Consider the following 72,089-nt stretch of genomic DNA (forward strand, 5'->3'; position numbering starts at 1 on the left):
CAGTCTGGAAACTTTGTTGCTCCATCACACTGAAATTCTCATAGACTTTGTGTTGCAGCTACATGAGCCATCAGAAAACTTAGGAAAATGTTAGATTTTGATTCCCTTTGATTTCCTGGGGAGGGGGACTGTTCAAGGAATTTAGAATGTGCAGTGGAATATTTAAAACACGGTCCTTCTGCTTAATCAAAACAAGAGCAAACTCTAGCTCTGAATATTTGGTTTCTTCAATGAAGCTTTGAAAAGCAATCTAAAAAGTACGCTCAACTAGTAGTGCTCAAATAAAGGCATCCTAAACATGTAATTTGCTCTACAGATCTGGCTTCCTAGAAAATGCGAGCGATATTAATATCTAGCGTATATTGCTATAATGAGTCAAAACCCATGAGTCAAAATAAGCACCAGTGTATTCCATGGCTGGAAAACAGCATTCCAGAGCTTGACCCACAGATTTCCACAGCTGCCAAGTTTTCTCCACTGAGTAGCAGAAATATCAGATTATCTGCTAGAGCAAATTGAGTGAAGAAGGCAAAGAAACCAAATGTCATAATCAGCAGAGAGGAACACTGCCAGCTTGGTATCGTCTCTGTGTTGTTGCTATTTTGGAAGGCACAAGTTGTGGCAAGACAAACCTTATCTTAGTGGGCAAGCAATTACAGGATTATTGGAAAAGATGTGGGGGATATTTTGGAATAAATGAGGATCACATGGAGACCTTCAAAGAGTTCATATCTGCTGGGCTTAAAAGCAGCACAACTTCAACTGGATATCATGCAGAAGCATAGCATCCTCTCCAGTATTCCAGGATTTTACGGGGTATGTTTGAGATTTTTCTCATCTCAAATGGACTTTTTCAGTAAAATTGAGTTAGGCACAACACAGGAATCAGACGATGGGTCCATTGAGTTCAGTGTTGTCTAAACTGACTGGCAGCAGCTCTCCAGGGAACATTCCTAGTCTTACCTGGAAATGCCAGGGGTTGAACACAATGCCTTCTGTAAGCAAAACAGGTGCTCTATCACTGAGCTATATCTCCAACTGTCCCCCCTAAGGACAAGAGGGAGGGAGGGAGGGAGGGAGGGAGGGAGGGAGGGGAGGGGAGGGGATTTTAAAATGTTACCCCCCCACCAGTCTCTTAAATGATTCAGCATATGTCCAACTATGCAAATTCATGGAACCGAAGTCAACCTATGTGGAGTGGAGTGCTTCAGACCTAAGCAGAAGTTCAAGGACTGGATTTAGGTTTGATGAGGCCCTAAGCTACTCATCAGATGAGTAGGTAATGGGGCCCTTTATATGTCCAGCTGTCCTTTGTCAACAACAAATTGCCGCTGTTTTTTGTGTTGAATATATGCTATATGGTAATTTATGGACCAACAGGTATCTAAAGCCATTTGCACATGTTGCCATGCAACCAGTTCATGCAGAATGTAGGCACCCTATATATAGAAATGAGCAAACCAGTGATATTTTAGGGAGCAGGCTAGCAGGCGGGGCCCATTACTTATAGAAGCCTACACAACACAAAACACTGTTGCTGCATGTAGGTTTTATTTTATTTGTTTTTTAAATTATATTTTGGAAATGTACATCCAGGTTTTTCCCCTTTAATTTTTTTTTTGTGGGGGGGGGGGCAAGCTATAGCTTGTTTAGCTTATACATAAATCTGGCACTGAAAGGTCTTTCTTCTTCAGGGGTTTTCTGGTTTATAAACCAAGTGGGAATTTCATTGTTGTACATGAAGAAGAAGAAGAAGAAGAGAAGAGTTTGGATTTGATATCCCGCCTTTCACTCCCTTTAAGGAGTCTCAAAGCGGCTAACATTCTCCTTTCCCTTCCTCCCCCACAACAAACACTCTGTGAGGTGAGTGGGGCTGAGAGACTGTGACTGGCCCAAGGTCACCCAGCAGCTGCATGTGGAGGAGCGGAGACACGAACCCGGTTACCCAGATTACGTGACTACCGCTCTTAACCACTACACCACACTGGCTCTCTCTCCCCATGGATCCAAACTTTACCAGGATGGCTTGTTCTAAGCTCACCCAAATTTCAAGAGAGGTTTGCCAGTCAGCAGAGAGGGTGGAATAGATGGGGATGGATGTCAGTGGTCACATTGCACATGGACTCTTCTGCAAACATTCCTTTGGACCCTGGCTGATATTAGGATCATTAGGTTACATTAGGTTACATTGTACATAAGGCACATATTGTATTTGTGTACAACATTAGCTCTTGCATTTGTTACATTTCTTATACTTTTCGTTGTAGAAGTGAGCTTTAAGTGCCACACATGATTGAAAGGGAGGAGACCAAAGTAAATGAGGGTCTAACAAAACATTCCAAAATGATTAGTGAGACTGATGGATACTATCTATTGTTTATTCTGCCTTGAAGTTTAAATAGGCTCACATTCCCCAAGTTTCTAATAATCACTTAGGGCAGAGTAGTTTTGCAAAAAGACAAAGGATATTTTATTTGTGTGTGTTAGCTTTTGGAAATGCATTGATAGTGCCACAATTTACATGTGCCTTTATGTTATTAAAGAAAGCCCAAGAACCCAGACTCTTATAACACACATTCAGCATGAGGTGCCTGTTTAGTATCAACAGATTACATAGGACACATTTTAGCAATATGACTCTTTAGAAGAACAAAAGATATATTTAATAAAATAGAAAGGAATGGGGAATCTGCATAAAATTATTCTTGAGAGTAACACATAATGACATATTTTTATGAATATCATTTGAAAATGTACCATTTCAACTTTACAGGACTCTTCTGGGCTATCAAACAGAACTCTTATGCTGGGAGTTGACATGGAACAAGTCTTGTTTGAGCCTGTAGCGTGGATGACTCCAAAGAGACTGCTTTGGGAGCAGTGGCGTAGCGTGGGGGGTGCAGGGGGGGCCGGCCGCACCGGGCGCAACATCTGAGGGTTAGGGTTAGGGGGCGCAAATCCACGGGTTAGGGGGGTGCAAATTACTTGCCTTGCCCCGGGTGCTGACAATCCACGCTACGCCACTGTTTGGGAGATGATGGGCTCTCCTCCAACGAAGGAATTTAAGCACAGGCTAGACAGCCACAAGTCAGGAATGTAGCCTGTAGTGAAAAGGGTACTACAGGGATACCTGTAGAGGGGGCATTTTTATTTTTGAGAGAGTGCTATGGGTGCCAGTCATAAAATGGCTGCCAAGGGACTCATGGCATAACCAAAACTTGAAGAAAGTAGTCTGAGGACAGCCTTGTGTTTTCCACTGTGGGAAGCCAGCTATGTCCTGCTGGACCTGATTATGGAGATAGAGCTGTTAAAGACACAAGAACCCTGTTTTCCACAATGCCAACCCTAAGCCAAAGTCTAGACTTCTACCCTGTACCCACTCACCTGGGAGTAAGACCCATAAAACAAAGGGACTGACTTCTGAAATAGATAGATATAGCACTGCACTTTAAGTTAACTGCACAATGACTTCTTAATGAGTGCCTGGCCACCAGCTCTTGCACAGCAAGATTCATTTATGAATCATTTCCCATGGGGCATCATGAAGTGATTTACAATATAATGGCATATTATATTGTAAATATAAATATAAAAGTTACATGTGTTAAAACAGTTAAAACCTTGACTTGCCTTCAAAACAACATCAGGAAGGGGGAAAGAGCCAGCTCAAGCCATTCCCTCCGCCAAAGTAACATTATATATTGTTTGGTTGTAAATCCCTTTGGGTTGCCCTGGATAAGATAAAGTGACTAACAAATAATAATAATAATAATAATAATAATAATAATAATAATAATAATATAGTGGCCACACCAGGCAAGTTATTTTAGCCCCTAAAGCAGAAAACCCAATGAACATTCCCCACACCCAGTGCCATCTTACCCATAGGCACCAGGGGTGCGGGGCACCCAGGCGCCGGGCTCTCAGGGGCTCCAGGCTGAGAGTCCGGGGCCAAAGAGTTGAGTCTGGGGAAGAGCCCGCCTGTTGGTCAGAGCACCATGGTGGGCTCTTCTGCTGCGGCTGCTCTGCGCTGCAAGTTTGGGGGTGATCAAGCCAGCGAGACACTGAGGCGGCCGGCCGGCTCTGCCCTCCTGCACACCTGGGACTGGGTAACTGGGGGTGGCGCTGGGCAGATCTTTGCACCCTGGCGCCGCATATGCTTAAGACAGCCCTGCCCACACCAGCAGTTCAACAATACTAAGTTATATAGCTAACAATTTGTTGCCTTTTTGTGACACCCACAATTCCTGCCTGGGGTCCCCACCTCACTCTGCCTAATGGCCGGAGTAGGACTGGAAGGTGGCCATATGAATCTCTTGGGAGAGAGCATTTCAAAGTGCTATGGACACTATAGAAAAAGCCCTACTTCTTGCAGAGGCCACTCCAGCCTTTGTGTGAGACCAAATGTGAAGCAGGCCTTGGGGTCTGCATCTCAACCCTCAGAACCTCCTGACCTTGCTGCTCTTTGTTCAGCTGTCTGGGTGCTGTTGAAACTGGACTTAGGCCAGTCAGCCTTTCAAAGAAAGTGAGCCTTGAGCTAGGAGACTGACCTCTGAATAGGAAAACACATTGCCATCCTATTACTATATTTGGCTCCTATAGCTGGCTGTGCTAAAGTTATCGCCCCTAAACATACAGAGTTCTTTCTCCACAGCCAACAAGCACAATGTCCCCATGCACACAAAAGACTGTGTCTTGCACTAGCACTTTATTTCTTTTTCTCCTTTGGTCAACATTTAAAAGGAATTAAAAACAACAACAGCTTGGAGGCCATCTATGCTTTTTACTTTTACTCCCCCCTCCTGCCAAATATGAGAAGGTTAATTAATGAATCCAAGTTGTTTAGATTTCGCAGCAGCTACAAAGACGTATGTTGTGAATAGCTGATAAGTTGCATGATCAATAGCTGACAGAACATCTCCCAGCTGCTTTGTCAGGAAGAAAAATAATCAACAAATGACCTAAGTAGTCGACATTCAATGGAAATACACTGAGATGTGCCCAGTCTTGGTATTTTTAAACAGCTTTAAGGATGGTGGTTGAGCTATCATAGCAAAACTATCAACCACTCTGAAATGAAAATTTCAATGTTCAACAATAATGATTCCTGTGATGTGTAGTTTCATTGACTCATGTTGCTTAGCTCTGCTATGACTCTTCAGTAAATCCTGTGCTGGTTGCTGAACTACTGCAAAACAGTAAGCACAAAAGAAAAGAGATTTAGCTTTAAACTGAGGCATTTCCTAGGTAACCACAGCATGAGGTTATTTCAAAATTAATTTGCTTTGCATCCCTAAAGACTGGATAACTTTTGGCAGCCAAGACTAAGATTATTTTGTGGCTGCAGTTTTCAGAGTTCCACTTTATTTCTTATATGTCTTTACATTTTGATTAGCAAACTTGCCATCTGTTATTCTTTGCAAAAGAATTCTTTTTGCTGCATGAATTTAATTTAGCCTAGGATAACATTGGACAATTCACATTTATTAAAAGATAATAGTTTAGAAAACAGATGTCTCCAAGGTATTTGCTCTAATAGCATAGCCAGAATGGTGCCGACATCATTTTCAAATAAAGCATTTAACATCTGTCCAAAAAGCCCTCATATTCAGTTCATTTTTACACAATAATTTATGCACTTTCCTAAGATTTAGTATGGCTGAATTTTTATTAACCTCTGAAAATCAATTAAATATATTCTTTCAGAAGGTTTGACACAACATTTTATTTTTTAATTTCTGTGAAAATAATTCCCAGATATTTATATATTATTCAAAAAGAACAGAACAATAGCTTAAAAGCAAGAAAAAGGTTCAATTTTCATTACCAAAATAAACCTCAAAATGAATGAATGATTAATGTTTACTTGAGAAAATATAATTGTAAAAACTTTCAAGGTGCACAAAATTACTCTGAATCTGGTTAATGAAAGTGCTTCAAATGTTCCTTAACAATTCTTCACATTTATTGAAAGTTAAGTGAAAAATACTATTACAGTATTATTTTGCAGGTTTCTCCAGATTTCTAACAGAAAATGTTTTTTGAGGGCTGTTGTTTTGTTAGTGCCTTTTTGTTTTGTGATCAAGATAGCAAAGTTGCTGTGTTCAGTATTTTTTAAATACTTCTGATTTATAGTACTGTACAAAATGTTTTGCACTTTTGTACATACACATATATGAATATAAAGAATCAATATCATCTCTTCCTCCCCCAAGAGACTGCCAGGAATTTAATTGAGTTAAAATGAATGTTCTTATCACAAGCCACAAAAGATCTTCCCTTCCTACTTTTGTTCATGACAGAGTTCAGGACCACCTCCCCATGGGTAACTCTACCTCCCCCCACTTCAGATATTAACCTGGAGTCCTGGACATCATGCCTTCCAATCATTAAATGAGCTGAGCAATGTTTTATTACAGATCTCATGTGGCTGAGCTTAGCGGGGCTTTTAAGTGCTCCCGGGTATGCCGTGCTTACGCAAGTTATTTTCTGCTGTGGATTGTTGATGCTGCCACAGAATGACAGAGTGATGTGCCTTGAATTCCAATGAGGAGCAATGGTGTTTTGTTTTGGGGTCTCCCCCTGCAACACCAAATAAAGAGTGAGTACTTTGAAAAGTCTTTGTTACTCAAGTTGTGCTGTGTGTTTCGGATTTTAGGAGGCCTCCAAATTGAAAAAGGCTTGAAGATGCTAGGCAATTTTGATTGTAAGCAATGTGTGAGGGAAGCATTTTTATGATGGCAAGGGCCAGTTCTTTCAGAATTTTATTTTAAAGTGCAGGTTTCAAAAATCTAAAGCTGGAGCTCTACTGGACAGAGGAGGGGGATATATGTAAAAGTGAATTATAAGAAGCAAAACCTGGAGGAATAAATTATATCAAAGGTAGAGCTTCTTGGGCTTTCTGTGGATTATTGTTTTTTCCTGACCTTGTGCTGACAATTCAGATGGATTCATAAGCAACTAGGTGGCCTAGCAATTTGATGCATGTGTTTTCACACACCGCTTTAAGTGATTAAATCCTTTCAGTGTGTCCTAGCCATCTGCTGCTTTGGGGCTGATATACTTGGATGCACTGACTTCCCCTTTTCTAACAGTGATGCTCAGATCCTTACTACTTAGCGAGTGTGTATGAAGCAGATTTTAAAAGATCCAGCCCTGATTAGTGCAGTTAGCCCGTTAACGCTACATATTTACAGTGGATTATTGGAAGGGAAGTAGGGGTTAAGTCAGTAGGTCTCTCGCTTTCCCCAGGGGTTAACCTGGCAGGCTGTCTGGCACACACAGGAGGGCTGACAGGTAGCAGGATTTGTCTAAGCAGTGTGCATGAGAGCCAACAAGGAAAACTGAATGCTCTGGATTAGTTTTGGATTATGTTGTCAGAGTGAAGCCTGATGGACAAACTGCAGAGGAATAAAATGCAATCTGTTTGGGAAGAGAGACGGTGTGCATAGCGTTCATTTTTCAAAAATGGCAAGAGAAATCATTAATAATTTGTAAATCTGTGTCCATTAACTTTTCTCTTTGTTATCCCAAAGACAGCCTTTTGAACATGAGTCTGCCACTGTTCTATATCTCGTCTTCTTTAGTGACAGATGGCAAGAGAAAGATGGGTTTTTTAATACATAAATATGTTGGAAGCCTCCATTTGAACACCTGTAGTTCCCTTTGGGGGAAATGGCAACTCTTCCTTTATTTCTAGGGAAATGAGGCAACCTTTGATTTGTATATTTTGCATTCTTTTTAAAACTTATTTTTCAAAAGCATATGCCGTAATCCTTTTTTGGATTTTTTTTTTAAATAATTCAAAGGATAGCGATTAAAGCTAGCTTTGATTCATTCATTCACTAGTTGCTTCATTATGGGAAGTTAGATCACAAGAGTTCTGCATGATCTAATGTGAAATATGCACAGGACAAACTCAAGTTTGTTTTTGTGGAAGACTGGTGCCATTTTCCATTAAAATAGTGTTTACCTTCCAACAGTCAAGCGCTATTGCACTTTTCCTGGTAAAAATGTCCATCTTTGTCCTTTGAAGTGACAGAGGGAACCAGTGAAAAATAATCCCTTGCAAATATTTATAAACCTGTTATCGGTTTCTCGTTGCCTGCAAGTTTTTTAATGGGAATGCTATGTGCTTTCAATTCAAGTCAGTCTTTGCGTACTATTTCTGCCAAATAGCTTTAAATTTCTGTATGAAATTTATTTTATGAATTTGAGCTGCTTTCATTCTGTTTTATTATTTTTTTTGCAAACTGCTTTGAGGTTTGTTTGTTTTTATAAACAAAACTGGAGTGTGCATTTGGAAATAAATAAAGCATGACCTTACAAAAAGAAGACTATTTAAATCGTATAAGTACCCCCAGCCATTTTAAAATGAAAATAATTAAGCAATATAAAATCATTCAAAGTCTAAAATAATAAGTGACCTTTTGATAAGAATGGATTAGCTCTTTTATGCTTAACATAGCAAATATGTTCAATGAATATATAATCTTTTGTCAAAATCCTTGAATAACCATATGGATATTTCCTTCTGTCAACTAACTTGAAATACTTAGCAAATAATATATAATGCATCAGAAACAACCTACAGACAGAAGAGTTGTAAAGACAATACCCACAAAAAACTCAAGGCACAACTAAATTAGGCAGAAGACTTTTGGTTTATGCTAATGTCCTTCTTGGGATAGGGGCAAATTGAAGTCAATTCAGTTCAGATTTAAAGGCAAATTTGCACTTTTCAAATCAATATGCAAACTGAAACATAACTTATCCAAATTTTCCAATGTAGTTCTCAAACACAGCAATGCTTATAAAAATACATAAATTAGGGGAAAGTGCATCTAAAAATGAATATATTAGTGAAAACAACTCAGAAGGATATATTACATTAGGGCAAGTTGCTTGCGGAAATGTATACATTAGTCAAACTGCATATAATAATGTTCATTGAAGGAAATTGTACTAAAATACCAATACATTTTCATTAGGAATATATATATATATATATTCCCACATTCCACTGAAATTAATAGGATTTCTTTATAAATCTTGCATATATAATTGTGATATGCCAATTACTCTGGACCCAAAAACCTATAATCTATGAGCATTCAAAAACCTTTGCTTAAAAAACCCAAGTTTGTTTGTTTGTTTTAAACAACACATTGTTTCACACAGGAGTCTTAATTTGCCCTTGAGCATTTTTCTTTCCCCCCTGCAATTTATGTTAACATCTGATGCTTGTTTATGCAGAAGAGCTGATGTATTTGTAATGCAAATGAACATTCTGTCCAATGTAAGTTTTACATTTGCATTTCAAATCTGACAGGCAAGTCCACATTGATATATTTGCTGCTGGATCTAATATTGGAAATGTCTGTTCTCCTATACGGTTTACAGTTAACCAGAAGTAGTTTGAGATTAAAAAATATATATCTGGAAGATCCAGAAATAATTTACTGCTGTTTCCTGAGGAAAAGAAAGAGACAGTGCAGATGGTTTAGAAGCATAACGTAACTATTTCTCGTCAGGTAGTGTGACCTTTCTTCATAGACAGCAAATTCCACTGTCCCTGACGCAAGGCAAGCAAATATGACAAAACCATGGTCTTTTTTTCTCAACTGGGAACACAGGAGAGAATAGTTTAACCCAAGTCCAGCCAGTATTTTTACACTGCTAATTCCTGGCTTTAGTAAATTCTTCACAAAGGCAAAAGAATCTCTGCTGGCCACAGGGAGCAGGGTGGGATTAGCAAAATACAGTTCCAGAGTTGGGAAGGGGAGGTTTCCAGAACTGCGCTGGGTTATGAGGTAAGCAAGCCAGGAAAAGATGTATCTTTTGCAAGCGGGGGTGCGGTGGGCAGAGCATGAGGCAGGCAGTTGGTTTTATGCTGCAGAGGGGGTTAGATGTGATGTTTGGGGTCTCTTGGAATTGGAGGCTGCAGCAATGGTAGAAACAGGACCCTCTTGAGATGTGACTGTTTTGCACATTCTCCATCCAGACTCGGGCTGTGTAGATGTGTAAAGAAACCATATATCATAAAGTCACCACAGACTCGGCTGTGCCTCATTGTCCCAAAAGGGAACACGGGCCTTGGTAAGCACGTCTGCAACCCCTGGAATCTTGTACAGCTCATGGAGGTAGCATGTTACAATATTTTCTCTCCCTGTGAAATAGATAAAAAAGGTAAAAGGTAAAGGACCCCTGGGCAGTTAAGTCCAGTCAAAGGCGTCTATGGGGTTGCGGCGCTCATCTCGCTTTCAGGCCAAGGGAGCCGGTGTCTATCCGCAGACAGCTTTCCAGGTCATGTGGCCAGCATGATGAAACCGCTTCTGGCACAACGGAACACCGTGAAAAGTGCCAGAGCACACAGAAATGCCATTTACCTTTCCACCACAGTGGTACCTATTTATCTATTTGTACCGGTGTGCTTTTGAACTGCTAGGAGCAAGAGGAGCTCACCCCGTCATGTGGATTCGAACCGCTGACCTTCTGATCAGTAGTTTAGACCACAGTGCCACCTGCATCCCTATTGACGTTTAGCTATTGACTGTGTGAAGATGTACCTCCTTTTGCCTGTCTTGGCTTTTCCAACACATTTATAAATTTTGATATATGTTTATATGTTTTAGTGTTGTATTTTGTTATGTCCTGCCTGTTTTATTGTTCTCCTTGAAATGAAAGGCAGTATACAAATGATTTTTAATAAATAAATGAACATAAACATTCTTCTAGTGGGAGAAAGTGATTTTCACTTATCGATTAGACTTTGATGCCTAAACTTTGTTTTTGGGTTTCTCATATTAATATAATAACCAGCATGAGATAATCTTGCCATAATTGATTTATTTTCTTCTTGAGGACTTCTTTTGGCTTCAGAGGATGCCACTGCAAGACCAGGAATAATGATGAATACTTCAGAAAAAATAATGCTTTTAACGTGGATTTCTCCAGACACCATTTTCAACTTGCAGTAGTTTATGACAACTTTCAATATAAATCCAAATAAGGGGTGAAGTTAATAACTCAAACGGTACTTAAAGTAACTTCAGCACTGAAGACTGAGTAAATGCCAACCACTTAGTGGAAGAGGGAGGGGAATTTATTTAATACCCTGGCAGACCGTGGTATGAATGAAAAGATGAACTACAGCTTTTCATGCCTTGCTATCCAGTGGAATGAAATTATTTTAGTGAACTGTGTCAATTCCCTTAGCAGGCATAAGAGTCCTTTATTTAAGAACTTCTAAATGGCACATGAGGAAAAATAAGTACCATCGTACCTAGAAGATACAAAGCAATAAATCTGAAACTTTTTTTCCAATTCACACTTCAGAGATACAATTTCTCTTCTCTGCTCATGATGCTGAAGTTCATAAGAAAGAGCAATATGGTCATTAAGAATGGGATTATGGGCATTCTACATTCTTGGAGCAGAATAAAGTGCAAAGAGTGGCAGTCTAAATAGATTCACTAGTTCAATCTTATGTCTAACTTAGTTCTTTGGGTCTAATTTCTCATAATTGTTTATAGGATTGTAACCTATGGCTGTTGTCCAGCAACTTTGTACAATCAGATGTATTCTAGTACTTTTCTATGAGTAGGAGGAAAATCCACAAAAGGATTCTGCAGACAGGACAATGAACCATACTCATTGTGTATAATTATATTTAAATATAATAAGAACACTCAACCTTGGAAAATTGGGTTAATTGTCTGATGAATGATATTCATTTCAAACATCGGTTAGGTAAGATCTTCAGAAGCCCAGATAGACAACTGTCTTATAGTTGCTTCAGTTGTGGTATTTGCTGTCATTTATGTAAAGTGATGCATAGAGCACTGGTGTGTGGAGAAAATGAGTCTGGAGGCAAGATTCCACACACCCAGCCCAGCCCAAACACCAGCACCCTGTTCTTAAGGTGCAACGTTAGGTGGCAATTTGACAATGTGGGAGGAGGACAAAGGCATGAACAGGTGTAAAATATGAGGTGTATGGATCAGTGGCACAAATTGCACTCCCAATACCCATCAAGCGCCATTGTTTTGTACATAATGCTCCAGAATGAGGGAATTAAGCACTGCCCTTATTCTGATTTGCTTTCATAATTAGATGTTGAGTAATCCCATGCCAAAATCTGTCCTCCAGTTTCCCAAAAAGTTTTTCACCCCCACAAAAGAGGCTTCTATCTTCTGCCACATTCACAGTGTGCTTTAAAATTACTTTAGAATTCCAGCCACCACTCTGGGCGGGTTCTTCTAAAAGTCTGGTAGTTGATCTTCTCTTTGACATCTGGTGGGAGGGCATTCCACAGGATGGGTGTCACTACCAAGAAAGCCCTCTGCCTGGTTCCCTGTAACTTGGCTTCTTGCAGTGAGGGAACCACCTGAAGGCCCTTGGCACTGGACCTCAGTGTCCTGGTAGAACGGTGGGGGTGGAGATGCTTTTTATTTCCATTAACCATTTATCCAGCATTCTGCAGCCTCCGTGGCTTCCCATACTTCCAGATCTGGAAAAGCACCATGGGAGGAGTTACATCATGATGTCTTCTCCTGGACTTTAATGGAAATGTGAGCTGTCAGGGACCCTGGATACCAAACACCTGAGATTATTGTGCTCACCAATTTTGTTCTTAAGGGAAGCCTGACTCTATGGAATAAAGACAAGAGATACAGCAAATGGCCACCACTTCACCAATTTTAATGTGTTTGAAGCACCCTTAATCTTTCTAATGGCAGCTATATCTCAGTGCAACTTCCAAGGTGGCAGCTGGGCAGACAGAATCTCCTGCAACCCACTTTCTTAGGCTACATAATGTGACTCAAAGCTTCTTCAGATCCAGGCTTTGCCTGGTCCTTGCTTTTCCTGGCTCATATGTTTTATGTATGTATGTATGTATGTATCATGAGACTCATAACTACTGAACCTTACGATCAGTGAGGCCATCAATACCCAAGAAAGGGGCTATCAAACTTAGGCATCCTCAAGCTAGAAGACATGAAAGATTTGTTGAAGGAGAACACGCTTCGCCACTCTGGTGCATTAGGGTGCGATTGGTGGACCAGGAGTAGAAGGTAGTATTGGCAGCAAGATTGAGAGCCAGTGTGGTGTAGTGGTTAAGAGTGGTAGATTTGTAATCTAGTGAACCAGGTTCGTGTCTCGGCTCCTCCACATGCAGCTGCTGGGTGACCTTGGGCTAGTCACAGTTCTTTGAAGTCTCTCAGCCCCACTCACCTCACAGAGTGTTTGTTGTGGGGGAGGAAGGGAAAGGAGAATGTTAGCTGCTTTGAGACTCCTTCAGATAGTGATAAAGTGGGATATCAAATCCAAACTCTTCTTCTTCTCTTCAAGATTGGGCCTGATCCCTTCACCAGTCCAGACTAGCACATTTATTAAGTACAGATCAGGCCTCATGGCACCACCTCAGTGCTGCCTCTTCGCTAGTCTCAGAACTCTCCATTTTTGAGCTGGCCCCAGAGGCAGATTTAGGGGAATGCAACCAGTTGGGTAACACTGGGTATGGAGCCTCAGGGGTGCCGCAACTATGAGGTAGAATGGAAGGTGAGAGGTGAGGTCACTGAATTTTGGCATCACACAGAGCATCACTGAAATTAGAGAGACCCCAACGTCCACCACTGTTGCCTCCCACCAGCAGGCCACCAAAAGTCCACCTCCACTCAGTCCAAACTCCACACAGACTGATGGGGAGACTGGATTGCTCTACCAGTTAGCCCGTCCCCTTGTTGCTGAGTAGATTTTGTTTAGCAACTTCAGCCACATTGGGAATAACCAGCACTACAAAGAGTTTCACTTTCATGAGTAAAATGATAAAAATTTCCCTACCCCCTTTGGTGAATGATTCAGAAGAAGTCATTGAATAATATGTACATAGGAAGTTAGGTGGCAGATGTTAAGTATTTATGAATGCAAAGCGCATGACACAATGCGTTTCCATTTGGAACAGGAAAAGAATAAGGCCATGTTCCAGCAAAAGCAGCAGAATATTTTAGGTATTAGCAGAAAACATTGTAATTTTATGGCAATGATTTAGTTGAAGATACTGACATATTGTATCCAAGTACTGTTCTCCTTTCCCTGAGGTAAGGTATGTTTCCTTAAATTTTAGTTGCAAAGAGCATCTGGTATTAAATTGCTATCATCACCTCATAAAGTACTCAAGTGTGCTCTTCAAAATAGAAGCCTATACCCTCCCTGCTTCTCTTTCAAGAAATTACAAGAATCACCAAACAATGACTGCACTCCATGAATCCAGAAGAATAAAATAAGCATTACTATTAATTCTGTTATTTAGCTTTCAAAACCTTCCTTGATTTGGCCAAGTTATGTGACCCAAGTTGGACTAATCATTGGTTTCCCGTGCAAAAAATGCATGCTTCATGACAGAGTATAATAAAACATGTCTGAATCATCTTATTTGGGCCATTAGTAATTCCCAACTTTAAGAAAACTCCAATATCCTGTCCCCCTTTTTAATATAAAGGAGGTTAAGCAGTAATTCAGAGAAGTAACCCAAGCAATAAATCATCAGGAGGACTCGCAGCTTTAATGGAAAGAAGTGCATAACATCAAGACCCATTTGTCCATTTGGTTTATGGGGAAATGCTTAATGCATGATTTATGCCAAATGTTTTGGTAGCTCTGGGGGGGGAAACCCCCCATAGTAGTAGTAGTTTATTTATTGTACAGCAACAAAGCCATAAACAGCTTGAGACCAGGATACCTGAAGAGCTGTCATGGGAGGCTAGGATGACACAAAGCTAGACAAGAACTTTATTGTATCTCTTAAATAAGACCAGCAATGGGGAACTTCTGTGTCTACCCAGGTACAAATGAGACCAGGGCCACCTAGTAACTAAACTGTATAATGGTATTACCCACACTGGGCATTTTGCTCCTGTATGATCCTGCCTGTTCACTAAGGTCAAGAGGAGAAGCCTTTTGTGAGTCTCATTTGAAGAACAGCTGGTGGAATGGAGGGAAAGGGCCTTCTCTGCAGTGTCCAGATTATGAAACCACTAACTGAGGTCTCACCTTTGTGGGTCTTCCACTGTTACCTGAAGGCATGTTTGTGTCCTCAGACTGGATGATTTCCAGCACCCATAGGATGTGTCCTTTTTTGATCTGCTGTTCTCGTTTATTAATTTCATATTGTTTTTAATTGTTATGATACATCTCCTCAGGCATTCAAAGAACATGTGAGGGTACAAAGTAGATAGGTAGCCTGGGGGCAGAACTTTTGCCTTGTTCCTGCCATTCAGAGGGGATTGGACTAGAAGATGATCCATGGAGTCCCCTCCAACTCTACAATTCTCTAATTCTATCTCTATCCCTGCCTATATTGAGAAGAATGGTCTGAAAGGGGATTCCAAGAGCAAACAGTCTCTAGTTGCTGGGAATCACAAGTGGGAAGACTGCTGTTGCATTTAGGTCCTGCTTGTGGGAACCCCATGGGCATCTGGGATAACTCCATTGGGACAGCATGAGACTCTTAATATCGGGGTCATGGATTAAAGTCACATATTGAGCCAAAAGATTCCTGCATTGCAGGGGGTTGGACTAGATGATCCTTGTGGTCCCTTCCAACTCTGTGATTCTGTAATCTGGTTGGCCATTAGAAGAAAAGGATGCTGAACTAGTTGGGCCACCAGCTTGATCCAGCAGAGCTCTTCTTGCACTTTCACTTCTTTGTACATGCTTACACACCTCCCTGTGAAGGAATTCTGCATTATCAGGGTTCCTAAGAATAGGAATGACTATTTGTTTGTTTGTTTGTTTGTTTGTTTATTATTTATAAGATTTTTTTTAACCTGCTATCCACACTGAGGTACCAGGGTGGGTTACAACAATAGAATATAGAATATTCAATACAATATTCAACAATAGAATATACAATATACAAATAAAAACATTACAATTGGAAAACATTTTTGAAAAACCTTTTCCTAATGGAACACAACAGTGGTGTTTGCAGACTGTTTTAACTAATTTTGTTATTGTATTTTTATATGGTTGTAGCCTTGTGGTGAAGAGTGGATAAGAAATCCAAGATGATACAGGAGGATGATTATGATGCTGGTGATACAATAAGCAAAACCCAAAGTGTCTGACTTTTGGCATTGTACTCTTAGCAGCTAACATTTCAGGATGAGCACTTTATAATGCCTTCACTAATAAGTCGCCTTAACTCTGCTCAAGCAGCAGCATCTAGTGTGTGGAATCCAAAGGGCTTCCGGGGTTAATTCTGTCACCGCAGTGTTGACATGAGGCATGTAACAGCTTTCAACTCAAAATGTTACTTGTAATCTTTTAATCCCAAATTAGTTCAACGTATTAGTCCAAAGATCAAACATGAAGATTAATTAGACTAGTTAGCATAAACTCACAGAACCTATTTGTTTTGAGGTTACGTTTAATCTCGGAATAAGTCCTTGGTAAAATAGGTAACTTTTTTTCTTACCTAAGTTTTATGTGAGCTCTTCCTACTGACAGATGGCACAATCCGCCTGAACTTCTGTACAGGTCCTGTTCTAAACAGGGCTTGTGCAGAAGATGATTTCAGTGGACTGAGCCCATTATGCTCACCTGGTAAATTATCAGCCTGGAGGCCAGTCCAACTCAGTGTTAGGAACGCTAAAACCAAATATCTATAGACATCAGTGTGTTGAATCTGCTGGAGTGGAGCCTGGAGAGTTAGGGATTTGTTTATTTTTCTACCAGCTGCACTACAGCTCATAATTAGGACAGAATCATAACAGGTAGATTTGTCCCAAGCCAGATCTGTGCCTTATTTCAACTGTAAACAATACAAATAATCATTTATGTTTTAAAGCTCTCTCTGTCCTGTTCACAACAAAATTTGACAGTGTAGTATATAGCATTTGAGGATCAGGAGTTGGGAACCTCAAGCACGGGGGCCAAATCCAGCCCTCCAGTTCTCTTAATCCAGTCCTCAGGACTCTCTCCAGGCCATACACCCTCCTTCCCAGCCCTGCTCCATGCTTTCCTTGAGTGCTTTTGCCTGGCTAGAATGTGTCCTTGCACTGTAATGAGCCCACTGCTTGCCTGGATGAAGGATGGAGAAGTTTTTGTTTGGGTGTGTAAATCCTCTGACTTTTGCATGGCTAAAATGTAGCCTCCAGTACAAAGCTAAGAGTCTGTAACATCCATTGGTCTATCCATTTTTGTCTATGGTCCCACCCACCACTGGAATGTGGTCCCTGGAAGCTTGCTTAGAAGGGAATGTAACCCTGTGGGTCCCTTTCAGGCCTGTGATCCTGTATCTGTGAGGTTTGAATCTAGAAAATGCAATCTGCTGAACCTGCCAAACCAGTTCATCTGTTAAACTATATACCCATCAGCAGCATCTTAAAGAGTGGGCTTTGTTGCCATAGAGACAAATGGGGGTGGGGTCTTTTCCCTCCTCACCTGGCTGGATGTTATGTCAGCCTACGCAGGAGAGCAATATGATGGCAGGGGCAGGTGGCTGTTCGGGCATGAGTTTTGGCTGATGCTGGAGACACAGAGAGTTGTCTTGCTCCGGGCTGGACCCAAAGCTATGGCTTGGGGATTTCCCTGGGAACCTAATGAGGAGGCAATATATGTTGGAATGTTAATGCTGTGAGCTCCTCCATCCTATGCTCAGTTTGTGAATACCTTACAGAGACCAGAGTCTCCATTGTCCATCATTCCAGGTAAACTAACACTGAAAAAGCACAAGTACCTTTACTGCCTGCAAAGAGAGCGACCGAGAGAGATTATTTAGTATTAGTTTAGTGCAAAGCCTTGTTCATACCTCACTCTACAGGGCCAAAGCCTTGTTTGAGGGGGCCAGTGGCACCCACAGACACAACCCTGGAGGCCACAGCCCTCCCTCCAGTTGGCTTACTAGCTTACAAGCTTACTAGGTGACAGGGGAAAGTAGCAGTGGGTCGTGGCAGTGGGGACAAGTGGTGGAGCTGAAAGGACTGGTTCTTCTCTCAGGGCCATGCAATGCCTTGCACTGCCAGGCCAAGAGACTGTAGCTGCCAGCACAATAATTTCCCCATTATACCTCTGGGCCCTGTGCTAGCATAGCGTTGCAAAGTGCTGCTACATTGCAGGTGGGACCCAGGGACATTAAGGGTAAAATTAATATGGTAGTATCTCCAGCTGTCCAGCCCAGCAGTCCTCTGAGGACTGCGTTCCCCACATTTTTTGAAAATGAAGAAAAAGACACCATGGTGCTCACCATGGACCCCTCTGAGGGCAGCATGGTGACACTGGGCCTGTTCCCCCGTACCTCAGGAGCCCGTGTGTATAAATCCACAGTCTCACTGGAAGCCCTCTTAATCCCCTCCATGTATGGAAACATATGCAGCCCACTGATGGAGGCTCCACAAGACAGAACCTGGTCTTTCCCACATCACCTACCCAAGACAGTTTTAATAGGAGATGGCAGGGATTGAACATGCAGCCTTTTGCATGCAAATCATGTGCTTTGAATCTGAGCTCTGGCCCAGGAACAGCAATGCGCTACATGGCAACACAACAGCAGTATACATACAGATAGGTGTGTCTGTGCATGGATATATGCAATATACCAAACTGTATCCTATGCATATGGGGGGGGGGTGCAACTATAAGATTTCTATTTTCCTTCCATATATATTAATAACCAAACCTGCAATAATATATAACCAAACTGGGTTATTTTCTTCATTTTTGTTTCTGGTTTTTGGAATGTTGTTTGATTAACTCGATAACGCATTTGTTTGGTGTGAGGCGGAGGGGACAGAGTCGGTATTGAGGGAGGGGCATAAATCTGTTAACAGGGGTCATTAGACTGGACAAATGCCTTTCTCCCCTGCGTTTCCTAGATAAGGAAACCCTATCTAGTAGTTAAATTCCAAACGTCACGCTGGATAGCATTACAGATCCCCAGAGTGTTGCTACAGAGTTCATGCCCTGTTTCATCAAATACCCCATGACATTTAACAGGGGCCCATGCTAATTATAGGGATTTAGCAGACGCTGTCACAAAATTTAGCAGACATTTCATCACAAAAAAATAGCACACCTTTGTCTTCAGCGTCTTCAGACTTCTGGGGACATTAGCAACATTTTGGCAAAAAGCTGCCATTCGTTAATGAGTCTTTCAAAGCAGCACTCATCAACTCACTGGCATCATATGCCCCATCCTGTTCCATCTTATTAGTGTGATCTATGGCAGTCAGTAGGCTTGAGATTCAAGATGGTTTTAAAATTGTCAAATTTGGTTAGTGAGAAGATGGGAAGTTAAGCAGTTTCTTTACTGAGCATCAGAGTGGATGTTGTGACTTGATCTTCTCTGGAACTTAAACAGTCAAATTTCCTCTCTTCCCCGCACATACATAAATTAGGAACAGCTGGAGGCCTTGTGAATCTGATTATAATTTCTGTGAAATAATTTGGCTCCATTGCAACAGTTGATTGCATCTAACTGTATTCTACCCATAGAAGATCCACTGAGATTAACGGACCTAAGTTGGTTATGTCCATTAATTCTTAACATTATTTACACCTCCATCATTAAAAACATTCAGGAGGAATTTAAAACATTCCTGTTCATCCAGGCATTTGATGTCTGAAAGATGCTCTTCCTGTCAACCTTGAAATTATTAGAGGTGAGGATATGTGACTGTACTTAAATATTTGTAGAAGTTCTTAATGCTTTAAATATTATTTGATTTTTTAATTGCACTGTTTTGCTGCTTTGTTGTTTCCTGCCCTGAGCAACTTTGGAACGGAATGTAACAAATGAATGAATGAATGCAATAGGTTTCTTCTGAATATGCCTAACACAGGATACAATCCTGTATTCCTAAGAGCAAATGACATATCTTTCAGACGTGAGTGTCACAGCCATTCATTTTTAGGGGGGGGAAGTAAAAGAAAAAAGCACATTCAGGCATGGGGTGATTGGTGGACACAACCCAAGTGCCTCTTCTCAAACATGTTGCAAGATTTCAACTCTTGTCTTATAGAATTCAGTAGAAGCCAATGACTCATTGCCAACTGCAGGGCCCCGCCTCTTCATTTGCATATTGCCACCCTGTATCTTGCTGTAGTGGAATGTTGGAAACACAAGAACCCCTTTTTTAAAGCATTCAAACTGTATATTTAATGAATGCTCAAAAGTAGAGAGTGGCAGGCTTTTTGCCTCCCACTATGTGTACAGGTGGCGCCGTGGGTTAAAGCCTCAGCGCCTAGGGCTTGCCGATCAAAAGGTCGGCGGTTAGAATCCCCGTGGTGGGGTGCGCTCCCGTTGTTTGGTCCCAGAGCCTGCCAACCTAGCAGTTCGAAAGCACTATCGGGTGCAAGTAGATAAATAGGGACCGCTTACTAGCGGGAAGGTAAACGGCATTTCCGTGTGCGGCTCTGGCTTGCCAGAGCAGCTTCGTCACGCTGGCCACGTGACCCGGAAGTGTCTTCAGACAGCGCTGGCCCCCGGCCTCTTTGAGTGAGATGGGCGCACAACCCTAGAGTCTGTCAAGACTGGCCCGTACGGGCAGGGGTACCTTTACCTTTTATGTGTACCCTTGAATGCCTGAATGGGGCATTTATATCTAGACGCATGAAGGGCTGTAGCCGGTGCAAACCAGAAACTGATCAAGGGCAAGATTTCCATTCTCACAGTCCAAACTATCTGCATGTCATATACATGGGGCTCTCTCCAGGTATTCATTAAACATGTAAATGGGCAATGCTGGATTTAGGGCTCTGTGGGTGATTCTCATGCACAGGGTGCTGAGCTGAGGGCGTACAAAATTGAGAAGATCCATCACTGAGAAGATCCATTTCGGCATGTCAAATGTTGGGCTCATTTAGGGCACCATGCTACCAAAGATTACCCAAGTCTGTCCCTGGCATGGGGTGGGGCAAAGCCTCTCTGTACACTCCATGTGACACAGAAGAATGTTGAGGGGCTACAGATCAGTGGCAGAGAATATTCTTTGCATGCCAAAGGTGTTTGTAGGTATAATCAAAATTAAGACTGTTGCAGCATAACAGAGGCATTGTCAGGGATTCAGGTTACCTGGTTTTGGCCACATGCTCAATCCTTGACCAAAATAAAATAAAATTGTCAGCTCAAATCAAATGTGCACATGGTGAAGAGGTCACCTGGCCATTCCCTCACCAGCCTAGATCCCATTGTACACATTACTTCAAGAGGAAGCGGCAGACCCCTCAGTATCCCAGTTTGTCTGCCTAGCATCTGCACCAGAAGCACATTGTCATGAATTCTCTGCACAGTTTCATCTAAATGTTTCCTTGAATCTGCAATTATGTCCATTGATCCCTAGCAAAGATCACAGCTTAGTGCGCTTAGTAAGAGATGAAGCAAAGACCCTTCCTGGTCTTGTTTCTCTGAATTATACCTTCATCTTCCAGTGTCATGGTGGGTTTCCAAGAGGTTCATGGGGGAAAGAACAGTGCTCTCATAAACTGATGGTGTACCAGACCAGATAGATTTGGTATTAGTAATAAAAGCTCTATGAATCTCATCACACTATCCTGTGTGACCAGTTTACTGTCTAGATTCTGAAATCTAGGAATCAGAAAGGAGTCATTTCTACAGACAGAAGAAAGGCCACTTTTTAGCAAGTGACAGCAAAGTATGGGATGTGGCAGATTTAAAAAAAAAACACAGCCCACAAGTCAAGCTTCTAAATTAATCAGTTTCCTGCAAGAAAGCATACAGGAAACTGGAATGTTACTTTGAAATTCTAACCACAAGAATCAGTGACATTCACATTCACCAGTTCTCCCATTCACTGTCTTGAATAAATAGCTTAGCTTCCACATCTTCGTCGTTCCAAAATCAGACATGACGTTCTTGAGCACAAGGCCAGTAAAAAGTTCTCCGCTTGTAGTCTAATCTTATTTTATCACTTGCTCTGGAAAACAAAGCGCTGCAGTCCAAACTTGCACCACAATGAAACTGCATCTGAACATGAACTATAAACTATAAAACTTAATACTGTTTTAGAGATGATGGTTGAATCCCTACTGCCAATATACATGTCACTGAAACAGATCTAGCGAATGTTGCTTCTTAATTTAACCCTGATTGATTTGGCGTAGCATTTCAATAGCTGACAGTAATGGTAATCCTGTAAAATTTACCTGAGCAGACATGCACAGGACTGTGCTGTAATTTACCTATAGAAAAGAGGTAGTGCAAACTGATGTTTTCTCCCTGGAGCATCCAAGCCACATCTTTTCCATCGCTACTGCTTCAGTTGGTTGGGGACTGGAATATGCTGGACAGTCTTCTTAATGCAGGCCTCTGGGCCATTATTGGGTTCCAAGGATTACACGTATGAAGATAGTGGACAGTTGGTGAAAGGACCCTGAGTGAGAGGCAGGGAAGGGAAAATCTCCCAGGGTGAGAGACTAGAAGAAAGGAAAGCTCCCAGGTGAGAACTGTGAGTGTCCACTATCTGCAAGTGACATGGGTTAGGAGCTACCTTTGAGAGAAGATTCTATATTTTCTTTCTTTTTTTAAGATTAGTTTCATTTATCATATTGTATTATAAAGGTAAAGGTAAAGGTACCCCTGCCCGTACGGGCCAGTCTTGACAGACTCTAGGGTTGTGCGCTCATCTCACTCTATAGGCCGGGAGCCAGCGCTGTCCGCAGACACTTCCGGGTCACGTGGCCAGCATGACAAGCTGCATCTGGCGAGCCAGCGCAGCACACAGAACGCCGTTTACCTTCCCGCTGGTAAGTGGTCCCTATTTATCTACTTGCACCCGGGGGTGCTTTCGAACTGCTAGGATGGCAGGCGCTGGGACTGAACAACGGGAGTGCACCCCGCCGCGGGGATTCGAACTGCTGACCTTTCGATCAGCAAGCCCTAGGCGCTGAGGCTTTTACCCACAGCGCCACCCGCGTCCCTAGGATATTGTATTATGAAAAAGTGTTAATAAAATCTTGTGGAAAAAATAATAATGCAAGCCTTTACAACTAGTCAAATAAACTGGGGAGAGCAGCTGGTGGTCAGTGTAGACCAGGGTCTGGAACAGGACCTGGCCAGAGGGTTAGTCCCAGAACTACATTGACAAGTGAGCTTCTTATATGCATTTTTATGCATGCTTCCCCCAATACACTATATGCATTTCTGTACACATTTTTGGGATGCAACGCTACGTCACAAAATGTGGCCAATTTTTATGGGCAGCTGTGTTTTGGTTCATGTACTGCAGGTGTGGGAGCAGGATCCAGTCACCAGGCTGCAACCTGAGAGCACACACAAACACATCTTCTGCAGGATGCACTTCCAATACTAAGTATGTTCCTGATTCTTTTCTTTCTTCCTTTGCAGGCACGGTTTGAATGTGCCTGTGGGATGTGGAACACATAGCAGTCAAGTACAATATTCCTAGAGTGAGCATGCTAGAGGATGCTTTGTACCAGCCAGGAGAAAACTTCCCGTTTCCTCCTGATCTGGGACAAACTTCCTCTGCATGTGACTAGAGGCGGGCATGGTCTAATCTGGCCCTCTCTCTCCCTGGGAACAAGGCAGGGAACACACCTCTCCCTCTTTCTGCTCTTCTCCATTTTGTTTTTCCATGTGTGAGGAGAAGTGACTGCTTGTTCGCAGTCACTTAGGAACTAACTCTCTTATGGGATAGTTCCACATGTGTATATACTTTTGTGACATAAGTCTGCCTTCAGGGATCCAACTGTGAACTGAATGAATGTGAGTAAACTACTTTTATGTTGACTTGAATAAGATTGTCGTGTTTATTCTTTTTAAGAGGGACAATAAGGGATCTTACCAGGAATCCTATATTTAGAGGCTAAAACTAGCCTGCAACAAGCAAATCGCTGTCCGTTTAAAGGGGAATGTTTAAACTCTGCTTAGATATAGAACTTGCTAATTCAAGTTAGGAAGGATATCATTAAATAATATATCCTCTCCTTCCTCCCTGAACATTCCCACATTGCCTTGCAAAGGGACATTATCAGGTATGGAAACACTGGGAAGTTGAATAAAACACTATCTGAATGCAGCCGCTGTCACGTTTCTGGCATTGATAATGTTGGACTAGATGCTGATAGTTCTTTGTTGGTGGATTTGCATCAAGAAACTGCTTCTTCTATAGTTAAGGTGTCTTGTTTGAATATAACATGTTTATAAATGGCAACGGGCTAAATTTGCCTTCTAAACAAAAGATTTAAAATAGTTAAAGATTAAGTGTATGAAAGAGCAATATTGATTGCCACAAGGAAACAAAACTTTTATCTTTTCTTATCCTTAGATCCACCGTCCACACAATTGATATCTGCAGGTTTGTTCACAGTGGAAATGCTGGACAATCCTTTTCAGTGTGTCAAGTAAGCAGGCCACACCTTGGCTTATGTAAACTTAGCATACAATGCGTATTCCCTTTCAAAGTACTTAGCTTATTCATTTCACACCTTTCCCCCTTATAGTCTGTGTTTAAAAGCAAAATAGGCCTATACACAGTGATCTTTTGGGGATAACCTCTATATTTGCCTCTTTCATGAAAGTGGTAATAGCTATATTCATATGACAGGTTATTTCATTTTCTTAGTATTTCCCTGTTGATTTCCACATTGTATCTGAACTTTCATATGATATAAAAGCCACTTCTGGAAAACTTATGAAATATAGTGCATGCTTAGGACTCATTTCCATGTTATTTGATTTCAGAAAAAATCTGACGCAGCCCCCTTAACCCAGAAAATTGCAGAAATAAAGTGACAAAATTTGGAATGGTTCTGCCTGGTAAGTCCACCAAAGCCTAACAGAGGTTCCTCAGACCTGGAACTGATGTTATCATGCTTCCTTGTACAAATTCCCAGTATCATTCCAAATAAATTCCTTTTTCTTCTGGCTCCTCACTAGCCAGTCCATTCCAGTCTTATAGTCTTCCTCCCATTAAATCTCAGTGCTTGTTGCTCATGATTGCTACCTTATAAATCCCACTCCTTGTAAATAGATCACCTATGACCCAGCTGAAGCTTCTGCGACTCCTTGCTTCTGTGAAGACTCCCTGTAACATTCTACTTAACTGAATGAACACAGAGGAGTATCCACAATCGGAGTAGAAGTTTTAAAAGCACTGAGCAAGAGTACTTGTCAAAATTCATTTCCAAGAGTTAGCACTGTGGCTCACTAATGCAATCCTTCCAGTATGGTTCTTAGCTTTTCTTTCTATATATATGGATAGCCAAGTCTTTCCAAAATCCCTTTAAAGGTGATTTGTTTGCCAAAAAGGCTTAATAATGTTGCTTTTTCGGATTATTGTACTGATTGTGGGTAAGAGTTCCTCCATTTATCAATTCTATAGTGACTCCAAATGGTTTTCATAGACTTAAAGTCTTTCCTAAATTGTGTGTGCATTTGGCATGTTCCTTACTTACGTTAAATGACTCTTTAGGACAGAGAGCAGACTGAATTCAAGCCCACTGATAAATTATGTTGTGCCTTTTTTCTGGAAGACAAGGCAATTTATACTTTTTAGGAATTATGCCTATAAACAGAAATGGGGTGCAGTCTTTGAGTAGTTCCCACCATCTACAGGTATGATGAGCACAATGCAGTCAGAAAGGTAAATAACTGTGCACTTATAGCATGACCTCAAGGAACGGGCCGTGCTGCTCTCTGCTCTGCCACGACACTTTGCTTAATGCTGCTGCTGTTGGGTTGAGTTACTTGAAAGGACAATAAAAACTCCATTGAGTGCAGCTGTTATCCCTTTCCTAAATACAGTACTTCAGTTGGGTAGCTGTAAAGCTCCATTCGTAAGTCAAGCTGTGGTCAATATAATTTTCACATATCTTGCCACGCAGGAAGCATTCAGGAAAAGTGTAGGAGCCTCTTTCCAGTTTGAAATGTTACTACTAAATTCCCATCAGGTATGGTGCCAATCCTTTCTCATTTTTATATGCAAGTTCATAACCTCGGTTATACTGCTCTCAGCTCCTTAAAAGAGGAGGGGGGTTCAATAAATAGGCTGAGATCCAAGGAGTTGGGTTTGTTCTGATGTTTACACACACAGAGATGGTTTCAGAGACTGGAGGCCCTCCAGAGCAGCATTCTATGAGTGGCAAGGTTCAGCCGGTAGAAAGGAAAACTAGCATATAAGGCTATTTTGATCTAGTGTCCCCAAGCAAGATTTCTGTGGGCCCAGAAAAAGCTTGTAACATTCTTGTTGTGGGGTGGGAAAAACAAGTAATTGATAAGAAATGCCCCATCCAGATGCCATTTTTGTTGTGCATTCATGATTATTCTGCTTCAGATAGTATTGGGTTGTGTAATGGTTCTAGGGGTTGCTCGTGCGTAAGTTGTCGTTACTCCTGGCTAGGTTGCTTGGTTGAACCCTTTCTGTCTGGACAGCCTCAAGTTCCGTGGCTGCCTCAGTCGCTGGCAGAATCAGTCAGTGGGCGTCTCTTAAACCTCTTCCAGCATAAAAGCTGTTTGATGCCCATTCTCCTCCCCCTTTGCCTGCGTGGAAGTTTTCTGCGCAAGGTGGGTGTGGGCAACGAAGTACTCGTGCCCTCTCCGCTGGTCTCCTGCGAAGAGTCCTGGAGCCACCTCTCCGATTCCTCCATCTGCCCCCCTTCTCCACTGGTGTTACGCTGATTTCCTTCCCCAGCGGATGGGCTACCCCTCCTCCTACTTGGCCCCTCTCCACCATCGTCTTGGAGCCTCCTCTCCGCCTCCCGCTCCGATGGCAGTTCCCTGACAGGTTGGTTACAACTGACCCCACTTTCTATACATTCAATGTTAGGAGTGAGCCAGCTGTAAATCACACAAAGCAAGTGGAGTTAACTCTTAATTAAAAATAAATGAAAAACCCAGGATCTGCACAGGAGTGTCAAACCTAATGAGCACACCAACTCTTCTTCGGTATGTCTTGCAAAGCAGTTGCAGAGACTGAAGGTCCTCCCCATCCCACCGCTGGGTTTTTCCCAAGCAATCTGAGACTGCACCTCCATGGCTAATTTCTCCTCCACCCTTTTATGCCTCTCCTGGTTCTGGGAGACTAGGAGGGAGGGGAGCTTATCACAGCAGGAGCGGGAGACACTGACCAGCCTGACATCTCTGCCTCTTGGCCTCCCTCATCCCACTCTTCTGCTGCAGCTACTGATTCTTATTCTGGACTTCTCTGTGCCACAGACTCTCCCTCCTCATTAAGCCCTGTTATCTTTTCAGCTTCAGACACCTCCCAGTTTCCTCTCTCTGATCACTCATCGTCATCCCTCCACCAATCCCTGGGGTCTGACTCTTCTTCCCTTGGGGGTTCCCCATCTGGTTCTTCCCACCATTCCTCTGCATCCATCCAGTCCCTGACATCCACACCTGCAAATGTTTCAAGGTGGACATACAGCTTCATTTCCAGTCAGTCCATGTCCTGTAGCCTCCTGCTGAAAGCCTGCAACTTTTTATAACCACCAATGTTCCACACTTGTTGTTTTGTCCTGCTTTTGATCTGCTATACTACCAATTTGCACCTCCAGATCGTAAACGTTGGACAACATTGAGGAAGCATTGCAGAACAACCAATAAGGCAGAATGATATCTAGTTGGTCCACTATAAATCCACCTCTGTTGCTCCTTGATTGCATCAATGCCATATTGCAGAATACACCCACGCAAAAACCTTCCAAGGACCTTGTTATGGAAAAACAGAAGAATTGTTTGGTAGTTCACTTAACACATCAGTTCCATTTCAGAAACAAGAGCAAGCAATTCAAAAATCCAGAATTCAAGGAGAAATGCAGATAAGGATTTTTGAAGCATCCATGTGCATAGAAGGCGAAAGAAAACCAACAACTTTAATGTTTATTGGTTCTTTGGAACATTAGGAACTATGCATCTCCAAACTAAGCATGCCTGTGCTGGACTTTTGCTGATTTTGTGCTGGACTGTGCTGATTTTGCTCAGATACCTATCAGGCCAGTTATGGGCAAGCATCTTTTGGGAATTGTTTCTAAGAAAAAGTTTCCATTGCTAATCTGGTCTTAGTTACATAGCTTTTGGTACTGCTGTGAAAATAATAAAATATGAAGAGATAACAATGGGAATGGGTTTCTTGAGCTTTCCCCACATGCAATTTTGGAATATTTGTAACTGCACTTCATGTCAAACACAATTTATGCAATGCAGTCCAGATCCTACTGTAAAAACACAACTGTGCATGGTGTGTATGGGTGTGGGTGTGCATGTACATGTTTTAGGAATGTACAGTGGTACCTCAGGTTAAGTACCGTATTTTTTGCTCTAAAAGACTCACTTTTTCCCTCCTAAAAAGTAAGGGGGAATGTGTGTGCGTCTTATGGAGCGAATGCAGGCTGCACAGCTATCCCAGAAGCCAGAACAGCAAGAGGGATTGCTGCTTTCACTGTGCAGCGATCCCTCTTGCTGTTCTGGCTTCTGAGATTCAGAATATTTTTTTTATTGCTTTCCTCCTCCAAAAACTAGGTGCGTCTTGTGGTCTGGTGCGTCTTATAGAGCAAAAAATACGGTACTTAATTCGTTCTGGAGGTCCATACTTAACCTGAAACTGTTCTTAACCTGAAGCACCACTTTAGCTAATGGGGCCTCCTGCTGCCGCTGCACCGCCGGAGCACGGCAGTGTTCTGTTCTCATCCTGAAGCAAAGTTCTTAACCTGAAGCACAATTTCTGGGTTAGCAGAGTCTGTAACCTGAAGCGTATGTAACCTGAAGCGTATGTGACCTGAGGTACCACTGTATATGTAGAAATGTATATAGCAGGTAACAGAGCCCATTTTCACATTGGGAAGGATGCCGCCTCGCTACCAATGGCATCAGAGTTTGGTCCTTTGGGGAAAGTGTTAGAGAAATCAGAAGCTTGGACTTATCTGCCCTACCAACCTATATTAGTTTTATACCACTCTAACTGAAAATATCCTAGGGATAGTAGTTTGGTGCGGCACTGATAGTTCTCTGCTAGAAATTCCCTTATCCCACTCTCAGAACTAAGGTGTGCTAGTCCACACTTCCATTTGTCCTGCTGCTTTCCCCTGGGAAAACCTATTCTTTTTTGTGTGTGGAATCAGAACACACATCAATTGGGTTTTCTGTGGATTGGAATTTGCTCTGATTCAAAGGCAAAGAGCAGGAAAGTGGTGTGGCAAATGGAAAACTGCTTGGAGCAGGGTCGGACCTTGGTAATAATATTTCTGCTCAAACTATAATAATTCAACAGATAAATTGCCAGCCGCAGATTTCATGAAAATATTGTTGGTGACACGTTGTTTGGTTGTTTTAACTGAGCAAGTGCCCATCATATGCAGAACTAAAATTCCCAGTATTTTCTGGGCAAAGGGCTTTATTCCTTAGTGTAACTATGTCCATACTGAACTGGGAATATTATTTTCATATTGTTAGAGAGCATCAAACCAACCTGACACATCTTTTCTTTTCTTTTCTTTGAAGGAAGTAAGATGAATCCCTCCTGCCAGTGGAATGGATTAAGAAGGGAAATGACTGGAAGACTTAGGATGAGGTTTGTCTCAGTCGGCCTTCCTAACTTCTAAATATTGGAAAGGAATTAACCTAATTAATTCAAAACCAGATGCTACTGGGATGCAACAGTATGGGTGATTTATTGTCTCTTCTCTCCCCCCCCCCTTCAAAACCCCCCACACACTTCCTTTATACTACACAAACCCATTTTGCTACTGGTTGCTTCCACTCTAGCTAATTTCTCTGGAAATGATACATAATTTGAACACTTGGTTGTTCTGGAGGATCCAGACAACCTCACTGCCTGTCTGAAATAAATGGGAATAAAACTGAGAACAGCTTCAGCCGACTTTTGTAGTAAACTGTGCATGCTGGGAGATTCAGGACAGACAAAATAAAGTGCTGAAGAACCTAAAGAAAAGTCCAGCTTGCTGTTCTCACAATGGCCACCCAGATGAGGGCTTGTGAAAAGTCCTCAAGCAGGACAGAGGCACAGGAGCACTCCTCCCCTTCTGTGGTTCCCAGCAACTGCTTCTTTCACACAGCACATCATTAAACTGGGGAATTTGCTCCCACAACATAAAGTGACAGTCACCAGCTTGGGTGGCTTTAAAAAGGGGATTAGACAAATTCATCCATGTCATTTTAAAACTATGTAATGTTAGGACTCTGATCAGTAGGCGGTATTCAAGTAGAGCCACTGTTACACTATTGCAGACCCTCCAAGCAGACCCACCAGGGACAGTCCCGGGCTTACAGAAGCCGTCCCAGTTTCTGATTTGATCCTGGAATGTCCTGCTTTTCCTTAGGGTGTCCCTGTTTTCATCAGAAAAATGTTGGCGGGTATGGAGTTGTGCGACCCCCGAACCAAAGAGATAAGTAACTATACACCCTTTAGAAGACATCTGAAGGCAGCCTGGTATAGGGAAGTATTTAATGTTCAATGGTTTACTATGTTTTTATATACATTGGAGTGGCTAGGGCAACCCAGTCAGACGGGCAGGGTATAAATAATAAAATGATGGTGATGATGATGATGATGATGGTGATGGAATAGGATGCCCCTATTTTCATTGGAGAAATGTTGGGAACCATACATTTAAAATGCTATGATGCCACTTTTTTATCTCTTCTCTTTTCTAAATCATAGATATACTTTACATTTTTATTCTAGGCATATTAGCATACCTTCCTTAGAACAATATTTTAACATATAATCTTCAAAACATTTCCATTCCTTTTTTAATTTTTGATTTGACTGATAGCTATGATGCCACTTTAAGCAGTCATGACTTCTCCCAAGAATCCTGGGAGTTGTAGTCAAAGGGTACTGAGAGTTGTTAGCAGACACCTATTCTCCTCCCAGAGCTAAAATTCCAAGAGTTCTCGGTGAAAAAAAGGAATGTTAAACTGCTCTGAGAATTGTAGCTCTGAGAGGGGAATACAGTAGACACACAGGACGCCATCTTTGTTGATAGCAGGTTGCCTGTTTTCAGAATCTCCATCTGAGCAAAGCCTTTTGTGACTTGATATGTTCAGAGTCTGCATTCTCTCGAGATCTCCAATTATGCCATAGCTGCCTGTTAAAATGCTGAAGAGCCCTAGCTAGCAGCTTTTTTTCTTTCCTTACCCTTTTCACTCTCTTCATCAGTGTTCTGGGGAAACAATTGTTTGGTGTGTTATATGGAGATCAGTTTTGACAGTGCTATGTTTGCATGGGTCTCAATATAGCTGCAAAGGGGGGCGGAATAGCATTTCATAGGGAAAATGATCTCATAACAGAGGCCTACATAGTGAGGCTCGTCGCAAGATTTATGTTCTGAAAAATCAAGGAATCGGGGATGTTTCATGCAAGTGTCTCCAAAGCCTGGATTTAACTGGATCATATCAACTGAGGGAGGAGAAACAGATGTATCTCCAGAGCCAGAAAGAAGCAGAGCAGGACAGAAGTGGAGTGCGGGAAGAAATTATGTGTGATGTACACGGCATCTGATTTCAATACGATAGCTCTTCTGCCCTTTGAAAGTGTATCTGGAGTATGCTATTTGTCCTAATGCCTATGGATTACTTGATTATTATATTAAACATGACCCTTCTGTTCCTCTTGGCTTGAGAAAGGCTCACAGCTCTTCTCACTTTATGAACAGCATGGCAAAGTGGAGTCGCAACCCATTTATACAGGTATTTCTTAATATCTTCAAATGTTATCTCAGTGGGGCTGGTGCTTCACAACCATTTCCTGGCTCAGAGTTCTGGGACCCTTCTTTCTTCCTCACTCATTTGAATGCTGTCTGATCCTTGCTTGGTTATTTTGGTTATCAGCTTCCATTCCGTGGACAGCACTCTGACTTCCTTTGAAAACACAGCTGGTACCATAATTATGTCCGACACGATGACAACCCAGCTTCCAACAGGTCTCGCTTGGATGGCTGCATTCTGGATCAGATTATGTTTCTGAATGATCTGGAGTTTCTAAGTCATGATATCCTTCTCTGACTTTGGAAGTTCCTTGATATTCCAACTCGGAATGACTAGGGATAAATCTAGACACATCAAAGAAGTATTTCCGCTAAACACGTAATTTAAACGGGGAAATCCAGTAGGAAGAAACAGGACTCCAACAGTGCCATCTGGTGGCACAATGTTATACTGCATATACAACACGTATAGATCACTTTTTCTTTACCAATCTAGCTGAGTCCTAGCAGTTCAGAGAAAGAGAAGGTTTATGAAGTTATGGAAGTTGGTCAATATCCTAATTTCTTATAGTATCCTGGTGTGTGCTCAGAGCAGGGTCCAAGTTTGGTTGAGAACCCATGAAGATTGTTCCACTAGCTGGACACTCCACATGAGGATCACATTCTGTTAATGTATATATCTGTTTAGAATGTTGATGTATGGACTACAAGGGGAGCAGAGTTCATTCAGGAAAATGCATTGTAAGTGAAACTGTTGCTTTTTATTATCTTCCCCTTGTATCAGTCATCAAATTATTATAATACGAGTAACATTCCAGTCAGTGTCACTGATATTCTGTTTCTATAGGGGAAATTCATATAGTGCAGCAGATGCACTACACCAGTGCAAGCATTTCTCATCAGCAATGGCTGAGCTAGCCAGTGTTTAGGCTGGAAGGTGCTTCTCCCCCTGGAAATTTGGACAGTGCTCTGCTTTTCTTTTTCCAGAGGAGTAAATGGCAACCGTTTGCTTAATAGCGGATGCACCATTGCACTCAGTAACACCATTTAAATACCTGCTCCTTTATCTTGGCAAGCACAACCATAGAGATACCATGCCATTTTCACGGAAAAGAGATGGGGAAGGAAAGCATGTGAAAAGTGCCCTCGACTAGACAAGGGACTGCCATCAACAAGAGGAATTGAGAAACCAAGAGAAACTTTGCAAACTAAGACTGCGCTCCCTTTGCTTCTCTGGGAGTAAGCAAACCCCGTTGAACTCAGTGGGACTTACTGCTGAGTAAGTAGCATTGCCATGCAAATACTCCAGCCATGGGGATCTACACATTCAGAACCAAACCAGAATGCTAAACGTTTCATGTCTTGCATGTGAATTTTGTTTTACATTCAGAAGACAGACCATAAGGTAGATGCTGCCATCTAGAGAAAAACAGCAAGAGTTTCCCATTTCGCTTTGTGATAGCCTTTTCCTCTTGGGGAGAATCAGCAGGAACAGCTTGTGAATCTAGAGAGGATCTCTGGAGAGGGGCAGCAGCTCAGTGGTAGAACATCTGCTTTGCATGCAGAAAGTCCCACATTCAAGCCCCGACTGGGAGTAACCCCTTGTCTGAAACCCTGGGAAACTGCTGCCAGTCAGTGTTGAGTGAGTCAAGTATAAGCCTATTATTCCAACAATGGATTCAGTGATAAATGCACGTATGGATGGAATACCTTGCTGCTCTTTACTCTGTGCAGTATAGCAATTAGTGGTACCTCGGGTTACATATGCTTCAGGTTACACACTCCACTAACCCAGAAATAGTACCTTGGGTTAAGAACTTTGCTTCAGGATGAGAACAGAAATCGTGCTCCGGCTAATGGGAGGCCCCCTTAACTAAAGTGGTGCTTGAGGTTAAGAACAGTTTCAGGTTAAGAACTGACCTCTGGAACGAATTAAGTACTTCACCCGAGGTACCACCGTACCACTTTCTTGCCCCTCAGTAGATCAGAAAGACCAGCACACAAACAAAGACCAGATCAAATATTTCTGGTGTGTGTTTATGCCATTTTGGGGGGGTTGGGGTTTTCTGGGAGGGTGGGATAAAGGGTGGGGGGTGCATGGGGTTTTTAACATTTTGTTTTTAAACGCAAGCGTTTACTCTTAATTCTCCAGGTTTGAAAGAAGAAGTGCCAAAAGGAGTTAGTGTTATTTGCTGTGTCGATTGTTCAGCTGCCTCTTCTCCCCCCCCCCTTTCTTCATAATGCAAAGGTGCTTTGTTTACTCCCATTCTATTTGAAAGAAAAAAGGAGCCTGCTCAAATCAAACAGTCACGCACAAAGAAACGATGGAAAAATACCTGAAAGACAAGAAAGAAAAGTGGGGGGGATTTACCTTGTCTCAGGCTATTATGCACACATACAGATAAATAAACAGCCCACTCTGTTCAAAGGATGAGCACACAGACTAAGCCTTAATGGTAAAAAGGAATCTTTTTTTAGATAGAGGCAGCCTCCCAAACTCTTATTACTGGCAACAATTCTTGGAGCACAGCCAGGGTGACTTATTATGAACTACTGGATTCTGTGTGGTTTATCATTTACTTCCTGGGCTTGCAAATAGTTCTATATCCACAAATCTTTACAAACATTCAGGACATCGATTTCAGCAAAGCTACTCGCATCTTTAGAGATTAACATGTGTGTTTTCAGTGCATTTTAAGAGTTGCATCCACGCTGAATGAGCCCCGCCAGGGGAAAGGATAGATGAGATGGCAGCAATTTCATGTCGTATTAGGGGTTACTTCACTTCAGTTTTAGTTAGAAGGGGAGATTCCATAACATTTGAGAATGTCCTACAGTGCATTGTTTAAAAAGAAAAGAATAATCAACAAGTGCTGGGAGAGCTTCCAAACTGATCTGGGAAACGGATTGGCTTCCTATCATTTGTAAGGCCCAACCCAAGAACATTCTTCCAGTACAAAGCATCACATGATACTCATTAGTTGGTCCTATGAAGTCTCCATGCACCTGTGTTATTGTGAATATTAATGGAAACAAGGTACAGTGGTACCTCGGGTTAAGTACTTAATTCGTTCTGGAGGTCCGTTCTTAACCTGAAACTGTTCTTAACCTGAAGCACCACTTTAGCTAATGGGGTCTCCTGCTGCTGCCGTGCCGCCGAAGCACGATTTCTGTTCTTATCCTGAAGCAAAGTTTTTTTTAAAAAAAATTAATTTTTATTAACCGACCAATCAAATCAAATCAAATCACATCACATAAATTCAGAATTACAAAGCCGAATTTTAAATTTTTGTTGAGGGGACCCATATTTCAAGTTCCGAAGGGGGATTCCGATCATCTTCTTGCTACTGCGTTAATATCCACAAATCAGTCCAAATAATGTTCATAATTCTATCCAGTCTTGCTGTTTCCACATCTCATCTTATTCGTATATTTTTTCTTCTTTCCTTTATGAACTCTTCTGATAATCTCCTTAAGCAGGCAAACACCAATTATAATCCTGTGTGAATTTTTCCGTTCGTCCAGTCCTCATATCAAGATGGTTTCCATATATCATCGCTTTCATAAATAACATCACTCTTTCCATCCTTAATCTCGCAAATCTGTCGCTCTTAAGTCCCTCTGAGGAGTCACACCCACAATATAAAAACAGCTCTGTTCCTCCTCCCAGACTTAAGTCCTCCGACAGAACTTGCCAACATGGCGACGGTATTTTTTACTGCGTCATTCCAAAGCTCTTATAGTTTCCACGATCTTCTTGAAACATGCTTTGGTTAGTAAATTATCTCCACACAGTCATAAATTCACAGCTTAAGTCATTTAAACGGCATTACTAACTTGTGACTTGTGGGGGGGGGGATTCTTGGTTAATCACATAGAGAAAAGAAAGGAAAGTTTTTCCCCCTCCCCCATCCAGTCCCTTTGCCATACCGAGCCTTGGTGGGTCTTCTCATGATTTATTCTTGTTCCTCCGACCCGTCTTGTTTATCAGAGATCTCTTCGGTTAGCAGTCTTTACTCCCCCTTCTTCCTTGAAATATGTGCATTCGCTTCCTCCTAATCGTTTCTTTTGAAGTTGCTGCAAACTAGAGGTGTGGATCAGAGACAGTGTCCAGGAGCGCCGAGATCCGCAGGAGGGCTTTCTGCCTAGTGCCCCCATCCCCACAAATTCGGGGGGTGGTATCGGGCACAGCAGGCAAGCACAGTCCCCCCACCCACCCTTGGGGGGGCAGGGAGGCTATTTACTCCCATCACAGCCTCCTAATTACCTCGTGTGGGTCGGAGAGATGTTATTGTCAGCCATCTTCCGATGCGCCCCTAGTGGCCCCTCTGGATTGAAGCAAAGTTCTTAACCTGAAGCACTATTTCTGGGTTAGCGGAGTGTGTAACCTGATGCGTATGTAACCTGAAGCGTATGTAACCCAAGGTACCACTGTAGATCTCATTGGTTTCTTTGAGATATACTTAACCTCCCATTTAAATCAATGAAACACAAAACAACAGCGTAATCTTATACATTGTTGGGGGGGAGCATAGCCCTCCAGATATTGTTGGGCTACCACCTGCATCAGCCCCAGCTAGCTCTGGCAGTGGGGAGAGATAATGGGAGCTGCAGTTCATCAACATCTGGAGAGCCACAGATTCCCCATCCTTGCTATACATAGAACTGGTGCTTGTACGGAACTTTTCCTAATTGCCCAAAGAACTTCATGCACATAAGCTTAAGAACATTAGGAGAGCTCTGCTGGGTCAGATCACAGAACAATCTCTAGTACAACATCCTGTCTTCCACAGTGGCCAACAGAATACCCCTGGAAAGTCCATGAACAAGGCATGAGCACAATCGCCACCTCTTGCTTGTGTTCTCCAGTGACTGGAGAAGCAAAACTTCATCTGATCCTGGAGGTATTATGGCCAGAGGCCATTGATAGTCATATCCTCCATGAATTTGTCTAATCCACTCTTAAAACCATCTGCATTTGTGACCATCACCACAGCTACTTGTTAGGTAAGCCACTATTATCATCCTGATCTTACGGATGGTGGATTGAGGCTTTCCTAAGGCTATCTAATAAGCTTGCATCTGAGCTGAGATCTAAAAGCAGGGCTTGGCAGCTGATATCCCACTCATATGCCTGCTGTTGTTGTTTAGACGTTTAGTTGTGTCCGACTCTTTGTGACCCCATGGACCAGAGCACGCCAGGCACTCCTGTCTTCCACTGCCTCCCGTAGTTTGGTCAAACTCATGTTGGTAGCTTCGAGAACACTGTCCAACCTGCTACGCTGTGCTAATAATGCAATGTGTCATGTTCCATGTACAACACACTAATTTTTGCTCCTTTCCCAACATGAGATCACTGCATGGACATATCTACTAGCACATTCTCGTGCTTCCACATTTCTGTCACCTGATACTTCTTGTATCATGAATGCATCTTCCTACTTTTCTACATCTCAAATGATTTAGGCCTCAAATTTGCAACTAGTGAATTTCAGAAGCCCCATCATATGACTAAACCCAAGACCTCTGACCTAGATTTTGCCTTGATTTTACAAGATTGTGCACAGATTGCCTTTTAATCCCTCGTTGCCAACAAAGAAGAATTGCTGCTTATATCTTGTTGCTGCAAACTTATCTTTAAAGTCATGTCTGGAGATAATTCCTGGGGAGAACATCAGTCTACCCCTAGAGTATGGTTGGGTGAAATGAGAGTTGCGATGGTTGCCAGGCAGGTTGTCACCTGGTGGTATTGCTTTTATCACTAAATACGCCAGTATGGTTGGGCAGGGTGGCTGAAGATACGTTCTTCTCCCTCCCCAGCAGCTGTGTCCCTCAGGACTTGTAACTTGGATCCATGGCAGGTATGGGAGCAGAATGTAGAAATGACATGACATCTTTGTGTCCTTAGGATATCAATGCCAAAGGATGGGACTAGTTCTGAGCCGTCTTCAGCTTTTGCTGCTAATGAACAGAGCATGTGAAGAATAAAGGTCTTGTTTTTGAGGGAGGGAGTGCAACTTAATAGGAAACATCTGCTTTTCATGGAGAAGGTCCCATGTCCCATGTCCAATATTCTCAGGTAGTACTGGAAAAGACTCTGTGCCTGAAACCCTGGAGAGCAACTGCCAGTCAGTGTAGACACTACTGAGATAAGATGGATCAGTGGCATGACTCAGTATAAGGCATCTGCCTGTTTTTTCAGAGGCTTTTGTTCTCTTGGCTGTCACACTTTACTGTCACCATGCTTGATTAAGAATCCCAATATTGCATATAGATAGATACATAGCTTTATCCTACTCTGGGTGTATAATATTATTTATCTTATTAACTGTTACATTTATTGTTTGGAATCCATAGAATTCAAGCAAGATTTTAAAAATGAGTTAAGAACCAGGTACAAGCGAAAACAAGATCCAATAAACGTAATTTCTACAGAACTCATCCAATGTAACTATAAAAAGGATAAATTCTCCCCACCCTACTAAAGTAAGGTTACCAGATGTCCCCGCTTCCCGGGGACAGTCCCCGGATTTACAGCTTTCTCAGCATTCACATGTACATAGCAAACAATAAGTGTCCCTGGATTCATTGAAAAAAATCTGGTAACCTTACAGTAAAGAGCACCACAAACAAAGCTGCCATAAGATCCCATTTAAGAACCCTAAGCCTGGATGAACAGAAAGGTCTTAGCCTGGTGCTGGAAAGCTGACAGTGATGGTATCAGTCGCTTTTCCCTGGGAAGAGCATTCCACTACAGTGGTACCTCGGGTTAAGAACTTAATTGGTTCCGGAGGTCCGTTCTTAACCTGACACTGTTCTTAACCTGAGACACCACTTTAGCTAATGGGGCCTCCCACTGCCACCATGCCGCCGGAGCACGATTTCTGTTCTCATCCTGAAGCAAAGTTCTTAACCCGAGGTAATATTTCTGGGTTAGCGGAGTCTGTAACCTGAAGCGTATGTAACCTGAAGCGTATGTAACCCGAGGTACCACTGTACTGGGAAGCTACCACTAGAAAACCGGTCACACCTCCCTTAGAGGAGGCACATGGAGAAAGACTCCTGCTGATGAGTGTCTAATGTTGTGGGGGTTAGACTACACATTTACACCAATTCTGTGATAATTTTCAAAATTCTAAATAGCAGCTGGGGGAATCAAGATTGAGGCCAGGATTTAACCCTTTTATGCACGCACGCGCGCACACACACCATGGTCCCAAAGAAAATCTCCACCTAGGAAATTGTTCTAGGATGGGAAATCCTATGAGTGCCAATGGAAGTTCCCCACTACCCGCCCCCGAGTGAATAGTAGCTTCAGAATAGTTGGTAACCCAGCCCATGCTCACTGCAATCATGCAATTAATGTCACATCTAGTTTAGCTCTTTCACCAAGGCTCCCAACTCAATTGATCTGAAGCATTTTGGACTTAAGCTGATTTACTTCTCTTGGTTTTCTTCCCATATCTTGAACTCTGCCCTTTGGTCACTCCCCAGCCCATTGTTGTCCCTGTCAGCTTTGATTAGCCACTGACCTACACTTTGCTAGTGTTTGTGCAGTCCGGAGCATTCTGTTTGTTTTTTAAAATCTATCATGATTTTGCCTTCCTCCACGATGATAAACTCTGCATTTCACTAATAGAGCTATAAAAATTAACTAACCTAACTTTTATTAGCTTGTTTGTTTCAACTACAAACGTGGTGGGACGAGGTGCACCCTTGACCTGACCCCTTTTTGTCGCTCCAATCATGTGATCATGTAAACAGATGTCAGTACCAATGTCTAAATACCATTTAGGAAAAGGTATGGGGCAATGTTTTCTCTTCTGTGGGCCAATCTTTCTTAGGATTCATGGTCCTTCATGAAATGCCATTTGGCAAGATTTTATTTATTAATTAATCCGCTGTAGGGAATAGGTCCATCCTTTTGGTAGACTTCAACACCACCTAGGATGAAGATTGACATAAACCAAGTTCAGAGTGAATATTTGACTCACAGTGCAAGTCTAGTTTTCTCCTGGGTTCTCACAGGAAAGGACAAGTGTGGATACCAGCACATGGGACATGGTTAAGCTTCAGGACTTCCCTGAGACATCATGCCACTTGAGGCAAGATTTTGCTGCCCATCCCATGCCCAGATGTCAAGTGTCATTTGAATCTTATTTCAATGGTGGCTAGGAGATAGTGTCCTCTATCTCCTAGAGGACCTCTAGGAGGTCCTCTATTATATCTGTGGGCACCAGGCTATTTTCAAGGGTGCAGGCAAACCCTGCTCAGAGTGAAGTGCCTGGGGAACTCATGAGAAACAGCCAGGGAGTTGGCACCACTGTCCTGCCACAATTCCCCAGAATGTCCTACCCAAGGCAGCTGCCTCACTTTGCCTAATGGAAGTGTGCAGAAGCTTTGGCCCTCGATTGTTACTGGGCTCTATCTCCCATCATCCCTGGCCATTGGTCATGCTTACTGGGGCTGATGGTAGTTGTAGTTCCGCAAGATCTGAATGACCAAAGTTTCTCTACACCTAGCCTTAATGGTAGAGCCATCCCTGTTCAGTCTTGTTTGCCCCACCCCATACTTTGGGGGAGCTGTTGGCCTTTTAATTTTTCAAGGTGCCATATACACATGTGTGCATGTATCCATTCATTCATTTCCTTACTAAGTAAAAAAGGGAAAGAGAACTCTTCTTAAAGAGGGATAAAAATTCTAGGGCTAACCTGGAATGGCTCATCTCATACCTGTCAGCTGCCCCAGAAAAAAAAAAAACCAGGACATCTTAGTTTTCCCCTCAAGAGCACAGTGGCCATTTTAGACATCTTGCTCTAGCACAATTTTGGGCCAAGATTTCACCCTGAAAAAAAGCGTATTTTGTTCCATGCCCCCAAAAAGCACTTTTTCAGATCCACAATGTCACTCATGTCGCATGACTCATGCAGGATTTTGAACACCAGGAATATGTTGTCCCAGGTTTGGGCCATGTCAACTGGTTGGGTCAGAGCCACAGAAATAGCCACACTGGCAGCAGGAGAAATTAGGGGAACTTGCTTTGGGGGGAAAATTCATATTAGGCAAAATTGTATTCAGAAATGTGTGCAGTCAAAGAAATTCAAACGGAAATGCTAATTAAATTTCATGACAATTATATATATATATATATATATATATATATATATATATGCTTTCGTAGATTTTCACGGGTACAGGAATGCAGGTTTTGGTGTCCTCGGGTGTCTTCCCGTGTAAAAGTTGGGGTGTCTAGGCGACGTTTCGACGAGGTCTCACTCGTCATCTTCAGGCTGGTGCTTTCGGCTTCTTGTTACTGGAACAGAGCAGGATCTCAGTGTTTGAGTTCCTATAAATACTGTTGAGGAGGTGTGGTGTATAGCCTCCAATGTTCTGGGCAGAGAGGAGGTTCCCAGGCTGGTGTGCCTTTTCTTCTTTTGTTCCTTAATTACTTGAGGGATATCTTGAGTGATTTCTTGAGTGATTTCCTGAATCCCACTTAGGTGGGTCATTAGGTGTGGATTAGTTGCTAAAGCCTTCGTGTCTTGAACTCTTGAACTTTGTGAAGAGTTTTTCTGAGAAGATGGCTGTACTGCACTTGGTTGTGCTCTGGCTTGGCTTCGTGTATAGGGGCGAGCTGTGGTTTTGTGGCCTGTGCCAGCCAGATCTGTGTAGGGATTGCAGGGGGGTGCAGCATCCGGAGGTGCCACCCTGGTTTGGCTACTGGATGGTGTCTGTAATTTATCTGTGGAGAGGGTCTGGGTTTGGGTCTGGTGTGGTTGATTGGTGATGGCGTTCTGTGTGCCTCTGGATCTGGTGTCAGATTTTGTGGGGAGGGCTAATTTCCAGATGTCTGGCAAGCGGGATGTGTCGTCACGCTTGTTCATGTTGTGAGGGTGTTTCTCTATCTCGATGGCTTCCATGATTATTCTCTTGTGGTGATGTTCCATGTTAAAGAGCAATTTGGAATCTGCAAAATTAATTTCGTGTCCTGTTTCTTTCATGTGTTGGAAAAGAGAGGAAGTTTTTTCTTCTTTTTTGACGGCATTCTTGTGTTCTGCGATCCGTGCATTTATTCGTCTGTTTGTTTGTCCAATGTACGTGGCTGGGCAGACTTTGCAGGGTATTTCATAGACCCCTTGGTTTTCCAACTGAATTTTATCCTTGGGGTTTCTGAGGATATTGGCTATTTTTTGGTTGGTGCAAAAGGCTGTTTTGATATTGTGTTTATGGAGGATTTTGCTAATTTTATCTGTAGTGCCCTTGATATAAGGAAGGAGGGCTATGCCATTGTTTTCTTCTGTGTCTTGGTTTTTGGGGGGTGTTTCTTTTTGGATTAGCTTCGTAACCCTGTTTTGCTGGTATCCATTGGCAATTAACACATTTGAGAGATTCTGTAACTCAGTTGTCAAGTGGTCTTCGTCAGCCAGGCGTTTGGTTCTGGAGATGAGAGTCTTGGCTACGGAGTTTATTTGTGCAGGGTGGTGGTGTGATTGTGCATGTAAGTAGCGGTTGGTGTGTGTTTTTTTCCGGTAGATAGTGTGTCCTAGGGAGCCATCAGGTTTTTTGTAGATTAGGACGTCAAGGAAGGGAAGTTGGTTGTTGGTTTCTATTTCCATAGTGAATTGTATTTTGGGGTGTAGGCTGTTGAGATGTGTGAGGAAGCTATCCAGTTTTTCCTTCCCGTGTGGCCAAATTACAAAGGTGTCGTCAACATATCTGAGCCAAAGTTTGGGTTTGTGTTCTGACTTGTCTAAAGCATTGGTTTCAAAGTGTTCCATGTACAGGTTAGCGATGACCGGTGAGAGGGGTGATCCCATAGGTGCTCCTTCTATCTGTTTGTATCTTTGTCCATTGTGGATGAAGTACGTGTTGGTTAGGCAGTGGTTGGTCAGGTCCAAGATGTATTCGGGGGGATTGTATTTGTTTTGAATGGCTGTCAAGGCTTCATTAATGGGCACTTGTGTGAAGAGAGATACAACATCGAAGCTCACAAGTAGGTCATTGGGTTGTAGGTTTTGCTTCTTTATTGTTTCTATGAACTGGAAGGAGTTTGGAACGTGTGAAGAGATGGATTCTGCATAGGGCTGAACACAAACCCAAACTTTGGCTCAGATATGTTGACGACACCTTTGTAATTTGGCCACACGGGAAGGAAAAACTGGATAGCTTCCTCACACATCTCAACAGCCTACACCCCAAAATACAATTCACTATGGAAATAGAAACCAACAACCAACTTCCCTTCCTTGACGTCCTAATCTACAAAAAACCTGATGGCTCCCTAGGACACACTATCTACCGGAAAAAAACACACACCAACCGCTACTTACATGCACAATCACACCACCACCCTGCACAAATAAACTCCGTAGCCAAGACTCTCATCTCCAGAACCAAACGCCTGGCTGACGAAGACCACTTGACAACTGAGTTACAGAATCTCTCAAATGTGTTAATTGCCAATGGATACCAGCAAAACAGGGTTACGAAGCTAATCCAAAAAGAAACACCCCCCAAAAACCAAGACACAGAAGAAAACAATGGCATAGCCCTCCTTCCTTATATCAAGGGCACTACAGATAAAATTAGCAAAATCCTCCATAAACACAATATCAAAACAGCCTTTTGCACCAACCAAAAAATAGCCAATATCCTCAGAAACCCCAAGGATAAAATTCAGTTGGAAAACCAAGGGGTCTATGAAATACCCTGCAAAGTCTGCCCAGCCACGTACATTGGACAAACAAACAGACGAATAAATGCACGGATCGCAGAACACAAGAATGCCGTCAAAAAAGAAGAAAAAACTTCCTCTCTTTTCCAACACATGAAAGAAACAGGACACGAAATTAATTTTGCAGATTCCAAATTGCTCTTTAACATGGAACATCACCACAAGAGAATAATCATGGAAGCCATCGAGATAGAGAAACACCCTCACAACATGAACAAGCGTGACGACACATCCCGCTTGCCAGACATCTGGAAATTAGCCCTCCCCACAAAATCTGACACCAGATCCAGAGGCACACAGAACGCCATCACCAATCAACCACACCAGACCCAAACCCAGACCCTCTCCACAGATAAATTACAGACACCATCCAGTAGCCAAACCAGGGTGGCACCTCCGGATGCTGCACCCCCCTGCAATCCCTACACAGATCTGGCTGGCACAGGCCACAAAACCACAGCTCGCCCCTATACACGAAGCCAAGCCAGAGCACAACCAAGTGCAGTACAGCCATCTTCTCAGAAAAACTCTTCACAAAGTTCAAGAGTTCAAGACACGAAGGCTTTAGCAACTAATCCACACCTAATGACCCACCTAAGTGGGATTCAGGAAATCACTCAAGAAATCACTCAAGATATCCCTCAAGTAATTAAGGAACAAAAGAAGAAAAGGCACACCAGCCTGGGAACCTCCTCTCTGCCCAGAACATTGGAGGCTATACACCACACCTCCTCAACAGTATTTATAGGAACTCAAACACTGAGATCCTGCTCTGTTCCAGTAACAAGAAGCCGAAAGCACCAGCCTGAAGATGACGAGTGAGACCTCGTCGAAACGTCGCCTAGACACCCCAACTTTTACACGGGAAGACACCCGAGGACACCAAAACCTGCATATATATATATATATATATATAATCTCACAAACTGGTCTGGGAATGTGCAGGACTGATGACTGGAAATGTGAGAAACAGAAACAAACCAAATTTGACAGATTTGTCCCTCCCTATTCAAGACACTGCCTTGTCATGAGATAGATGGAGCATGGTTGTATTAGGATGGTTGAGGAGACACCCACTCACCTAGGTTGAAAGAACACCATCTGAACATTCAGACAGCATGTGAAGGGCACTCTACACATATGAGGAACTGTTCCACGGGGGGGGGGGGGCTGCAAAGGGCTAGTGTTTCCGATGAGTAGGATCATTGTTTGAGATGCACACAGTTTTAACAGTTTTAATTTTCAGTTTTAATTTTCTATATACAATAAAATTCTACAGTTCACACCGTGCTCAGCATAGATTTACAAAATAATTTGTTAAAATATTTTTTATTCACGGTGTTCTTGAATTACAAAAGAGGGTGCAATGTCTCTTTCCTCTCCCCCCCCCCCCCGATCATAGGGGTCTTAATTTGAAGTTGCAAATCCAGACTCTGATGTTCAAACAAATTGATCTATAGATATGGGTGGCTTTGCATCCTAGGTATATATGTGACTTCAAATGCCAATGCAAACGGCCCCATTACTTTTGTATTAATAACTGCCCTCCCCCCTTTCTCCCTCACTTGGCGCAGCCGAATGTCTGTAGTTAGATGGCTTCTTTCCAGAGAGCAATGAGTGGGGTCAGATCAGCAACTAACTTTTTATTCACGAACATACCGGCTGACTGATGGAAATTTCTAACAGTCTTAAGACTTTAAGCTCTTGGTACAAGGGTTTACATCAGACCCTTCATGGAAGGGGAAAGCTAGCTAATCCTTGAACTGCTAAAACTTCCCACAAGAAAAGACAAACCACCACAGGATGGGGTTTGTGTATTGGATTTATTATACTCAATTTATTTATGAAGGATAATAGACCTTGATATCTTAGACCTCAAGGACCATCGTCGGGAGTGGGAACTCCAGAATCAGTGATCTTTGGTACTCAGTGGGTTGCCTCCAACTAAGTCTTACTCAGAGTAGACCCACTGACATTAACAGGCCTGAGTTAGTTATCTATTGATTTCAATAGGTCTACTCTAAGTAGGAGGACCATTGGATACAGCCCATTGTATCTACTTTAAGTGCCAGTTGCTGGCTGGTGTCACTGCCCCATATGCAGTTGGCATTTTTGTTTTCTTATCCCCTTTTCCAAAATAGTGTGTATATTTAAAAAGAAAAAGGGCAAGAAAAGAATGCTGAATTCCTTGACATTTTCTTTGAGGAAAACAAACTTTAAGCAAAACAGACTTCCTCTTTAGAGCAAAGAGGCTTCAGTTCAAGGTCTTCAGTCATTATTGTCAACTTCACCATTTTAATTTTTTTTTTTTTTTTTTTGCACATGTTGCCGTTGTTGTTGTTTTGGTAGGCTGGTTGGCTAGTTGTTTCTTAGAGCAATTCTAACTCTAGCCTGGGGTAGATCTGAGCTCTGGAGCCACTGGCTCATCCAAGGCCCAGCTGGCTCCTAAGGAGAACAGAAGCAAGGGTGAGACTGACTCTCTCTCTCTCTCTCTCTCTCTCTCTCTCTCTCTGCAGCACCAGCAAATCAGGCACTCCTTTTGCATCCAGATTCAGTCAGCAGGCTCCAAAGCATGCCATTCCTTTGGAACAGAAGCTTTCAAGCTACTGAACAGGATATATTGATTTTATCCAATAATGCATGAGATTTGAAAGCTTGCTGTGGGCAGGGAAGTTGCGGCTGCTTCTTTCAAGCATTGCTCTTTAAATGGAGAAGTCAAACGAGCAGTAAGCCCAACTCAGAGCACTTGAAATGACTCCCAGCATTTCTATTCATCCATACAATAATCTCTTGAAGTCTAGGGGTTTCCAAGCAACCTTGACAACGCCAGTGCATGTCTGCATGAAGCCGCTCTGCCATTGTGCTTAACTTGGCTTTCTTTCCCCCTCTTTAATTACGAATGGGCGAAGCGTCCAGCAGGAGTGTTCAAACATGTCCTTGTTAAAATAGTCAATAAAGGGCGCTGAGATTTGCGGTGCACCATATATACCATTACTCAAGAATATACATCATAGGGTACAATTTTTCGCTACAAGGCACAGCCTTCTCTTTACCGCAAAATGATACCTTAATGTAAAGGTTAATTGGAAGGTCTGAAATACAGATCTAATCGATAATTGGACAGGCTGCCCAGACATTTGTCATTGTTAACAAATACACACAGAATAATTACACTTTAAATTTCTGTGGTGCTCTATTCTTTGTCATTTCCCTGTGCAAAAATAACCTCCAAAGTGTAAAAAAAAACAAAAAAAACAAAAAAACACCACTTGGAAAATCCCCTATTTGTCATCATATGGGGTTTAAGATACAATTGTATATAATCTTTCGTAGGCTGAAAAATTCAAAGTCTTCACAGGAAGGTTGACTTCATAGAACCATCTAATTTGTGACACCTTAATTCTCATTGAATAGATTTCCCCCCTGTAAGTCTTAGGGGGTGAAAAATATTGCCCCCCCTTCCTCAAAGCTTTTTGTTTGTTCGTTTTCACTCAGACTAGGCCTCATTTACTGCCGGATTTGCGCTGGATCCTTCTGGAGTACCTCAGAGTTGTTAAGCGACAATCTAAAAGCCGATTTAGGATTAGGATAGCTTAACCAGGTGAACTGGGGGCTTCGCTTTGATTGGGTAGGAAAGCTAGCGCTGTGCTTGGTAGTCCATCTTGTGATACCGAAAGGCTTTATCAACATCCTGAGAGGAGTGCATTCAGAATAGGTGGCAATGAGAATCTCACTAATCAGCGAAGGATTATCTGGGGCTCAGAGCTATACTGCTTCTAATTCCTTCTTCATGACGCTGTTCATGCACTGCAAAATGATCTAGTGCAACACCACCAGTATAAATATTAGATGAGCCTCTTCAGTCTCTTAATTAGCACTTTCCGAGGGAACTGGGTGTTGAGCAGTCAGAAGTAATCAGTTGTGAAATAATACAGGTTGGGTGGGGGGGAGCCAAAATTACAGCAGGATTTAAAACAGGATTTACGGTCCTCAACACAGGGTTGTGCACTGTACTTTTCTCATCTGCTCTTTCCTATTTCTGAAGTTAAGTTCACTCTAGGCTTGGTCTCATAGCCTCACGTTAAACCACACCGGTTTGTCAAAGGCGCTGCTATCAAATCGACATGTTAGTTTTGGGGCTTCTCTAAATGTTTCCTGCTCATCCTGGAGTGAACACTCCTGTGGGAAACAGGGAAACATTAGGCAAGTAAAATGTCAGATTCTGGCTGCATAATCTTCCAGGATTTTTAGCATACATTCCCTAACAGGAGGAACTTAAGCATCAGGAAGAACTTTCTGACTGTAGGAGCCATTTGACAGTGGAATGGATTCCCTCAGGAGGTTGTGGACTCTCCTTCCTTGGAGGTTTTTAAGCAGAGGATGGGTAGCCATCTGTTACAGATGGTTTGGTTGAGATTTCTGCATTGCAGGGGGTGGGACTAAATGACCCTACTGGTCCCTTCGAACTCTACAGTTCCATGATTCTATCGTGCAAGATTGTGGAATAATGTAAAACATTCTCCATAGTGTTTTAACATTCAGTCCCTTTCCGCACGGAACTCTAGGAATTCATAGAATCATAGAATCTTGAGTTGGAAGGAACCAAAGGGTCATCTAGTCCAACCCCCTGCAACGCTGAATTGTAGCTCTGGGAGGGGCTCTCAGCACCCTGAACAAACTACAGCTCCCAGAATTCTTGGTGAGAAGCCATGACTGTTTAAAGTGACATCATAGTGTTTTAAATCAATGGTGTCAATGTGGCCCCAGTTAAAAACCACCTGCTGTGTTTAGGATCAGAGTCCAAACATCAAATTAAATGTCCTTAGAATATTATTATTTTCAATCCCATTTTCCCCTACACATATTTAAATACATTGTAAAACCATTCTTCTATAGAGCGCCAAGAGAAGTGTATACAAAATTAACATTGTGGCTTTTCTCCCACACAGAGTTGTATTTGAATTGTCACCACTGTTGTTTCTTTCACTCAGGAAAACAAGCATCTTCTTCACCAACGTGTTTCACTGCACACATTGTCAAAATGACAGAACAAGATAGCTTTAATTAGTTAACATCCAATTAGGTCCAGTTGGTGGAAGACCACCAACAGCGTGGAACCACTCTTGCTTTCTCTGTTGTTTTAGATCTTACAGCCTCTCCTGCTCTCACCTTTCATGCCTCTTTGAACATGATGCTGACATACAATCATGCCTACAAACAACTGAATTCTGAAACTACTTCTCCCACCAAATTAGAGCATGTCTGCATTTGACGTCCCTCCCCTCATTTTGCCACTCTAGAATAAAACGATCCCGACTGTAAAAGCTGGTTTCAGAATAGATCTCCACACATTTTATTTGCTGAAGCACACACTAGTAAGGTAATTCAGGGACTAGAGTACAAGTGATTCTGACTTAGGATATGTCCACATTTTCAACTCAGAGTGACTTGAAGTCTGTTTTTCCAGCTGTTCTTCAAAATGCCAGTGGTGGGCTTTCAAATTTCAGTGGCACCCTGTTCAATGCCAAAATTCCTTCCTTCCCCACCTCTCACCTTCTGTTGTCCATCACTGTTGTGGTGCCCCCTGTAGCGCCCTCCCAGCTCAGCTCCCAGTGCAGGTAAACCAGTCACGCTCCCCTAAATCTGTGCCTGAAAATGCTTTCTACCTGAGATGTTAACATCACCAAAGGTCCCATATTGCTGATCAGGATATGATTTGTTTCAATAGGTGCTCACACCGAGGAATGTTTAGGGGAGTTACTGTTTTTACCCCATCCATAGTTGACACGCGTTTGTACCATCAGTCTCATCTGCACACACTCAAAGTTTTGACAGTAAGAGCGGATGTGGCATTGCTGAGAAATACTAGTGGGTGTCAAGTGCATATCTGAGCATGCGCATTCTGACCACTCTGGATGTCTGCACTCTGAGGATGCTCTTTTGAATTGGGTCCTGTTCACTCCCATGATGATATCACTACTGCAAGACCACCCACAGCAGCAGAGGTGGCTTTGCAAAGTTGTTCAGACTTGTATTGGCTTGTAGATTCCAATTGCTGTGAAGCTGCTTTGAGAAGAAGAAGAATATCCTTCAAATGTTTTTGTTTTTCTTCAGAAAGAAACAGGATGACCATGCAGAACATCATAGGATGTGAACATCATGGGATCACAGATTTGAAATACAGCACTGGAAAATTTGATAAGTGTACATTAAATGTAAGTGTAAACATACTATTATATTCCAGTTCCCAAATTTACTTAGTAAACAGAAGTTTCCATTTATTTCCATGATATTTACTTCTAAATAGTTTCCACAATGCATAGTCTACATTCCCATGAAGTCCCCAGCACACAGGCGTCTAGCTGTGGAATAGACATTCCCCACTATTTTAGCTTAAAGGGACGCGGGAGGCACTGTGGTCTAAACCACAGAGCCTAGGGCTTGCCAATCAGAAGGTTGGCAGTTCGAATCTCCACGACGGGGTGAGCTCCTGTTGTTCGGTCCCAGCTCCTGCCCACCTTGCAGTTCAAAAGCACGCCAAGTGCAAGTAGATAAATAAGTACCACTCTGGCGGGAAGGTAAATGGCATTTCCGTGTGCTGCTCGCCAGAAGCAGCTTAGTCATGCTGACCACATGACCCGGAAGCTGTCTGTGGATAAATGCCGGCTCCCTCGGCCTAGAGGGAGATGAGCACACAACCCCAGAGTCATCCGCAACTGGACCTAACGGTCAGGGGTACCTTTATCATTACCTTTTACTATTTTAGCACTGGGTTCAGATCCAGGTAATAAATGCAAGGCTGTATACTTTTGTTTCTGTTTTTAAATTTAAGCTATTGTGTTGTTATATTTGTGACTTTGTTGTTTGATGTTAATAACAGTAAGTACTCTCACTCTAGAAAGGCAGGGCAGTAATTATTATGATAGCAGATAATAAATAAAGCTGTAAGCCTAACCATGCCTACTCAGAAGTAAGTCTCATTGAACTCTATGACGTTTTAAGTGAAGGTAGGACTGTAGTCTTTCCATCTCTAGCTAATACTTCCAAAACAATACACATGTGTTGATTTTATCAATTTAAGCAAATTTTGGAGGAACAAAATGAGGAAAATGCAATTATAAGTTATTGTATAAACGTGCACTATTTAATCTTAGAGTATGACTGGAAAATTGCATTTAAAATTGTAATGTCATTTGTTCTCTAGCTGCCTGTATGAAAAGCCTTTGCTCATTCAAGTGGGCTTGCCATGCTTTCATGGGAGGGGGGAGAGACAGGGAAGAAAGCAAATAGTTCAGAAGTCATATGTCTCATATCTACTGCTACTTTCAGATCCAGAAAGGGGACAGCGTTTAATCTCACCACCCTCAACATATTTCCAGGTAGGCTTCAGATACCACGTCGGATGGGCTTCCATTTCTATCACTCCCTTAATGATGAATGAAATTCTCCATCTAAACAAATAAGCACTTCAGAGACTTCCCCTTGACAGGGTTGTTAATCCTAAGAGTCTGTCTTATCGCTGTACGATTCAAGGGTTGAAGATGTACAGTATCCCCGCACCGCCTGGCTCTTACACAGCTATGCATAAATGCTGACACATATAACAAGCAAACTTCTGTTCGGGTGGGTGCTTCTGTTCCACTGCTTGTATAGGCACAAACACTTTTTATCAGTCTCACAGAGCTGTGGCCCTCTTCATAATTTGGCCTTGTGATTTAGACCAATTAGACCTCCTCAAGTATTTTGTTGACTGGTTTTCCTTCAGATAAACTATTTGATTGGCTTTAGTGGAATACATTTCCCCCCAACCTCTTTGAAGCATTGGCGCTATCCCCTAGAGGTCCTGTGCAGGGATGGGGGGTGAAATTCGTTCACATTTTCATGTGAGCTTACTGGATTCACACTTCCTGAACCAAAACACAGCGAGCCTTCAATATCTGAAGCAAAAATTTACATGTCTCCAAGTTTTGCAATGCAGTTATCCACCGAAAGAACATCTAGGAAATGTAAATGTGAGTGGACAATGCATACAGATGTCCATATTTTAGTGAAAATAATGTACAAAAAAAGAATTCTACTACAGGAAACTTGCTTGCAAAAATCCAGTAAAGCTGAATGTTGCAAAATTGGAATATTCAGGACAAATAAAAGATTGCTTCAAACCCCAGAGGCTGTGGCACAACCCAACTTAGGGCCTTTCCCCCAGTCCAAATTAGCAAATAAGTACAACACTGGAAGCAGAAGCAAAGCCTTTTACCTCCAACAATGTTCTTCTACCCTCATTGTCATCTATAGCAAAACTAACCCCATCATTTGCCACTGTCTTTATGTCGGATTAGTGTATCATGCTGTAAGTACTCAATGGAACTAGCAGGAATGCAGCACTCCAAATTATGTTGTCTGGGGTGGCCCAAACTATAGATTGTTAATAGACAAGGCAGTCTGTCAGATGGCTCCTGTGCCAAACTTCTGATGAAAATCACAGAGCACTACCAAATATTGGGGAACAAAAGGGCATATTTTCTGTTGTTGTTTTTCATCCCACGTCTATGGAGGGCATATGTAATATGAGCTACTGTTTGAAAAGCAGAACATCATGTGTTCCCAGTTTATAAATTATAAAATATTCAAAAGCACAAGCTCACTCCTAGGAATTGGTTACACTCCACGGTATCAAGAGCTGTTTTGTACTCTTTTATCTCTTCTGTGGGATGCCTCCTCCTCCTCCTTCTCCTATCCAGGCTGCTCTTAACAGCATTACTGCAAAGAAAATAGATATTTGCATGCCCCGAGATCTGGAAAGATTTGGAAGAAAATAACATTGCCCCCCAAAAAAGAATAAATAAGGAATGTGACTTGGATTGATTCATTCATTACTTTCAATCTTGTTTATCATCAAGATGCTTATCACAGATCACTATCCTTATTAAGGTGTCTTTGCAATTATACTATAGTCACTTTTATTCCAGGCTCTCAAAGCTTTTCTCAAATGTTGATTAAGCCTGGCAACTATTGTCAATAACAACAGCAACAACAGCAACCTTCTTTGGCACTGGTGGAGATACAGAAATGAATATGGTGGCCTGGTTCAGGGACGGCTAAGAGGTGACCACATCCTTCTTTGGTTGCCAGTTTGTCTGCCCCATAACCCTCACCCTCTCTTTCCTTACCCTTTGTTACACCATGGAAGGAGCAGCTTCCTACCTGACAGGCATCCTCCCCAGCAAGAAATACAAGCTGATCTATCCTATCCCACCAGAAGGAGTGTCTGCCAGGTGAAAAGCAATGAATGGCCACCAACTTGGATGGCTTTGAATGAGGATTAGGCAGATACATAGACAACAAGACTATCAATGGCCACTATATCCTAACTCACTGGATCCTAACTTGCTCGTCCCTGCAGAACTTGGGTTCAGATTGCTCCCAAAGTGAGAAGCAGTGCCTTATATATGTGTGCTGCTCTTAGACCAGCCTGCCTGCCCCCAAGCCTAGAGAAGAAGTTCTGGATGATCTGAAGTAGCATGCAAAGTACTGCTGCTTCTTTGACAAGCAGTCATTCTTCATGCTGGGGAATGGGATACAGCATTTTTCAATACAATACTCCCATTTCCTATCAGAAGAGATATTCTGCAGTCCGCTCTGTTCTTCAGCCTGGGGAGGGGCCCACTGTGTTCAGTCAAGCTGTTTCATGGAGGAATTATGCCATTGCCCAGAGTTCTAGTTTGCCTAAATAGGCTGAAGAAGTCAGCTTCGTTCCAGACTTCTGTATAGTGCTTTCTTCTGCCATTGTCAACACCAGTGAAGGGCACTGCTTCCAACATTGAGGCAGATGTGTTTCGGTACAAAAACAGCACCTACAATCTAAAGTATTTTGTTTGCAATGTCGTATCTCAGCTGACTTTATAGCCCCTTATCACCTCGTTAAGCAAAGAGCTGAGTATTTGCTATATCCACAAAGCAGAATTTTCAAATCCATTGATCAAAATGAACCGCAAATGTTTCTGAAAGGGCTTTATGCCAATACAAATCTACTTTGCTTAGAGTCGTTACCTTGCACTTTCCCAGCACATGCATTTTTCTCAATTGCTCTTCTTTAGTCTATATGCATCTGTTGACTGGGATATTTATCTAAAGGGCACACAATACCATCTTGGGCAGCACTATCATATGTGATGTAACCACTGCACACAGAGACTGATCTTTATGTTTCCCTACGCAGGTTATCTTGGAAGCAGCATCATTTGTTGAATTGCAGCCTGAACTTTGCAATAATTAACAATCTTATTATTTCAGAGGTTAGATTTTTCTGTATTTGAATGTGTTGACCTTTTGTATGGAACGGGTCAGGGTAAAATGTAACCCGTGTTAACAACTATTGTATAATAGTACTGTGCTGTGCTGAAAATCATAGCTTTAATTGAACTCTATCCTAAATCAAATGGGATGTGGGTGGCACTGTGGGTTAAACCACAGAGCCTAGGACTTGCTGATCAGAAGGTCGGCGGTTCGAATCTCCACAATGGGGTGAGCTCCCGTTGCTCGGTCCCTGCTCCTGCCAACCTAGCAATTCAAAAGCACATCAAAGTGCAAGTAGATAAATAGGTACCACTCTGGCGGGAAGGTAAACAGAGTTTCCGTACACTGCTCTGGTTTGCCAGAAGTGGGTTAGTCATGCTGGCCACATGACCCAGAAGCTGTATGCTGGCTCCCTCGGCCAGTAAAGCAAGATGAGCACCGCAAACCAAGAGTCAGCCACGACTGGACCTAATGGTCAGGGGTCCCTTTACCTTTACCTAAATCAATCCTTTAAAAAAGTGAATGGGAGGCAGCATAAGAACATAAGAAGAGCCTATTGGATCAGGCCCACCAAGCAGGGCCTGAGGACAAGCACACTCTCCCCTCTGTGGCTTCCACAAACTCCAACTATGAAGGCTGAGCATGACCATCACAGCTAGTACCCATAGATAGCCATATCATCCATGAATTTGCCCAGTCCTCTTTTCAATCCCTTCAAGTTGGTGGCCATCACTGCCTCCTGTGGGACTAAGTTCCAAAGTTTGACTATGTGCTGTGTGAAGAAGTACTTTCTTTTGTAAGTTCCGCATCTTCCAACATTCATCTTCAATGAATGTTCGTGAGTTAGTGTCTGCCGGTCAAAATGTCCCGAGGGCAGGGCTTTTTTCAGGTGGAACTTACTGGAACTCAGTTCTGGCACCTCTCAAGTGGATGTCATTGCCATTCTAAAAGAACAAGGGAGCTGTGTTCTGGCACCTCTTTTTCTAGAAAAATAGCACTGCCTGACAGGAACTTGAATACATTCCCCTATTACCAGCAGACACAAGTCCCTGGTGCAGAACCTTCCCATCTCACTTGAGAGACAAATGGACAAGTCCCTCCTTTCAACATGATGAAGAATGGTTGCCAGTTGGTGAGGATAAACTGCCTTGGACCACTGAGTCATCTAGCTCAGTGATGTTTGCAGCGCACTGACCAGCAGTTGTTTTCTAGGATTTCAGACAAGGGCTATTCCCAGCTCTAGCTGGAGATGCAAGGGATCAACCATGAGGCCACCTGCGTGCAAAGCATGGGAGAGAGGTCGCTGCACCCATTGGTTATACATCTCCATCACATCTGTAGCTGCTTTCGAGAATCAAAATGGTAGCTCTGGACCTCATTGTACATTGTCAGTGCTGCAGCACCGGCATAGACTGGAGCTGTAGGCCCATTACAAAGAATCCCAAGCTGAAATACCCAAGAAAACAAAACGACACCATTTGAAATAAATTAACTTTTCCACCATCTGTATCCATTTCTGCCAGATCCACTGGGGACACAAGCCTGTATCTGCATTGATTGGATGAATTTCAAAGACCTTTTACCTGCTCTCTGTTTGTGCTGCTTCTCATATCTTTATGACATGAAATGAACTACTTGGCGCCACATTGCTGTTATCCATTAACCGTTCCTGTTTTCCTAATCATCTCAGACTCCATCTTTCTCTGTCCTATCTGTTATTGTCTTCTGAAGAGGGATGCAATGTTCCTTTAGCCGGGTCTGGTTTGCATGACATGATTTGTGTATCTGCCTACCAGAGTTTCTTCTGCGGAGCCCTGTATATTATCTTCTTTCCCCATTCTCTACCCCACCCCCGGCTTCTCCGTAACCAGGCGAAGAGGGTCATACATCTGTAAAATGACAGCAGTTATGAAAAATGGGGGCTTGGTACACATGGCTCTCATCACACAGAGACTCATCTTCCACACCACAGACAATACTTGTTTCCTTGAGAGGCAGACTGCAGTTAAAAACAGACAAAACACCTAATAAATTGCTTGGCCCATCAATTTAGCAATTTAGCAACTCATCAAAAACAATGCTGGAGATCAACAGGCAAATCAGAATTGTAGGGAGGTTCCCCCTGCTCCCTAGAAGGTGAAACATAGAAAATATGTAATTTACCATCTCTTTTTTCTGTGATGCTCAGTATTTAAATGGGACAGTAAGTTTCCATATAATCAAAGGGAAACCATGCAAAGGCTCTTCCTAGGACTGAAAGATCTAAAAGGAACTTCCTACCATAACTGTGTACACACCATAAAGCACATGCGTTTACCCAAAATCATGGGAACTGTAGCTTGTTAAGGACACTGGGAACTGCAGTTCTGCAAGGGAAAACTACAGTTCCCAGCGTTCTTTAAATATATGGTATGTACACAGCCATAGTATCACACATAACCCAGCCCGGCCCATCAACAGGACTTGGATTTGTTCATTTCCCCCCACCCTTTCTCCAAGGTGCTTTCAGTTCTTACAACCTTCCCATTTTAATCTCACAACAACCCTGAGAGGTAGATTAGACTGAAAGAGAAAAACTGGCCCAAGTTCAGTGTGCAATTTGAAGTGAACCGAGGGAAAATTTGAACCAAGAATACAGTGGTACCTCGGGTTACATACGCTTCAGGTTAAAGACGCTTCAGGTCGCAGACTCCGCTAACCCAGAAATAGTGCTTCAGGTTAAGAACTTTGCTTCAGGATGAGAACAGAAATCATGCTCCGGCAGCACGGCGGCAGCGGGAGGCCCCATTAGCTAAAGTGATGCTTCAGGTTAAGAACAGTTTCAGGTTAAGAACGGACCTCAAGAACGAATTAAGTTCTTAACCCGAGGTACCACTGTACTATACTCTTACCCAGGGGTGTAGCCAGTGCTCAAGACTGATGGGAGTTGTAGTCAATGTTATCTGAATAGTACTATGTTGGCCACCCCGTGGTAACTACTTCAGCACTCTGGCATTATAGTCTCACACTGGAAGCTAAAGTGGGGAGCTGACATTTTTCATTGTTTAGAAGCTTGTGTTAACTTCCCTCCCCATCCCATTCCTCAGAGTCCAGTTCTGATGGATGGAGCCTCCTCAGCCTAAAGGAAATTACAAAATCAGGTACAGCATTCTATTTAATTGATATTTTAATCATTTTAAGGAATATTACAAATGAATTCTCAATAAACTGCAATCTAATCTCACACTAAGGAATGGGGTGGGTGGGGAATTAGGGATGCTGGAGGATTCCATTTGAAATGGAAATGAGAGCAGAAATCCTGCATTTCAAATGTTCATCAGAGGTCATGAATGGAAATCATACAAGCAAATGCCATCAGTATTGGCAGTATTGCATAACTGCCAAATATATGCAAAAAATGATTTAATTTACTGTATTATTTTTGATGTTTGACCTTCACTGAAATGCATTGAAATTAATCGTGCAATTAATTTCATAAGTTTTGCACAAAGTAGATAATAAGAGCAGCAACATAGGTTTTAGCAGAAGCGGAACTGCAGCAGAATGGAAACAGCAGAGAGTGAGACAAACCCAGGACTGGATGTGCCTTGCTAAACAGATCTAGTAATATAGGGTCAATAATAAATGTGAATATACTGAAGTGGAGACAAAAAAAATCCAGCCCAGAAACTCTTACATGCTTAAATGTATAACAGTGAAGGACTTGGAGAATCAGGCACAAGTGCACCACAGTGTGTTTTGACATGGAAGTGAAGGCAAGGGATGCAGTCTTTGCAAATGAGATCTCCTCTCTTCCATCTTAGCTTTGCTAGTCTTAACCACAAACCAGGTTTCATAAAACCAGAAACGCTTGGAGCAAAACACATTAGATATGATACAGGGAGCCATATAGCCATATTTGTTCACACACCTGCCCTGGTCACATCTTTAGAAATGACCTGATACGTTCTATTTTTTATGACCAAAATATGCCAGTTGGTGAGGGAAGTGTAATTCTTCCCCAACTTTCTTCCCCATCTTTCATCAATTATTTTCTCACCAGCTCAGCTGACTTCTAAAAACAGGCTAGGAGAACAGCGAATGTATAATTGTAATTAGCTGTAATATATTTTTTCTAGAAATAGAAGAATATAAATCTTTTTATAAATAAATACATATGGTTTCAAAAGAATCAGCTGAAAATCCTGCCCTTCGGTATATTCAGAATGGACATGTTTTTCAAATGTTTTGAACAGGTCCTGTCACCTTTCACATTGCACTTCTTCAGAGATTTATGCATTGCTATTGAGTGACCTCCTGTGGCAGAAGCTTGGATATACTTCAGAGGCAACAGCATTATTCATTTTTCTCCAAATATGCAGAGGTATTTTCTGGGAAATAGGGCTCAGCATGGAAAACTGGGATTCTGCAAACGAATCAGAGGGCAGATGAAACAAATTCATGCCCTTGCTGCCATATTCACTTCATATCTTCTCAGCACATTGAACTGTGCTATCTCACCCTATTATAGCAAGAATCAACAGTTTACAATTTTTGTCCTCGTGAAAATTTGCCAGCATTTTACTGTAGTGTGAAATTTGCAATTTTGCCTAATAAGCACAAAGCAAAGCAATTTCTCCTAATAATATGGATTTTTAATGCACACGTTTTTGTACACATTGCTCTGCTAGAGAAATGCATATCAAAATCTGTAGAAGTGTGAATTCTGATGGATGGCTGTGTTTCAGTTCTCATAGTGTTCCAGAAAGGTTGAATTAGGTAAATTCAGCTTTCAGTGTGAACTGAATTCAATTTCTCCCCCAACCCTGCTCCTGAGAAAACATCTATGGGGCCTGGTCCGTTCATTCCATTACCTTCAGTAGTTTTCAAACAATCTAATAATGCCCAGGATACAGACCTTTATACTGTAAAATTCATTTTACAACACCTAAGATGTGAAATGACACATTTTGGCTTCTGAATTCATCATATATTTGAGCTGACCCCCCACCCCCGTCCCATCAACCACACTTTTAGAAGCAGAGAATTGTACTCACTGTTCACACTTAACAGTGTGCACATGGTACCAACTATATTCTTCCCACTATAATAATTCTAATTGTGTGTTAATGAAATTGATTTTAAACTTCCCATGTTATACACACCAATAAACAGATACTATTTTAGGCTTCAATCCTTACCCTACTTACCTGGGAGTAAGACCCATTGAATTCAGTAGGACACAGTATTGCAGCCTAATTTCACGTTCATCATGGTTGGTTCTCTTCCCTAATGACATTCTAGATTTCTTTTTTTAGAAGAAGATTTTATTTTGACTCTGAGGCTGTGCCCACATTAGCAGCATAAAACATATCTAGTTCTTTTTCTCATTGTGGATAGAAGTTTGGGAAACGATAGGATAGATATAGCTTGTGACTAACACCATGTGCACACCACTTCCCAAACCAGCAGCGGCAGCATGCTTCAGGCAGAGTAAACAAGAAACAATCTTTCAAGAAACAATCTAAGATGTTTCTCTTTCAAGAAACAATCTAAGATGGTTGGCCATTTATTTAGAACTGAGTGATGAACAGGAAAACTCGGGGATAGCTGATCCTGCAATATCTTCCAAAAGGAGGCAACTCAGGGGGGCGAAGGCCGTGCTTTCCTTGCACGCGTGCTGAAAGAAAACTTCATATGAGATGTTAGCACATAAAAACTTGAAAAAGAGGATCATAAAATATTCATTCAAGTCTCCAGCTTTAATGACAACTTGGTTCCTGCATTTCTCAAACTGACTCTTTCACAGATGTTCATTGAAAAGAATTCCATAGCCATATAAATTATGGTGGATTAAATTGCTCATTTTAGGGCTTGACAAAGTGATTCCAGGAGCATGCCCTGGTATGCACAACTACAAAAAAAAAAAGTGGGGCATGACGCTTCTAGGGAGGAGAGAACAACTTCCTGTCTTTCAGAAAGAGACTTTGTCATATAAAAGTTATGCCTACCGCCTAAGCACCCAAACCAGCTGCATCCCATGTGCTGTTAAGGCTCAAGGCTCTTATTTCTCCTGTTCAATTATTGTGACTATAAATTGCAATGGGCCACCTGTGCAATGCACTCATGCAGAATAGTCCCAGAGGAAGCATTAAGACATCAAGCCTCATAAAGCACCAATCCTTAAATGTAAAAACTGACACTTTCTTCTTACTTCAGGCTGCCTGTCTCTCTCTGTAGATGGAGCAGGGCATCGTTCTAGACGCTTTTGGTCTACTTTCAATAGCAAAACACCCTTTTGACTTTGAGTGGCTCTCCAGTCCAGCTACCCAACACTGTTTGACAGCTTGTTTATTTAAGTCAGGGATGGACAACTTGTAGCCCTGCAAATGTTGTTGAACTACAATACTTATCAGTCTCAGCCAGCATGGCCAGTGGTCAGGAATGAAGGGTCCAACAACATCCGGACAACAGCAGCTTAGCCACCCCAATTTAATAATACAGGCTGCTCAGTGCTATTTTTTCTAGAAAAAGAAGTGCCTGAGCTCACCATGAACTTCTTCCTTGTTCTCTTTGAATGGCAATGGTGCCCACCTGAGTGGTGCCGGAACTCAGCTACAGTGAGCTCCGGCTGAAAAAAGCCCTGAGGTGAAAGGATGTCTACCAGGTACGAAGTGGCTCCTTCCATAGTGTAAGAAAGGGTAAGGAAATAAAATAGTGAGGAAGTTGGGGAGGCCAGACAACTTGGCAACAAAAGAAGGCTGTTGACCATAAAACAGATAGGATTAATACAGCAAGCTGACTAGGCAACTTTTTCACATTTCCCAGGGTCACCAGAAAAATATGAAAAGTTACCCAGTCAGATTGTTCCTTATCAGTCTCATATGGTTGAAATTTGTTACAAAGAAGAAACCATCAAAGAAGACTAGCACATTTGTTGTATACAGACACTGGCAGGGGAAGAGAAGTGCGGGGGAGCACACAGCCCCCGGCAGTGCAATCCCAGTTGGGTGCCACCATGGCTGCCCCCCCCCGCCCGCGCTCAGCGCCTCGTCCCTGCAGGCGGTGTGCCCTGCCCCCAGGACACGCACCACACCCCTGTGGGCAGCACGCCCACCCCCGGGACGCACACCAGCCCCACCCCCACCTGCTCTCCACCCCCCGGTGCCGGAGCATGTAGCTCCACCACTGTGTACGGATACCACCTTTTGTTTCCAAAGTTCACAGTGGCTTACATAGGATTCACAGGCAGTGCCCCATCTTGGCACTGTCTAGGATCAATTCTGCTTAGTTTTTGGAATCATTTGTCCATTCCTTTGTTGCTGTAAGATAGGCAAGAAATAGTTAGAAGGAAAGATCCAAATGTGTGTGTGTTTCTGGTTTTGTTTTGTTTTTGTTTTTTAAACCAACTTGTGTTTCTGCTACTGCTTATCCTCTTAGGAGGATCACAGCAAGACATTCCCAAGTCTTGTTCTTTTTGTTTGGAGAAACAATCATCTCAGGGCTATGAAACGTGCAGTAGTTGAAGTCTGCCCCAGAAGTCTGTCATTGCATGATGATTAGGACTTGCTCACGAAGAGTTGGATTCTGCTACTTGAGAAGCTGCCCTGCTTCTTTGCAATTCCCACTTCTGCAATTCCTTCCTGGAGGGAGGGCACGTGCTACTGGGAACTGAGAGATACACTGATACTTCTTGGTACCCTCAAGTGTTCTTCTTGAAGAAGAGGAAGACTCCCATACCAATGATGGTCTTCTTGAATAGAAACAAATGGGACCCCCAATGACATCTGCAGATATCATCACTGTTGGCTTGTAAAACTAAAGCCGTAAACCCATATGCTGGATTTCTAACCTAAACACATTTCACAACCCTGGACTCATTCTCCTCTCACTCTTCTGCTCCTCCACCCTCTGCCCAAATTCATCCTGACATCGTTCACTAACACAGTATTCACCACGGAGGAAATATATAAAGGCCCTCTTGATCGTTTGCCTCCCAGCCTTTCCCGGCTGATACTATTCTTGTTGCCAAAGCATTTTATTTATTTATTTATTGCACTCCCTTAGATTGAAATCTAAGACGGCTCTGAATACAGCTACATGCTACATTTCTTCCTTTCCTCTCTTTGCGGTATAATTAGACCCAATGACCTTCTACTCCCAGATGCTACAAAGTTGCCAAATTGCCGCCAGCACTTCATTATGATTATAGATTGATCTTGTGGGACTCTGATATCTTTCTTACTATCCCTTTCCTTCCTTTCCACCTTCCTTAGGTTCTTATTTAGAAGAAACACACAACTTTCTGTAATATACTAGAAAATCGCATTGTTCTCTGCAGGAAGATCTATTTTCATCTAAAAACTGTTTGTTTCAAGCTAATAGTTTTATCACCCTGGAGGGAAAACTGTACAGTGCAAATTCCTTTGTGAGATTTGTGTGTTTCTATTTTCCTTTTCATGAAGTGCTACACTGGGAAATAAGAATGAGCACCAGGAATTTAGCAACATAGGCACAACACTGTTTGCTTGTTCTCTTCATGGTGAGGGGCGAGGGATTAGAAGCAATTAGCCCCTCCTTTGGTGGGGGACTTCATTAGAGTTTGTAGCAGGGCACATTTGTATATGTTTTCCCTATTACCTGCACACGTTTGTTCCTGTAAGATTATTTGGTAGCCATTCATAATGAGCTTTGAGCATCATTGCATCTAATTAGGTGGGGGAAAGGAGTTGATTGGCATTTCAGCCCCGCCTTGAGCTCATTATTAAACTTTCATTCTAGGAATTAGTAGATGCACAAGCAGGGGCAGAAGAACGGGGTGCGGTGGGTGCAGCCCGCCCTGGGTGTCACCACTGAGGAGGGTGACAAAATGCCAGGCGCCACTCACCACGGGGCCTGCAGCACGCCCAAGCCACGCATCTCTCCCAGGTGGCTTGGGTGAGCGCAGGTTCTGCACTGCCCAAACGGTCTGCCTGCTGCCCCTCCAGCTGTAGGGCGGCTGAGTGGGAGGAGGCAGGCAGACTCCAGAGGCCCTGTGGTGTGCCCCATCCCTATGGGCAGCTCACCCCGCCCCTAGGCGCATCGCCCCAGGCGCCCGAGCAGCTTCCTCCGCCGCTGTGCACAAGGCTAAAGTCGGCCCACCCTTGGTATATACTACTCTCTTATTGTAAGGGGTCTACTGTCTTCCTCTTCTCAAGCTGAGGGATGGTTGTTTAAGTGGGGCTTCTGATAGCAGGGTGATTTGAAAATTAGTACTCTTGGGATATAAGAATCCTAGCAAGCAGAAGGTCTTCACTTGTGTGTTAATGGCATTTAAATCCTGGTGTTTGTTTGGCTGTGGTTTGATTCCCAGCGTTTGCTAGTCATGTCATCATTAGCTGCGGCGATGTTGAGAGATACATGTTTCTTTGGTCTTAACGCAAGGTGTTGGGACAAGGGCACAGGGAGAGCAATCATTCTTCAGTGCAATTACTCACGGAACGAAGTCGCTTTGCACATTTAAGCCAGTTAATGCCTCTGTATCTGGTTGTAGCACACCATCACGAAGTTGCGCTATATGATCTAGGAAGTGGGCTATGGATACCGCTTGTCAACAGCAAATGCCTTCTGATGCTTTGCTGCCAAAAGCGCTACTGTGTTTTATAAAAGAAAGGAAATGGCTTACAGAAAGTGAAAGATGATAAGACATTTATACATACAGAGAGCGAGCAAGCGAGTGAGAGAGAGAAAATAATTCATAAGATGACCAAATGTAAGACCATAGGAATGTAGGAAGGTGCCTGTTATGGAGGGCTTGTCCACACTTACCTTTCCTCCAAACTTTCCATGCATGGTTCATACTTTAAAGCTCTGTGTCTGAGAGCTCTCTGGTTCACTCAGACCATTGGTTCATCTCACTCAGTGTTGTCTACACTACACTACACTACACTACACTACACTGACTAGCAGCAACACTCTAGGATTTCGGACATAGGTCTCTGGGGAATTGGACCCATGGGCCTTCACAACGCAGATGCTTACCACTGAGCTATGGCTTTTCACTGAGGCTTTCAGCAAAGCCTACAGTACAAGCATGGGATTGAATGGAATCAGAAGGCAATCAAGGCTGCTTCCACATTAGACATTAATGTGGAATCACCATGTCTCGTTCATCCGCATGTTATGGGGGCCCACATTATGCCATTGTCCATTTGCATTCCCCCCAATGTTTCTTCCATCTTTTTCTTACAAAAGGAATGCAAATGCATTCAACACTACCCTTTATAGGCCAGCACACATTACTTATATCACTTGTGATGGGGCACCCTGTTGATTTTTTTAATCAGTCTTCTATTTAGTGCTAAATGGCTTTCTGGCTCTATTTTTAATATATATCTTAAACTATTAATGAAATACAGCTTAAGCAAAAAAGTGTTTAGCACTGTTACATTACACTGTTCTTTTAAAATGTTGATAGTCACCACCATCTTAGCTGTGTACCTTTCTTCCCAATTAAACATTTCAAATACATTGAAATACAAACAACCAGATTCACACCAATCAGGTTGTGGCTGGAAATAGTAATGTCTAAAAGAGTTGGAAACAGTTTAAAATTGGGTTCTCTTCCCATGGAGTATAAATACCTTTGTTTTGTCCAGTTGTAAGCTTTGGTCAAACATACATTAATGGGAAGGCACCGTAACTCAGTGACAAACCACATGTGGTAAATGCAGAAGGTTCCCTCAGCCTCCCCATCAGCAGGGGTAGGAAAGATCTCTGCCAAACAGAATAGACAATATTGGGATTGACCAATCATCTAACCTAGTATAATACCAGCCTATCATGTGCTAAGACAAAATCAGCCAAACTTGTTTGCCAGAAATAAATGTGGGATAAATATACATACTGTGAGCAGCAGCCACTCTTTAATGCCACATTTGACTCTTGGAAAGAGCTACTGTCTGCCTTCAGCTGCTGATAGTGAAAAAACACATAGACACATTCCGTTAATAAATGTCACCTTACATGAATTTAGCTGAGGAGCACAGAATTTGTCTAGGAGTGGCACCAATACCCAGTTCTGATCCCTATGACCTTATCTTCTGCTCCAGCAGATCAGGCTTCGCTATGTAATACTTGTGATTGGACAGGGATTTCTTGTGCCAAATTATCAAATCCATCTCTAAGGCACTCAAAGTCCCACTAGTCTTAATCAATGGTGGGGAGGAGGGCAATTTAGCAACATATTTTAGTAGTTCGCTGTGTTCTGGAAAAAAGATACTGCAGAATGCTAGGCTTAGGTCAGAAGACCATGATTCCATGAAACTTGTTGGATGATGTTAGAATGACGATCTACTCTACCCAGAATATGGTCAGAAGTTACATAAGGCCACCACCTTGCTGATGCTAAAGAGGTCTGGCTCTGGTCAGTCCCTGTATGGATAACCATCTGGGAACCACAGGTACATTGTCTTGGGTTCCATAAATGAAGAAAGATGGGCTATAATGTGAGAAAATAAACGTTTTACAAGGCAAGGTCAAAGAAGAGGCAGCCCTCCTGGAAGCCACCCTGAGCTCTTTAGAGGAAGGGCAAGATACACATGTGAAGAATACCATTAGTGCTAACAACAGCAATAACAAGCAAACAACAAACCCATCGCACACTGAACCAATCTGCTTCCCCATCTACTTTACACTGTGGTATAATTAGTTCGATGGAAAATGCTTCTTGTCATGAGGATGATTAAAGAAAATAAATATACGTTTCTTCATAAGCCAATATCAACAGAGATGTGTCCTCTCCTGACCTCTAGACACTCTCAGTTACACATGTGCCATGAAGTAGATGCTTGAGACAGAAATCCTCTTTGCAGCCGACTCCACCTGCCATTTCCATCACACAGAGGCAGTCAGTAAAGCTGTCAGTAGGTCCTAGCATAGAATGAAATCAGGAGTTTCAGATCCAAAAGGCCTCTTTCCTTCCCTGCAGGATGAATCCCTATGCTAGAGTCATTGAGGTCCTCCAGGTGACTCGATTATTGAGCATGCATTCTGATGCCGTTCTGTTTGTTTGCTGAAAGTTTATACATCTTCCTGTTGATCATTTGTTCATCCCACACTTTTCAAGGCACTGCCACTTTCCTAACCACAAAAAGTCCATTTCTCTTTTAGCGTAGATTTGTTACACTAGGTCAATAGAACACTCTAATCCACACTCATTGCACAAGCCTAAACATACTGTATGTGCTTGAATCCCTCCCACAAAGTACTGGAAGTCTAGATGTACCCATAAAGAGATTCCAATTGCCTCCTTTTAGCCTTGTTCCTCTCACCATTAATATGGTGTTACCCCCTAGTGATTACTGGTCCATGAGGACAAGCAAGGCACTGCCCCATCAAGCTCAGAGAGCACCCACCTGCCTACCTCCTTTTTTACAACCAGTCTAGTGGGTGGCACTGGCTGTGAGCCTCCTCCTTGGTCTCAATGCCTTTGTGGGACTCAAAAGGAAGAAAAGGCTGCAGACAAAACCAGAATCAGTTGACCTGTCATGAGATCTGGCTCTGTCTACTGTTGGCCTCCTTGTTTTCCATCCTACCAGACCCAATGAACACCAGCCTCCAATGGCTACCTTAGTTCTGGAATTCCACCCCCATGAGATACAGCATACCATCCAACATTTCTCTAGTGAAAATAGGGATGTCCATTATTATTATTATTATTATTATTATTATTATTCATACCCCCACTGATATGATTAGGTTGCCCCAACTACTCTGGGTGGCCTCCAACATAAAAAAACCACAATAAAACATTAAGCATTAAAAAACCTTCTGATACATGGCTGCCTTCAGATGTCTTCTAAAGATTGTATAGTTACTTATCTCCTTGGCTCGGGGGTCACAGAAGGCCTCCAACATTTCTCCAATGAAAATAGAGACATCCCAAGGAAAAGTGGGACATTCCGGGATCAAACCAGAAATTGGGATGGCTTCTGTAAATCCAGGACTGTCCCTGGAAAACAGGGACACTTGGAAGGTCTGCTTCATTGCTTCCCTCTTGGCACACCTCTCAGAACAAGGTCTTGCAGGGAGTACCTGATGTGTCAGCTGTAAACTGGTGATTGCATGCTGTTGCACTATGGATTATTACTTTATATATTTTATCTGAGTTGTCAATTGCTTTAACTGGCTTTTTTCTGGACATTTTGATGGTATTTTATGTTGCAGCCTCTGGTGGGACCATGCATTGATGAAGCACAGGACAGAAATTGAAATAATAAATAAAATGAGAGAGATTGGGGTGGAGTAAAATTCCCATGGTGTGAAGGGGATTGTTTTGCAAGATCCATAATATTCCTTAGCCCAACCATACTTCCCTCTCTTTTTTTTCTTTTTCTTTTTCTGCATTGTTTTGCTTTGTGTTCACTGCCTTTTTCAGCAACTGCTTCCTGGCTATGTGATCCAGGCATGAAGGCTTCAGGTTACCAGTGTGACGGTGACATGTTGCCATATAGCTAATCAAATTCTTACACACACACACACACACACACACACACGGATAGTGAATTGATGAAGGGTGGGATGGAAATTGAAACAATAAATTAAAAAAAAAATACTAAAGATTTGGGGTTGAGCTAAAGCTCTGTGTTGTTTCATGTTCCCTACCACCTCAGTCAAAATAAGTATGGCCGATACTTATAATTAAAGTTTCAATTAATCCACATCACAGTGAGGGCAATGCTTCTTGCCCTCAACTCTGAAAGAAATTATATTTTTGCCCCATTTTGTAGACTTACTCAATTATCTCCAAACTAGGAAGTGCATTTTGCTGGGGCATGAGAATATGCACACATCATCATCATCATCATCATCATCATCACTGTCATGAAATGCATCTACTGTGTTTTGATGTGGAGATATCTCATTTTTGCTTCTTACTATCTTACTCAAAATAAATGTGGACAGTACTAATTATTCAGCTTTACAAAGGACTGTTTACCTGTACACAGCCAAATATCTCATCCAATTCCCTCCACACACACACACTTTTAATCTTTTCAATCATTGTCAGAAAATTCTCAGAGTCATCAAGGAACATATTACACAATCCTTAAACATTGTGCACTAGGATTATATTTCTCAGCAACTAAAAATATATGGGCTGAAAGCCAGGTTCATGTCAAGGGTTCTTCAGACTATTCCCCCCCCACCCCGAAGGACGTTCTCTTCACAAGGCTAAAAATCTAATATCCTGAGACTCCTTGACAACCACAGGATTTGAACTCAGTGCAAATTTTACACAAACAGATTGGGGAAAAGGGATAATTAATTATGGTGCCCAAATTGTGACGCCTGAATCTCAGGGGTTTAAAGGCTGAATATAAATACTTCCCATAAATGTGACTGGCCCAATTTTGCTGCTTGGGGAGCATGCTGTATTAATAACTTGACAGGTTATTGTAGTTTACAGTGACATTTTCACACTAATTCCTGCTCTTTGTGTTCTTTGTGCTGTGTTAACAGGTCAGCACCAAGGCAATGCTCATCTCTGGGGAAATTATCCCAATATATAGAAAAAGATGCAGGTATAACGTCCGAGAAAAGAAGTGGTCTCATGCAGCACAAGTATAAAGCATAACCCCTCAGTGCTCTGCCCATCCCCACATAATTGTTGGTGATATGCCAAGACTGATTTTTAACCTGGAGTGTATCAGTATTCTTGGGTTGCATTTGGGAGTCTTACTCGGTGTAGGTCCACTGAAATCAGTGGACTTAAGTTAGCCATGACTTCCTAGGATGCAACTCCTCATGTTCACTGGCCCTGGTTGAGAGACAGTTTCCATCATTGATTTGGCACAGCTCTAAGTCAGGAAGTCCCTGTTCAAATCTCATCCCTCCAATGTGAACCCTTTAGGCAGCCTTAGGCAAGCAACCTTCCCCTGACTTACCATATAGCATATTATAGGAATTCGAACTAGACAATGCCTTCAATGCACTTGGAATCCCTATATTGCATTCTGATATCTTTTCCTGTTTTATGTTTTATTAGTCACCTTGAGAAGATTTTTACGGCCAAAGGTAACATAAAAAGATTTTAAATAAGAAGGTAGGAGGTGTGTGATTGGTCAGGCCAATGGTACATGTGACCCAGCATCCTGTTCTCACAGTGGACAACTAGATGTCAACAAGAAGCTTACAAGAAAGAGCTTTGTGCAACTGCACTCTATTTATGATTTCCAACCATTGACATTCAAAGGCATCCTGCCTCTGACCATGGAGGTGGCCTTGTCCTCTATGAATTTGCCTAATCCATGTTGGTGGCCATCACTCCTACTTGTGGGAACAAATTACCATAGAAAGTACGTCCTGTGTGCAAGAGTACTATCTTTTGTCTCTTGTGAATCTTCCAACATTTGGCTTCATTGGATGAGACACCATGCATAATTTTATAAACCTCTATCCTGTTACTTGCCTTTTCTCTAAACTGAAAAGCTCCAGGTGTTGTGACTTTTCCTCATAGGGGAGTTGCTCTGTTCCATTTTCTTACCTGCTGCTGACTTCATTGAGCAATCCACAATGACCCCAATATCTTGTTCCTGGTCAGTCACCACCAATTCAGACCCAGCATGTATTACTTTGCACTTGTTTACACTGAATCACATTTGTCATCTTACTGCCCATTCACTCGGTTTGGCTAGATCCTTTTGGAGCTCTTTACAGTACTTTTTTATTTCAAGTGCAGTCATTATGAATTTCCCATGTTCTTGCTGCTTTATAAGTCATCATACGGATGAAATAATTTGCAGAGTTGAGGTTCCAAGTTCCAACATCATCACAATAGTTATTGATTGTTATTCTGCAAGGAGGGTATTTGCTGCCAGGATTGTAGCCAAAGTGGGTTCATGGCGAGATCACTGTGTTCAATGGAAATCTGACATTTCCAGAAGTATATTTAAAAAGGAAAATAAAAATGGGGGAAAGGATGGGGGAATCCTGCTTAATCTACTTATAGTATGCCGGGGAACGATACTGTGGGAGGTGAAGACATACTGCAACATTTGGTTGCAGGTCACCCTCATAGCATATCATTTTCATGTCAGAGACCTTTTGTAACACTGGTGATAGAAGAGTGGAGAGGACAGGCCACAGTCCTCTGTGTTACATCCAAAGTGCTATGGGAATGGGTCTGAAATAATTGGCAAAATAATTTATGGTACGTTAAGCTATTAATCTTCCATATAAGTCTCTTTCCTATCTAATACAAAGTAGCTTATTATATTCAGAAAAATGTATCCCAACAAAAAATCATCCCCCTGAAACATCACCTTCCTGAATTTTGCCTTCAAAGTTTTTGAACAGCCACATTTTTTTTCTAGCAGCCAGGATCATTTGCTCACTTGCCATCAAAGACCCCTTGGCTTCCCCTCCATGTTTTTTTTAAATGATTATTAGTTGCCTATGCCTTGAGCTTCCTGGGAGGGGCAGGCAGGGAAGACCTGAGCGGGTGCATCAGACTTTATGCAAACAAGTGATGCCTCAAAGATGAGACATTTGAAAAGTAACCAGAAAGATAATCTCCCCTTTATTGCCTTCATTCATATTGAAATGCACGATCAGAGTAGAAATCTTAATCTTCACTGAAGTTTACTTCACAGCTGCTGGGCTAAATTTAGAGTGCAGGCCAGCTCAGTGTGAGAAAGCAAGGTCTGTCTGATTGGATTAAAGGGCAAAGAAAGGGAATGTCCTGACACTCCTTTAGACTGCAGCGATTCTCACAAGGAAGCTCAAATAACAAAAGGCAAGGAATTTGATCCAGCAAAAGCACAACAGGCTCCAGCAGTAGCTGTAAAAAAGCCACTGCGAGGTCGTATTTGCCACACCGTAAGGGGTAGCTTCTCAATTTGTACTAAAGCAGACGGTGGAAAAAGTTTTCCTCAGCAGACAGTGGAAAAAGTTATGAGGTCTTCCCTTTCAGAGAAGTGAGACAAAGCATTGGCTGGAAAGATCAGCTAAAAGTGAGGCGACACTGACTGTTCTTTCCCACCTTGAGGATTCCAAGATTATTATAAGTCAGTTCCTGGTGAAGGGCACAAAGGTCTCTGAATCATTCAACACACACAAGTCAAGGTGGCTTTGGACAAGCTTCAGAGATGCAGTATGCAGAGTTCAGGTTGATCTGTCTGGTGTGAATATATGCGTAACCACTGGCAAAATTGAAAATGCATGTGAACAGCCACCAACTGCAATAAATTTCAACATGATATGGGGGGTGTTATGTGAACCCAGCATAAAAAGCATGGGGAAATACAGGCAGATCTCCCGTTGAAACATGTGAGCCCTTTCCCACATGCCTTCCAGATACGGTATAGACCAATGAAAGCTATACCACATGTCACATGGTTGGATACAGAGGAATGGTGGGAATAACCAGCTTGGGAATCCCTGAGGGAAGAAGGCTCAGAGCTCAGAGAGTGGTGGTGGGATGATAATGAGTGGTCAGAGGGAGAAGAGGGAGAAGACTGGGAGGAGGTGTTGGAAGCTGAAGAGGTATGGGGCTTACTGAGTGGGTGGGTGGGGAGTCTTTGGCATTGAGAAGTCTAGAATAAGAAGCTGAAGCAGAAGAGGACAGAGATAAGTCCAGCTGGTGAAGAGGCATGGGGTGTCTCCCCCTTCTGCTGTGACAAGCTCACTTCCTGCCCCCATATCCCAGAACCAGGAGAGGCATGAAGAGAGTGGAGGAGAAGTTAGCTTCACATAGGCACAGTCTCAAATTTCTTTGAAAAACCCATGGAGAAGGGTGGACTTATTATTATTATTATTATTTATTTATTTATTACATTTATATACTACCCTTCATCAGAAGATCTCAGGGCTGTGGGGAGATGGGGACGTTCTGTTTCAACAACTGCTTCATGGAGGCAAGATCTGCCGGAGATGAGTTGCTGAGCTCATTAGGCCTAACACTCCTGTACAGATCCTGTTTTTGCTAATAAAGAGTTAACTCTCACTTGCTCACTGTGATTTACTGCTGGCTCCCTCCTGTGACCGCATGACTGTACCAATCATATATTTTGATTCAGAGTCCTTGCCTAAAAAGCTTACAAATGTATGTTAGGTGAACAAGACAAAAATGGAGACGAAAGACCATACATGGATGCATTGAAGAACCTTTGAGGGGATGGGGGATAGGTGAGAGGTGTAAAGGGAGGGGTTTGGATTGGCAAGGGTGCTGGGGGGAGGGCAGAGAATAGACAGGTGGTTGAGCAACATCAGCAGCGATGGCAGCCTCTAGTTAAACGTAATTATGGTTCATCATTCAAAATTGGGAAATGAGTACGACAAGGCTGTATATTGTCTCCCTGCTTATTTAATTTATATACAGAATTCATCATGC

General features: G+C 42.4%; 1 long non-coding RNA gene across 3 annotated transcripts; it reads left to right on the forward strand.

Annotated features, from left to right (window-relative positions):
• The first annotated feature begins 6,394 nt into the window (after nucleotides 1–6,394).
• LOC310685441 lies at nucleotides 6,395–55,400 on the forward strand. 3 transcript variants are annotated; one of them, XR_014515263.1, is made up of 7 exons: nucleotides 6,478–6,601; nucleotides 29,484–29,549; nucleotides 45,958–46,167; nucleotides 49,556–49,656; nucleotides 50,771–50,820; nucleotides 53,661–53,736; nucleotides 55,261–55,400. It is a non-coding gene; the product is annotated as an uncharacterized lncRNA (long non-coding RNA). The 3 variants fall into 3 exon arrangements; XR_014515261.1 differs by lacking the exon at nucleotides 45,958–46,167 and having other exon boundaries at nucleotides 6,395–6,601; XR_014515262.1 differs by lacking the exons at nucleotides 45,958–46,167; nucleotides 53,661–53,736 and having other exon boundaries at nucleotides 6,397–6,601; nucleotides 55,261–55,282.
• Nucleotides 55,401–72,089: the final 16,689 nt, after the last annotated feature.

Source organism: Podarcis tiliguerta, assembly GCF_965153285.1.
Source record: "Podarcis tiliguerta genome assembly, chromosome: 9".
NCBI classification, from domain to species: domain Eukaryota; kingdom Metazoa; phylum Chordata; class Lepidosauria; order Squamata; family Lacertidae; genus Podarcis; species Podarcis tiliguerta.